The 72,089-nt window shown below is 42.5% G+C and overlaps 1 protein-coding gene across 2 annotated transcripts; it reads right to left on the bottom strand.

Annotated features, from left to right (window-relative positions):
- Positions 1–48,162: 48,162 nt before the first annotated feature.
- Positions 48,163–68,220, bottom strand: LOC139416322 (Wilms tumor protein homolog). Of its 2 annotated transcripts, none has more exons than XM_071164830.1 (8): positions 67,664–68,220; positions 61,512–61,628; positions 60,466–60,568; positions 52,696–52,795; positions 50,445–50,589; positions 50,238–50,327; positions 49,916–50,008; positions 48,163–49,557 (listed from the first exon to the last, which is right to left on the bottom strand). In XM_071164830.1, the coding sequence occupies exons 1-8, from the start codon at positions 68,061–68,063 to the stop codon at positions 49,436–49,438; spliced, it is 1,170 nt and encodes a 389-aa protein (XP_071020931.1). In that variant the 5' UTR covers positions 68,064–68,220; the 3' UTR covers positions 48,163–49,435. The 2 variants fall into 2 exon arrangements, with proteins under 2 accessions (XP_071020931.1, XP_071020940.1); XM_071164839.1 differs by having other exon boundaries at positions 49,925–50,008; positions 67,664–68,160.
- Between the last annotated feature and the right edge of the window lie 3,869 nt (positions 68,221–72,089).

Genomic DNA, 72,089 nt, shown 5'->3' with positions numbered 1-72,089 from the left:
AACTTGCACAATTGGTGGCTGACTAAATACTTTTTTGCCCCACTGTATGCATTAACAATTATTATTTGTCCAGGATTAGGTTTAATATGTGTCCAGGACACCACCCAATACGGTCAAATTGGTATTGGTGATATCCACATTGATAAAGTAGTGAAGTCTGAGATTTTCTGAAGATTAAGTATAGACAACAGATTATAATAGTGCTCAGAAATATGTAATACCGTGTTCATAATTAACGTTTAAAAGATATGCCAGGGTTACAGTAAAACCGTGCACAGTCTATTTGCTTTTCAGGATTAAAACCACATTTTTTGTAGAAATATCTTCAAGGGAATTCAAGCACGGAATAATAATGTAAGTAGAGGAGAGCGATGTGATCGTAATAATGACAATCCTATTGGATCTGAAATTGGTTCCGTGTAAGGCCCAAGCACTTACCCAGCCCTCTGTTGTTACCACCCGAGAGCGTCTTGAAAACCAGCGTCTGACTATGCACAGGACACATCCCTCTCATCTTCCATGTCTCCCGAACCCGCAAAAACACATGAGTTATATCCCCAGTGCCAGCTAATTAGAATTATCTTTAATTTGCAGGATTACAATTAATAGCTTACTGCAGGTCAGTGATTAAGAGTCCCCTGATAATAACCCTGGGCTGCTAACTACAGGAGGAGGAGAAATGATGACAACTTCTCACATCTCCTCATCCCGCGTCACATTTCTCTTTAGGCTGGCCCATTGGGATGCTCCCCATGCTCCACCAAAACAATGGAGGACTACCATTTCCTCTGTAATTAAAGTCCATTCAGGGAAATTACCGCCATCTAATTACCGGGTAGTTGTCAGCATTTGTTATAGGCTGAACAATGCGTTGTCTCCTTCTCTTTGCTTGAAGCCTGGACACAGTGGATCGGCCGCCTGCAGCTGAGAAACTGCTGCTGGTGATGACAGGCGCTCTGAAAGGAGCGGCACTCTCCAGGTCAAGCATTGCTATTTTCTCCTGATCCAAGACGCATGTCATCCCTTGGAAGGGGAGAAAATAAGGGCAATGCGTTTGATTGAATTAGATTCCCATGTCGGTAAATAGGTGAACCTTGACCTCTGAGACAAGCTGTAAAATTGCACCCAATTTTTTTAAGTCATTGGATCGTGTTATGTTGTCAAAGATATGAACAGCGGCTTTCACAGGAAATGCTGCTGAATACATGTTCAGACACAGTGATTCAAAGCGAGTTTAATTTGGGTTAAATCTACAACACAAATGCAAATGAGGTTTTTTTGCACTTTAGCAGAGGGGTCGGAGCAGAGGAGGTTTCAGACTCTAAGTGCTATGTCCCACTGAGAGAGGCTGTGACCGGGGAGAGGGCGAGACCTTCTGCCCAATCTGACACAGCCGGGGCTCCTCTATTTGGGGGAGAGAGAGCGAGAGAGAGAAAGGAGAAAGAGAGAGAGAGAGAGAGAGAGAGAGAGAGAGAGAGAGAGAGAGAGAGAGAGAGCAAGCACATCCGTTGGCTGTCAATTAAAGGTCAGTATTCATATGCCTCTTAAACAAAGTTGCGCCGTAAAATGCAATATTTTCTCTGAAAAAGTATGTGTCTGGACAATTCACTGTGGGTGTAGTGTGGTTCCTGAGCAGTTGAGCATACAGTTATCTTTTCCTCACGCTCCTCAATTGAAGATGACTATCTGATTATTCAGCCAGGGCTAATTTAATGACCGTGGACAGGTCTTCCTCCAACGTCTATGTAAATCACACCGCTCACATAAAAATGACTGAGTTGGTCTGAAGAGCGAGATAATGTAATAAATTATATTTTAATTTGAATATTAATATTTGATGCAGCCTCATCCACGTAGGGCAGTTGCTCTTGTAATCAGGATACTGGGATAATTTTGTTGATGGGACTTTAAACCTTGGAGCGTGGGAGAGCGGGGGGTGAGGGAGAGAGAGGGAGGGAGAGGGGATAATGTTGCCAGGACTGTACTGGCACAGTCAAGGTCAATTGACTAAATGAGAAAAGGGGAAAAGGCTTACAAAGCAGTTTTGGGGGATTGAAATGAAAGTGTTTAAACACATTGATAACCAAGGTTTTGTAATTACAGCAAGGTTCACAATGTGGTCAAATAAACCCACATTTGCTGAGGATCTTAGAAATGAAATAATAAGAAACTTCTGCCATCTGTATAAGCATGTGTATCACGTGCATCACAATGGTTTAACCTCTACGAAACTAAACAGAGCATTTATCAAAAGTCTAAAATGCAATATCTAAAATTCATCCAATATTTAACTTTTTTTTACAGGTTTGCAGGTCTATGTGTATGCATGAGTGTGTATTATTTCTGTGTGTGTTTGTGTGTGTGTATGTGCGTGTCTTTTTTACATCTCCTTGCCGCTGACACATTCCTCTCCTCTCCATCTGAGCTTGCCTCCACCACGTTACCCACGTATTAAGGGAAGGAGGAGGAGGTGTCCTTCACCAGGGTAAACCCACAGGCCTCCATTCCAAGTGTGGGTAGCTGCAGCCCAATATGGTGAAAGGAGTCGGTGTATGAGTGGCTGTGTCGAAAGAGGTAGGTGTATGGAAAGGTAATCAGCTAATTGGCAGTGGTGGAAAAAGTACCCAATTGTCATACCTGAGTAAAAGCACAGATACAGCACCTTAATAGAAAATGACTGAAGTAAAAGTGAAAGTCACCCAGTAAAATACTACTTGAGTCTTAAAGTATTTGGTTTTAAATGTACTTAAGTATCAAAAGTAAATGTAATTGCTCAAATGTGACCAACCGGCTCGATTCGGTCTTATGTAGCCAAATTTGAAATGGTGTTTTTTTACATTGGATAAAAGTAGAGACGGGGCCTTCCGAGTGGCGCACTGGTCTAAGGCACTGTATCGCAGCGCTAACTGTTCCACTAGAGATTCTGAGTTTAAGTCCAGGCTCTGTCGCAGCCGACCGCAACCGGGAGACCCATGGGGCGGCGCACAACTGGCCCAGCGTCGTTCAGGTTAGGAGAGGGTTTGGCCAGCAAGGATGTCCTTGTCCCATGGCGCACTAGCTACTCCCGTGGCGGGCCGGGCGCAGTGCACGCTGACACGGACACCAGGTGTATGGTGTTTCCTCCAACACATTGGTGCGGCTGGCTTCCGGGTTAAGTGGGCATTGTGTCAAGAAGCAGTGCGGCTTGGTTGGGTTATGTTTCGGAGGACGCACGGCTCTCGACCTTCACCTCTCCCGAGTCCGTACAGCAGTTGCAGTGATGAGACAAGACTGTAACTAGCACTTGGATACCACTAAATTGGAGAGAAAAAGAGGGTTAAAAAAGGTAAAGACAGAGGTAGAAAAGTATATATCATACACTGCAGTTAAGGAACAACGGGAAAGTAATTCTGCTTTGAGAGTTGATAAACTTGTAAATTCACTTTTGAGAAAATGGCCCTTGAATGTTTTGTAAACCTACTGAGAGCTCTTCTCATTCAGCATCGTTCACACCCTTTAAAGACTTAGCCTCACCCATCTCCTTAAGGATTAACATGAGGCCATGTACTAAACAACCAAAGACTTCAAGACTAAAGGCTGGTTCATACTACGTCTATCGACAGTTGTCGCAGTGACATCATGAACATTCTATTGTCATCTGGCATCAAACTTGTCGTTATGAAAAAGTATAAACACAAAAACTACAGGCTGTATGACATCAGCAGCCTGGTGGTCCAAAACAGTATAACTAGTGAATTTTAACACCAATAAACCCACCTGTTTAAAAATGAATTTGGTATGTCAATCTAGTTAACCAGGCAAGTAAAAGCAACGTTATCAACAATGTTATGAATAGTTTCCAGCTTGTTAACTAGCTAACAAACATTAAGTTAGCTGGCTAGCCAGTTCAAATAATGACCATATCATATAGCTGACAACATCTTCACTTTTTCTCATTTGTCTTTCATTATTACAGGAAAATAAACTCACAACAAGATCATTATTTACAATAATTTTTTTTTACTTAGACATTGTCTCGTTGGGCTAACGTTATATCATAATTTGACTTTGGTGCAGGTCATGTTCTTCACATTACCATCTCTGGTAAACACATACAATATCAAATCAAATCAAAGTTTATTTGTCAAATTTACAGGATACAGAAGTTGTAGTGAAATGGTTACTTGCATAGTTCAGTCTTGTGATTAGACATGTAGCTAGCTAAACAAACAACCATAATCCCAACTCATAACCTCACTACCCTGCATGAATCTGCAGGTAGCTAACCAACCAGGTTCAATGTTAGCTTGCTAGTTAACATTGGGCAATAACTAGCAATGCAAATGGCTCTGAGATACAAATAATATTACTAGATAGACCATACACGTAATGTTAGCTAGCGAGCCAGCCAGCTAACGTTAGCTAGCTATCTAACAGTACAATTTAACTTGAAATGAAAATGACTTTCTGACAAAATTGGAAACATATAATATCTGAAAATGTAGCAAGCTAGACTATCTTACCAATATACATGGATGGACGCTTCTCCCTCTCTGTCACAGATGCCATGGTTGCCGTTAGTTTGAAGATGTAATCCGGAGACAAGTGTTTTATACAACAGCCCTCTGCATCAGTGGAGGCTGCTGAGGAGAGGACGGCACATAATAATGGCTGGAATGATGAGCCGTCCTCCTCTCAGCAGCCTCCACTGCTCTGCATATTTGCAATTAAACACCCCCATTTTCTCCATGTCCTTAGCTATCATATTTTATTTCCACCAGGCTTCTCCACTTCCAGAAAGTGGAGAACAACACTTTTTCAGTTCTACTACGTGATATATATATAAAAAAAGCCACGTTAGAAACGATTACCTACACATACTGGCCAGCTCATGCAATTGACAGAAGTGTGCCACAGATCCGAACTCATCTCCCGCATTTGTCCAGCCCATCCATTATCTCAGCCGATCATGGATAGCGGGAAGGTTCCTGTCTTTTTCTGTGACTAAACCAACTAGGCTCGATATGTAACAATTGTATTTGTATGTACAGATTGCATACAAGTTTGTTATGAAGGCACATAAAAGTTCCCATGTTCCAGAAGACATTTCTGCCAAAAAAACTGATTTAGATTTTTTTGTAACGTTTGTTCAAGCGCCTCTTCTATGAGTCAACATACGCATAGTTTCCTGAAACGAGTCACAAATGCACTTAAGTATCAAAAGTGAAAGTATAAATCATTTCACATTCCTTATATTAAGCAAACCAGACGGCACGATTTTCATGTTTTTTAAATTTAGGGATAGCCAGGGGCACACTCCAACACTATTTTACAAAATAAGCATTTCTTGTTTAGTGAGTCCTCCAGATCAGAGGCAGTAGGGATGCCCAGGGATAAAAACGTGAAATTGACAATGTTCCTGTCCTGCTAAGCATTCAAAAAAATACTTTTGGGTGTCAGGGAAAATGTATGGAGTAAAAAGTACATTATTTTCTTTAGGAATATGGTCAAATATAAGTAGTGAAAAATATCAAAAGTAAAGTACAGAAACCCCCTAATAAATGACTTTAGGTGAACTTTAAAGTGTTTTTACTTAAGTGCTTTACATTGCTAATTGTGCAGAATTGTTTCCGTTTTGTGTGGCTGATTGGGCTACACGACGAGTCGATAAGCCGGCGACCAGTGCACCGGTGTTTTTTCCACGTGCCTGTGTAATGTAAACGCGGGGAGTCAGAAAGCAGTTGCAGCAGCAGAGTTTAATACTGAACCGATTCAAAAGAACAAACATGGGAAGCGTACTGAACGTGAGAGAAAACCAATTAAACCTAAGGACTGATGACAACTGAGGGCAAAATAAATTGGCAGTAATTAGGGTATTGATAAAGTCCATGTGTGCCTAATGATGGGAAGCAGGTGTGCGTAATGATGGTTGCCAGGTGTGCGTAATGATGGGTTGCCAGGACCAGTGGTTAGTTAACTGGCAACGTCGAGAGCTGGAGCAGGAGTAGACTTGACAGTCTGCTGTCCACTGAGAGGTGCTTCCTACTTGGCAGCTTCACGGTCATGTTGCAGTGGTAGAGAATGTTTTCCCTCCCATGATTTTATTTCAAGTAGGATAGCAGCCTACACAATAAATAACTAATACTGATAAGCATATACACTGTGTATACCAAACAATCGGAACACATTCCAAATATTGAGTTGCAATTCGTTGGGGCATGGACTCTACAAGGTGTCAAAAGAGTTCCACAGGGATGCTGGCCCAGGTTGACTCCAATGCTTCCCACAGTTGAATGAAGTTGGTTGGATGTTCTTTGGGTGGTGGACCATTCTTTATACACACGGAAACTGTTCAGCATGAAACATCCAGCAGTGTTGCAGTTCATGACACAAACCGGTGCACCAGGTACATACAGGTACTACCATACCCTGTTCAAAGGCACTTCAATCTTTTGTCTTGCCCATTAACTCTCTGAATGGCACACATACACAATCCATGTCTCAATTGTTTCAAGGCTTAAACATCCTTCTTTAACCTTTCTCCTTTTCTTCATCTGCACTGAATGAAGTGGATTGAACAAGGGACATCAATAAGGGATCATAGATTTCACCTGGATTCATCTGGTCAGTCTGTCATGGAAAAAGCAGGTGTTGTTAATGTTTGGTATACTCAGTGTAGATATTGCTTTGATACATACATACCAGTGGCAGTCGGTGCCGTTTAAGATCAGGGAGGATTAGTATTTTTATGAGCCTGACCTTTTTTCTATTAGAGCATATGGGATGACCGTCATTCATATTCCATTCAACCAGCTCAATGTAACATCGATTGGTTTGGCTACTACGTGATGCTCAAATTTCTCCTATACCCTTCGTGAGGTTGCTACAACCTAGCCGATGAATGATAGTTTACGATGTAGGTGCACAGGTTGAGAGAAAATGCTGTAATCAAGGTGACGGACATTGTCACATTCAATACTGTCTTACACAATTTTGCTTGCGTCTAGCTGATCTACGGTGTAATCAGTATTCCAACAGTTGCAAACAAGAGTTTCTGTTGGACAAATTCAGGGATGTTTATCCACATTTCATCCCATTTTCATCCATTTAAGAAATGTGTTTTTAATCAAATTGGCGGAATGAATACACCCCTAATCACAAGCAAACACAATTCACTTTCATAGCAGCCACACACAAACAGCATGATCCCTTTGATCGTTGGATAATGTCTTCTCGCATCTACGAGCTCTACTCCTCTCACCCTTTCCCTTTGCTTGTGGACTTTAGTACACAACATCTGTCTGTGACCAGGCGAAAAAACCTTTCCAAGCCAAACCTTCATATCATAATCGCTAACCGCTACACACAGCCTACATCGTTGTCACCGCACAAGCCTCCTAGGTTTTGTATTGAAGTCAATGTACCTAGAGGAGGATGAGAACCAGCTATCCTCCGGCTACAACATGGTGCTACCCTAAAGAGGGCTGTTGAGTCTACTGTAGACCTTTATTGCAAAACAATGTGTTTTAATCAATTATTTGGTGACCTGTGAATATACTGTATTTAGTATAGTTTTATCTAAAAAGGATAACTTTTTAAATGTTTCACTACTGTCCAGCGCTACTGTAGCTACCTAGTAGCCAATATCAGGGTGACAGTCACAGTAAGCACATGCATACAACGCAGGATGCAACAGTACACCTATCATGATAAGTCCAACCTCTTGCAGTACCAGTGGTGGCTGGTGGGAGAAGCTATAGGAGTATGGGCCCATTATAAAGTCTGGAATGGAATAAATGTAACAGTATCAAAACATATGGAAACCACATGTTTGCCTCCGTTCCATTTATTCCATTCCAGCCATTACAATAAGTGTCCTCCTATTGCTCCTTCCACCAGCCACCACTGTGCAATACATTAGCTCAAATGTATGGTAATTGCGTGGTGGTAAACAGAAAAGAAAAACAGTTCAATCAAAACCTTCAGAGCGCTTTCAACACACACACTCCATTTCCACACGCCCACTACATTGCTTTCAACACACCCACTCCATTTCCACATGCTCACTACTTTGCTTTCAACACACCCACTCCATTTCCACACGCCCACTACTTTGCCTTCAACACACCCACTCCATTTCCACACGCCCACTACTTTGCTTTCAACACACCCACTCCATTTCCACACGCCCACTACATTGCTTTCAACACACCCACTCCATTTCCACACGCCCACTACTTTGCTTTCAACACACCCACTCCATTTCCACACGCCCACTACATTGCTTTCAACACACCCACTCCATTTCCACACGCCCACTACTTTGCTTTCAACACACCCACTCCATTTCACACGCTCACTACTTTCCTTTTGACACACCCACTTGCCCATACTCCATTCCTTTTGACACACCCACTTGCCCATACTCCTTTCCTTTTGACACACCCATTTGCTCATAGTTAGGTCGCCATATTCGGATGCAGCGTCCCCCTTAGCCTCCATTCACTGTACACCTACCTATACACCGGCTTACACACGGACACCTAATTTGCCACTCAAATCATTTGCAAAAAAAAAGTAAAATAAATGATGACTGAGATATCACACTATTGCAGATTATATGTAAAGACATGAATACTGTTAATAGAAATGTGAAGGTTATTTAAGGCAGGTTGATAATACATTTAACCTTCATTTTGTTGATTGTCATATCCTCAGTCCCCCATTAAGGATGGCCAGCAATGAAGTGGCGTAAGTAGTAATGCCTTTTTAAAAAATACAGAATTAGCATATGACCGTTCCTCCTCTTTTCTGCTTCATAGAAGCCCTCAAAGATCCACAGCAAAAGCTAAGAAAGCAACCACCTACAGATCTGTAGTGTAGGGCCATATCGACACAATGTGTAAAGGTTGCACAATTTTAAGATGGTTGATTTGTTTCTTGTTGGGTAATGAGCAACAACAACAAAAAATCGAAAACAAAGCAATTCCCAGCTCATTGCACAGAGTTTTCATTCCCCACACGGGACAGTCATGCCGCACATTTAAAGACCACGAGGACAGGATCTGTGGTAAACATTGGTGACCTCGAGTCATGTCATATCTCCCAATGCTATTGGATTTCAAGTTGTCTCTCATTAAATATGCCAGGGACGACAGAAGAGGATTTGAAAGTCAACTCTGTTTGTACTCGTATCACAGAATGTTATTACCTTGAGTTACCTTGAAACAATCAACTGCATTTTGGCTTTATCTGCAAATGTATGCATCCCCATGACATGTTTGCAACTCAACGTCCTCATGACACAATACTGTATTAGAAATGGCCAAGTCGTAAACTCAGGCGTCTAAAACTCTTGAATTATGTGACATTCAATGGGCATCAGAAGTTTTCTCAGAGTTTTCCGTGAGATCACTTTCATCTGTCGTTTGGGAGAAGAAGGTGTATCGCTTGAAAGAGAAACAAGGCTTAAAAAGTGTGTTTGTTAGTGTGTGTGTCTGCGTACCTGTGTGTGTGCGTGCGTTTATGTGTGTGTGTGTGTGTGTGTCGGAGAGACACATGGGCACATTCCGGCATCAATCTTTCATGAAGCATCTGGTCACAACAACAAATTCCCCTGAGCTGAGCTGATTCTCCACAGCCTGAACAGAGCACTACTCCCCCTGCTGGGCAGCAGAGGTACTATGAACGTACACATTTGCTACCCTTACCCTGAGTGACAGGGTTAGCAGCACAAACGCCCCCTCAGTCTTACATCATGAATTTTCATACACCCATTAGCCAGCCTTGCAGCTCTCTCCCCTGATAGCTACACAAAGAGGGTGATATATTTTAATTTAAACATCATAAACCCGTTGAGTGCTTAATTAACTTGAACCATCTTTAGGGGAAGGAAGCCAATTTCGAGAGGGTCGCACGAAGCTGATTCTAAATCAAACGGTTTTACATCCTCCATCCATTGGCCAGGCCTTTTCAGTTTCTGATTAACACAGGGAATTACTGTGTTGGTAAAATGCATATTCCCAGCCTCCAGGGAAATCACTATGCACATGCATAGAGCATGATTAGCAAAACTATTGTTTTTGTTTAACAATATCATTTAATGGGGTTTGAACAGACAGAACAGAGGGAGGTACATTAATTTGACTTAATTTCCCCCAGTAGCTTTGTAATTTCAGAATGGTCTGTGCAAACACACCAAAAGAAAGCAGACACAATATCCTAAAAAGACATATCCCATTCAGAAATATGCATTTGAAAGGATCCTAAAAGTCATTATTTTAGCAAGTATTTTCCAGCTATCGCCAAACAATAACTACAGTTGCAATGCACTGTCACATAGACATCCTCTGTATTTGGAAGAGTAGACATACATGCATTAGTTCCGGAGTGGCGCAGCGGTTTAAGGCACTGCATCTCAGTGCAAAAGGTGCCACTACATTCCCTGGTTTGAATCCAGGTTGCCCTATGGGAGTCCCATAGGGCAGCGCACAATTGGACCAGCGTCGTCCAGGTTTGGCCGGGTAGGCCGCCATCGTCAATAATATTTTTTTTCTTAACTGACTTGCCTAGTTAAATAAAGGTTACATTTTAAAAAAGCTTTTTATTCGAGCCTAATGTTTGACTTACTGAATGTTCAAAAAATATGTATCTGTATTTGTATTCTGTTTCCTTAATATTTAACTATCTCTAATCTAGCCTTTTCAGTAACAGAGGCAATATATTTTCTTATTTTGTTCAAGTCCAAAAACATTAATGTATCTTCTTTTTACTATACACTGCATAGATCTATGACACAAGATGCATAGGGACTTTGCCAATCAGGCCCTAATTTGAAATTAAAACGAGCTCATGTGTGTACAAATCACAAGCTTTGGTGAATTTAAATGGGAATGATCTTTAATTAAGAGAGCAAGCCAAACATTTTCATTAGGCCTGCATGGAAATGAGCCCAGGGACCTGAGTGGTCTCTGGAGAGTCTCTCTGCTCTGCTTCCCTCTCTCTGCTCTGTTCCAAGATACGGCTTTTGTCACAAATGAGGTTAAAACGCCTGGAGCCTGCTTCCCTCCCTCCCACTCTATTTCTCTCCCACATCCCTCTATCTCCTTGCCCGCGTGTCTGGCTCCTATTGGGATCGAGGGGAGTGTAGGGGGAGGTGGGGGAGAGGGGGCCCCATGCCCCATCATCCCCCAGGAGCACTGCCCCCCAAACTGTGATCTTATCTCACATGATGTTAACAGATGTAGTCCCATTACAGACTCCATCTCTCTGTTCTCTGTAAAACCCTGAAGGCAAGGTGTCTGTTGCCTCTAAAAACAGGCCAGGATGAGTGTCAGATGCCGAGAGTGCTTGGTGATATAGCGTAGGTTAGTAAAGGGTTATGTGTATGTGTGACTGACAGAGCTCTCTCTCGCTCTCATTCTCTCGGGCTGTGTGCTCTAATTTAAGGTGTTCCTCTGTTCCATATTTGCTACAGGGAGGTAGAGGTTAGCCTGAGTAGGCCCATCTGAGCCCCTCTCTGCCCCTGGCCCCTCACACTGTCACCCCCAACATTGGGGAACGACAGGGGGGCAGGGAACTGAAGTTCATTCCCCTCCGCAGGCTGGCTGCACAACACGTTTGAGTTTGGGGGACATACCAAAGTACAATCTATTCCTGCTAATAGTGTCTCCTTTTACGTAAAAACCTTATAGTGGCTACAGTATGTTCTTTACAGTATAGCACACAGCAAAGACAACAGAGACTCATCTGTGGGTGATGCCTGCTTGACTGAATCTATATCTTACCCAGAGGCACCCTCACTCGGTCACGCTGAGGAACAAGGCATACACAATTAACAATCCAAAAGACGGAACGAAAGATGTATGTACCAGGCACCGTATTGCCGAAAGGCACACATAGGCGCTCACCCTTTTACGCCTCGTTAAGTTATACAGACAGAAGGGCTTGTGCCAAAAGCCACCCCAGTACACGTACACGCTGGCACGCACACACGCACACTCGCACACACACTAAATCTCCCGATTATCTAAACCTGTTTGAAGTGGCACCTCAGCAGGTATATTTAGAGGGAAAACTCTTTCAATATTGACACATTATCCTGTGGGACAGGCTGGATCTACTTGACCTGGAGATTAACCACGACTGATGTCATTAGACAAATGGGATACATGCAGCATGCAAACCATAAGCCTCTGCGTGTGGTGCTGAGGTAAAGCAGCACAACGTAGCCAGTCTCAACCAATCGGAATTCTCAGCATCACATTGTCAGTAAAGTCAGTGAAGTTGAAGTCGCAACTATACAGAATCACAACGACTAAAGACAAATCTATTAAGTGATAACAACCTGCATGCTCCGATTGATGTGACGCAACAGGGTGCATTGCGTTCATCGACGTAGCTGTTTTGTTCACTGGTTGAAACTTTAATATGATCAGATAGAAACAGCTGGAGATCCTCCAGCCGTATCTGATTAAAGGCATGTGTTCCTCTCTTCTCATCAACGCAAGCACAAATCAACAACTCCAGCAGCACTGTGTCTGCCCGTGCTCTGGGCTGTGTCGGGAATCAACGGCCCCAACATCTCTTCAGTAAAACAGTCGCACACCACACGGCCCGTTTCTTCTCTGCCGGGAGAAACTGGAGGTTTCTCCAGCCACTCTGAACCATAAAAGAGACAGAGCTGTTTGAAGAAGTCTTGGCTCTCTCATCAGTCAAACTACTGCCCCTGTGGAGGTTGTAGGAGAGAAAGAGACAGATGGGGCAAAAGAGAGTGATTGCGAGAGATCATAATGTAAGTAAGAGAAACAGCCTCTCTGTTGCCTACAAGTGAAAGAAACAGTGCACACTGTCGGAGAGATTGAATGCTCATCTGTGGAAATGTGGGCCTATAGAGAGGCTGGATCTCGGAGAGAGATGTGAATATAGCTGTTTTAATCTGACAACAGTGAGGGACACATGATACTGTTCATAGGAGTGGAGGAGTGGGTTTCGTAGCCTGCTGTCGGCCTCTCGTTCTCCCACAAAAGGTGCAAAGGAATGTTCTACTTTCTCCTAATGCTTACAATAGACATACTCTCTCGCTGAGTCCCTCTCAAAGGATGAAGACCAAAGCTGGTATCTTTTATTAAATACCGACGCAAAGACATCCTCGCTCAAACATGCACTCCTCCCCCCACTCCGCATCTGAAATAGAGATGAATCGCGCTACGGCCTCCAAAGTAATCAAAAATGTATTTCCATATCTTGGTAATTGAATTGTGTACAAGCTGCAAGTTAATGAGGTCATCCTCTCCGCAGCAATGACAGGAAAGTGCAAATAATTATCTCTCAATTTTTCCTTATGTAGCAATTAATTTGAACCATTGGCAGTCGACCCCCCTTCCCCCTGTACTAGCCCCCCCTCTCCTCTCCCCTCCCTCGTGTTCCCCTGCCTGGGTGTGTGTGTGTGTGTGGTTGAGTGGGTCATGGTTAAGGCTGAGTGAGATTGACAGGCGATTGATGTGGCGGTGGTGCAAAGCCGTGCTGTGCGGTGCAGACAGGGGGAGGTAATCAAGGCCCTACAGCTGTTCTGGGGCTACGAGACTTCCAGGTGACTGTCACCTGAGATTTCACATGCTGGCACTGTTTCCCAGAGTGTTGGGGCACTGGAGGAGAGGAGCGCTGATCAGGCATCTGGCTCCAGGTGGCGTGTGTGTGTGTGTGTGTGTGTGTGTGTGTGTGTGTGTGTGTGTGTGTGTGTGTGTGTGTGTGTGTGTGTGTGTGTGTGTGTGTGTGTGTGTGTGTGTGTGTGTGGGATTGGGGAGGTTTTCAAATGCCAGCGTAGGAGATGGCAGGAGAAGATGGTCCGTCACTTGGGCACCCAGCCAGAACTGAGATACAAAGGAATAAGCCCTCAAAGCTGGGAGGGCGCCTGTCTCTTCCACAAGGGGTAACAGCACCCTACAGAGAACCTCTGTCTACTCTACTTCATTCTGGGATCAGTGGGAAACTGATATTGAAACACAGTACTAAATTATAGGATCTAGTGTGTATGTGTGTGTGTGTATGTACGTCTGTGTACATTTGTCCAGTTATCTATCTGTAAGGTTCATTATCATCCAATGATTCTAAGCTGTCATTCTAGAGACATCATTAGGAGGAGGTAGAGGCAGCACACTGGGAGCCACTGTGTAGGGAAATTAGCTATGCTATTTAACCTGTCACTCATCCCACGTTTCCATAGCGCCAGTGATGGGCAAAAATAACAAAATACAATGAGAAAATACAGGTACAGGCCTCCCGAGTGGCGCAGAGTTCTAAGGCACTGCATCGCAGTGCTTGAGGTGTCACTACAGACCCAGGTTCGATCCGAGGCTGTGTCACAACAGGCTGTGACCGGGAGTCCCATAGGGAGGCACTCAATTGGCCCAGCGTTGTCCGGGTTAGGGGAGGGTTTGGCCGGGTTTTTTTTTACTTGGCTCATCATTCTCTAGCGACTCCTTGTGGCAGGCTGGGTGCCTGCAGGCTGACTTGCGGTCATCAGTTGTTTCCTCCTACACATTAGTGCAGCTGGCTTCTGGGTTAAGCGGGCAGGTGTTAAGAAGCGCGGTCATGTTTCGGAGGACGCGTGACTTAACCTTCACCTTGTAGCAATGAGACAAGATCGAGACAAGATCGTAATTGGATTGCAATTGGATATCACGAAATTGGGAAGAAAGAGGGGGTTAAATAAAAATAAATACAAATACAGTACCATTAAGATCAATGTATCAAAATAAACTACAAAATACTTGTGTTTTGAAATGTATTTAATTCAAATACAAAAGAACATTTGCAAGTAGCCGGCTCGAACAGCAACAACATTTATGACGTTTGAGGTATGACCCAGATGCAGACAGAGTTGAAGAAACAAAAGTTTATTCCTAACAACAGCAGCGGGCAGTCTCAGGGTCAGGGCAGGCAGAACGGTCAAAACACGGGAAGGACTAGAAAACAGGAGCAAGAAACAGTCAGGAGCAGGGAAACAAACGCGGGAACGTTTTATGAACAAAACGAACTGGCAACAGACAAACAGAGAACACAGGTACAAATACACAGGGGATAATTGGGAAGATGGACAACAAGTGGAGGGGGGTGGAGACAAGCACAAAGACAGGTGAAACAGATCAGGGTGTGACAACATTCTCAGTAACAGTACTGTTTCTGGGCGGAGCTCATTAGATTAATACTTATCAGGCTTTGTGATAACTTTTACATGTACAGTCGTATGAAAAAGTTTGGGCACCCCTGACAATTTCCATGATTTCCATTTATAAATAATTGGGTGTTTGGATCAGCAATTTCATTTTGATCTATCAAATAACTGATGGACACAGTAATATTTCAGTAGTGAAATTAGGTTTATTGGATTAACAGAAAATGTGCAATATGCATCAAAAGAAAATTAGACGGGTGCATAAATTTGGGCACCCCAATAGAAACATCACATCAATATTTAGTAGAGCCTCCTTTTGCTAAAATAACAGCCTCTAGATGCTTCCCATAGCCTCTAATGAGTGTCTGGATTCTGGATGAAGGTATTTTGGACCATTCTTCCTTACAAAACATCTCCAGTTCAGTTAGGTTTGATGGTTGCCGAGCATGGACAGCCCGCTTCAAATCATTCCACAGATTCTCAATGATATTCAGGTCTGGAGACTGGGATGGCCATTCCAGAACATTGTACATTGTACATTTCATTGTACTTGTTCCTCTGCATAAATGCCTGGGTAGATTTTGAGCAGTGTTTTGGGTCGTTGTCTTGTTGAAATATCCAGCCCCGGCGTAACTTCAACTCTGTGACTGATTCTTCAACATTATTCCCAAAAATCTGCTGATATTGAGTGGAATCAACTTTAACAAGATTCCCAGTACCGGCCCTGGCCACACAGCCCCACAGCATGATGGAACCCCCACCAAATTGTACTGTGGGTAGCAAGTGTTTTTCTTGGAACGCTGTGTTCTTTTGCCGCCATCCATAACATCCCTTGTTATGACCAAATAACTCAATCTTTGTTTCATCAGTCCACAGCACCTTATTCCAAAATGAAGCTGGCTTGTCCAAATGTGCGTTTGCATTCCTCAAGCGACTCTGTTTGTGGCGTGTGTGCAGAAAAGGCATCTTCCGCATCACTCTCCCATACAGCTTCTCCTTGTGCAAAGTGTGCTGAATTGTTGAACGATGCACAGTGACACCATCTGTAGCAAGATGATGATGTAGGTCTTTGGAGGTGGTCTGTGGGCTGTTTTTGACCGTTCTCACCATCCTTCGCCTTTGCATTTGTAGCCTTCCTCTAAACCGTAATGTTGAACAATCATTGTTTTCAGGTCATTTGAGAGTTGTTTTGAGGCCCCCGTGTTGTCACTCTTCAGAGGAGAGTCAAAGAGAACAACAGGGTGCATTTGGCCACCTTAAATACCTTTTCTCATGATTGGATGCACTTGTCTATGAAGTTCAAGGCTTAATGAGCTCACCAAACCAATTGTCCAATTAATCAGTGCTAAGTAGTTACAGGTATTCAAATCAACAGAATGACAAGGGTGCCCACATTTTTGCACAGCCTATTTTTCACATCTGATTTAATTTCATACAACTTAATATTTCTACACTAAAAGTCTTTGTCTGGCCAATACCCCCAGTACTCAGCTTTTAATAGAAAATGAACGGCATGCCACTGTGATCATTTTCTGTGACGACAGAGTAAATTATTATGCAGCCTCAGAGGGGTGCCCAAACTTTTTCATACGACTGTACATTTATAGTTAGCTCATTTATCAGAAACATTTAGCAGACTTCTGATACCAATGCAGGGTGAACCACACAAGCTTTGTAATAGAAAACTATTCAGTATTTAGAAAATACAAATGACAAAATACTCAGAAGTAATTAAAAAAACTATTTCAAATACATGTAAACATAAATACTGCCCATCTCTGCGTAGCGCCAGATTAACAGGGAGATCACCTTCAGTCAGCTCAAAGTGGATGTCAGAGCTGGTCTCTCCACTGACGCCTTCTCTCTGCTTTTCAGAGGGCCCTCCACACTGCCGCAGGGGAACCTAACAGACACGCTACTGAGCATCAAAAGAATACTGAGTTAATAAGCTTTGTAGTCTGCTCACCAGCATATGTGTCAGCAATTGAGATCATGCAAGAGGGGGTAGAACTTACCTAACCTCTAACTTTAATTGCATCCTTTGCCTTATCAGTTTTATATGCTATGTGTCGGAGGGAAGGCCCCTGACACAACAACTTAATGACCTATGGCCCTGGTATAAAGTGACACCTTGTGTTTCCCTCACGTCCTCCATTAGGGATAATAAGTCCCCCATTTGTTCTTATTGACCGTGAAAATTACCTTCATTATCCCCTTCTTCCTCATTGTCCTCCATTCACAATGAGGTAGCTAGTGCCAATCTACTGAAAGTAGCTAGCTAGTGTAACCTTTCACTTTTCCCCTCTGACAACTCCTGCTCCTCTCCCTCAGCATGCTGACAAACCACCCCAAAAACCATGAATTATTCAGCTCCAAAATGAAGCCTTTTTAATGCGAGAGCGTAGTGAACAAAAAGGAAATGTGTTCTCGTCCTCTGAATTAAATGACAGACTGAATAAGATTACAGCAGGTCTGTTTTAACGCTATACCATTGCCATCCCAACCAATTTACCTGCTTGACAAACACAGGGAAAGGGGCGGCATGGGGTGGATAGCTGTAATGCAGAAATGTGGCATTCATCTGACCACGTAAACAGGAACCTTGTTATTTGTGTTCATTTAGATGTGGTGGGTTTAATGTAAAATGACAGCCCCCGAAGCCAGTTCATGACAATAAACTCTGTTTATATATTCCCCCCAATCTGAGGGAATGAGAAGTCCCCCTCTGCTCTCTAACTACCATCCACCTCGCCTCATCCATAAAAGATAACCTATCCCGTGCAATGCAAATTGGTACGTTTGTAATAAGGATAGGGAGATGCAAACAAGCAGTGTACGGTAAAGCCCGACAGATATCCAGCATGGTGCAGTGTGAAGATGTTTGTGTTGGCAGATTCACAATGTTTATCAAATGGAGCTTGCTCTTCTTAGACCGGAATCTGCAAGGTTCATCAGTTCAGATCACTATAATACGGAACGTTTCAAACAATGCCATCAACTCGAAACTGTTTTCATGTTAGATTTAGTGAAGCTAAAAACAGTGAGGATGTGTGAATTTCTGGGAATGTGAATATCAAATTTGCACAAAGCAGGTATAATTGAGCCGATTCCACAAGGTTCATGCAGCATGACGAATAGACAACAGCCTGTAAAGAGGAGATCAAAGACACAACTATAATTGTTTTCCCTAAGGCCCCAGGGCAGTGACATTGCCCTGTGTAGGGTGCTGTTTTTTTTAGATGGGGTGTTAAACGGGTGTCCTGACTTCTATGTGGTCACTAAAGATCCCATGACACTTATTGTAAGAATAGGGTCTTAACCCTCTGGTGTCCTGGCTAATTTCCCAATCTGGATATCATACTATCATGGCCACCTAATCATCCCCAGGCTCATTCCTATCCCCTGTAACTATTCCCCGGGTGGTTGCTGTAAATGAAAATGTGTTCTCAGTCAAATTACGTGGTAAAATAAGGGTTAAATACATGCAAATTATCGTTATTCAGAAACCGAAGATGTCAATATGCAGTTATGTCATTACGAAGCACTGTTTAAACCTGGTTCTAAAATGAATCCTTTGTCCTGATTGTGCCCACATTTTCAGACAGGTGAAGATGATTAAAAGACGCTTTGTGATCTGATTGTGATCTGAAATGTGATCAGATCTTCCTGACCACCTCTGGAGAGGGTCTGGCACACATTGTGTCTGGATATTTGAAAAGTGTCCTGTAGATGGACCTGGACAGTGAAACCATTTAAATCATCATTATCCTGCCTTTCAAAATACTTGACAGGTGGCACCCGTTGACCTATGTCTTATGGCATCAATATTTGTTTTAAAATGAAAACTAAATATTATTTTGGAAAAAAATAATATTTGCATATTGGGTGGGACCAGGACATCTGTTCACAATGTGGACACTTGTGTAGACATATTTCTGAAAATGTGTCCACAATCAGAATGTGGACAAGATCAAGACAAAGGACGCATATTAGCGCAAGTTATAAACCTGCTTGAAAGACAACATATGAATGGCATGTGATGGCCCATGTTATGTCATGTGTTTCTCGCCGGCCCAAATGTCATATTATCACGTCACTCAGGCTGCGTTTACACGGGCAGCCCAATTCTGATCTTTTTTCTCTCTAATTGGTCTTTTGACCAATCATATCAGATAATTTCACATCAGATCTTTTTTCGTGAAACAAATATCAGAATTCGGATGCCTGTGTAAACACAGCCTAAATGTGCCTGAAGCTGGGACCCCTGTGTGACCCTAAAGATGCGTAATTACCTGACACCTCCCAGGGAAAACGCCATTACTGCTGACACCAGGGACATCCTATACCATCGTGGTGATGGATGATCAGCATTTGGCAGACTGTGGCACAATCTGAGGATGGTGTTCTGACTATATGCTCTGTTTTAGCCATTGGCTGGCAATCTTCAATTAACTTTGCTCTAGGAGTCAGCTTGTAAGAATGCCTTTTTCTTTTAGTGTGAGACAGAGGGTAGAGCGAGTTATGTCTTTAACTGTCTGGTCTCGCCTCTTTTTCAGTTTGGGATTCACGAAGAGAGAAGTAGGGGTTAGGCTACTCATTGACACACAGTGGAAAAGGTCGGTGAGACGTTAAGGGAAATCGTGTTGTGGGGGGATGAGCATCATCCTTCAGCTAGCCCCGTGAGCTCAGTGCTGAGGTGAAAGTGTTTACATGATGTAATCAAGAATAAATGAAGGTACATGGTATGTTCGTGAAGTCAGGGGGTTCGACGAGGCAATTCAGCTGATGTCTTATCACATGGGCCAATTTGTTCCACAGTCTACTCTTGGGGAAAGAAACAGGCTAGTCTAGGCTAACCGGAGGGCTAGGCGTGTGTGGGCTGGCAGAGTGAGACTGAGACATCATTTGTCTTCCATTTCATGTTCTGTCCATCAAGACGTGGACTTCTCTTCATCTGTGTATCATTATTTTACACCGCCTGTCACGCTTATTATCCTTTGCTGTCCTTAGCATCAGCATACAGATGGAGATAATTGGCAGAGATAGTAGGGCAGGCTAATGGCTAAGCTAATGTGCGTGAGCGAAACGAACGGCCCGATGAAACAACGCCTTGCGTGATGGGAGGTGACAAGACAAGGTGACGAGGGAACTTTGGGAACATTTTTGTTCACTGTCGTGTCAGACACAGCTAATGACTCCCCCCTCTGTAAATGTGCGTATATATGCCTTTGGTTGCAATGAAATGGACCAGAACATTGCTATAAGTTGCACACGGTGGATTGTCCAAAGGAGAAGAGGAGTCTTAGGACTTTAATTGGGTGTGCTAAACTCACACGTAGGTTATGGCACTGATTGTTTTTATTTTTGTTTCAGCTCTGTACTATGCCTGCTTAAAAAAATATATATATATATATATATATATATATATATATATATATTATTTCAACTGTTGATTTAAGTATGCTGTATTTTCATCAGCCAGCGGTAGGACCACTATCCACTCTCAGCATACTTGATCCTGATATTTATCATCATGTGGCATTAATGTGAGCCGCCCCAGAAAAGTGTTGTTAGCGTTGTTCTGCTATATGGGGCGAGAGGTAGCCTGTGTGGTTAAGAGCTTTTGGCCAGTAATCAAAAGGTCACTGCTTTGAATCCCCATGCCGGCAAGGTGAAAAAATCTTTCCCTTCTGCCCTTGAGCAAGGCAGTTAAACCCCAACAACAACTGCTCCCCGGGCGCCGATGAAGCACCTCTCTAATTTAGAGGTGTTGGGTTAAAGGCAGAATACTAATTTAGGTTGAATGCATCCAGTTATACAATTGACTAGATATCCCTTTCCCAATAAAAAAAATATACCTAAAAGGAATGGAGCTAGAGAGCAACTCCACTCAACAGAAAGTCTAAGGACTCGTTTTTAACGTTTTTTTTATATAAATAATGGCTAGCTGAACTTTATGATTTGACAAGAGATCATGTGCACAGTGAGATTTAAAAAAAAGACTTGAGTGTGATTTAGATACTGTACGAAGCTACTGTCTTACCTCGGAACTCATCTAAAAGGGAAAAGGAGCGCTCTTGACAACACTAATTGAGTCAGAGCTGTACGGCGGTTCACATGGGCTGCCAGAGGAGAGCCATTAGGTTCCTCCAGGCCTGGAGAGAGTAGGTGTTGGAAATTATAGGTGACAGAGAACATAATTACCCTTCACTGACGAACCGACCTACGAGAACCTAGATCACCGGCTTCCTGGAGAGGCGATTCATCCATATGAAAATAATAGAATCTAGTCATTCTGTTTTCATGGAAACGTCTTTCTACCAAAGACGTACAAAAGCAGTGAAACAAAAGATGGACCTTACAGATAACTGACTCATGTGGGACCGTCTGTGTTTTGATTGGTGATCCTGACAAAAACGAAAGTGACTGTAAGAAATGATTGCTCAAGTTAACGGTAGGTTGTGGATTTACTGATTCAAAGTAATTGACTAAATCTAAAAATAATGAAAGGTTTGAATGGCTATTGAGTGTAGCTACAGAGAACAGAACAGAAAGCCTCTGCTCTAGAGAGGTGTGAAGTCAATAGGATTACATAGAACTAATTATTCTCGTACAGAGCCTTCAGGGCGCGCTAACTCCACAGTGACTTGGCCCCGCAGATCCATCAATCTGGCTTAAGCGTCGCTTGAATGAAGGAAACAGTGCACGCCACCTCTATCACTCTCTCACTCGCTCTCTCTCTCTCTCTCAATGTTTAATTCAGTAGATCAGTAGACTTTATTGACATGGCAACTTACATGACTTACAGTACATTGTCAAAGTATACAAATAACAAAAACGGTAGTACCAACCGCAATGATAATAGTAGCAGTTGAAACAATATTAATGAGAATAATAATACATGAAAGCAACAGTAGTAGACTAGTCTCAAACTGACTGAGAAGCTACATGACATGATATGAAACTGCTTTTCACTGGCTGTCCCTCAGGTTCTGGCAGGAGGACACATACTTGGTTACCAAAACTGCACATTTTGGCTTTTCACCCAATAAATATCCAGTTTAAAATTCTTTGTACTGAATGATCATTTTGGGGGAAAGAAAGATTCTCTTAGGTCTGAGTATTTGTCACAGTCTAATAGGAAATGAAGCCCTGTCTCTACCTCTACCCTGGAGCAGAGTGAGCACAGCCTGTCCTCTCTGGGCAGCCAGGTTTGCCTGTGACAACCAGTCTCTACAGCCAGACTGTGCTCACTGAGTCTATAGTCAGTGTTTTCCTCAGTTTTCTATCAGTCACAGGGATCAGATAGTGTGCCACCATGTACTGTCTGTTTAGAGCCAAATAGCATTGACGTTTACATATATTTCTTTGTGGTACCTTTCCAATAGGTGATGTATTTTTATTTTTGCAGTGTGATGATTTGGTTGGGCCAGATTTTCTGTCTGCTGTCCTGAGGCTCCATGGGGTTGGTTTGGGTTAGTGAACTGAGCCTCAGAACCAGCTGGCTGAAGGGACTCTTCTCTTGTTTCATCTCTTGACATTGTGTGATGGAATGTTTTGGGATCACTTGTTTTTAGATGGTCGCAAGATTTGATGGCTCTTTTTTTTCTATTTGAATAAGGAGGGGGTTTTGGCCCAATTCTGCTCTACATGCATTATTTTGAGTTTTTCTTTGCACTTGCAATAAAGTCTGGCAAAACTTTGCATGCAGTATTTCGATTTGATGTTTGTCCCATTTGGTGAATTCATTACTAGAGAGCGGACCCCATACTTCGCTGCCATATAGAGCAATTGTTTCTATAACTGATTGGATTTTTTTCTGTGGCAGATTCTAATTAGAATTTTGATTTTAATGTTCCTTTTAATGGCATAGAATGCTCTTCTTGCTTTGTCTCTCAGCTTGTTCACAGCCATGTGGAAGCTACCTGTGTTGCTGATATTTAGTCCTAGATACGTGTAGGTTTTGGTGTGTTCTAATAGAACTGTGTCCAAATAGAATTAACATTTATGATCCTGATTTCCCGTTTTGGAATATAATTATTATTCTAATTATAATTATTTTTTAGGTTAACAGTCAGAGCCCAGGTTTGACAGAACCTGTGCAGATGATCTAGGTGCTGCTTTAACCCTTCTTAAGTGGGAGACAGCAGCACCAGGTCATCTGTCTACAGCAGACCCTCCTTAGTGGGAGACAGTAGCACCAGGTCATCTGTCTACAGCAGACCCTCCTTAGTGGGAGACAGTAGCACCAGGTCATCTGTCTACAGCAGACCCTCCTTAGTGGGAGACAGCAGCACCAGGTCATCTGTCTACAGCAGACCCTCCTTAGTGGGAGACAGTAGCACCAGGTCATCTGTCTACAGCAGACCCTCCTTAGTGGGAGACAGCAGCACCAGGTCATCTGTCTACAGCAGACCCTCCTTAGTGGGAGACAGCAGCACCAGGTCATCTGTCTACAGCAGACCCTCCTTAGTGGGAGACAGCAGCACCAGGTTATCTGTCTACAGCAGACCCTCCTTAGTGGGAGACAGCAGCACCAGGTCATCTGTCTACAGCAGACCCTCCTTAGTGGGAGACAGTAGCACCAGGTCATCTGTCTACAGCAGACCCTCCTTAGTGGGAGACAGCAGCACCAGGTCATCTGTCTACAGCAGACCCTCCTTAGTGGGAGACAGTAGCACCAGGTCATCTGTCTACAGCAGACCCTCCTTAGTGGGAGACAGCAGCACCAGGTCATCTGTCTACAGCAGACCCTCCTTAGTGGGAGACAGCAGCACCAGGTCATCTGTCTACAGCAGACCCTCCTTAGTGGTAGACAGCAGCACCAGGTCATCTGCGCACAGCAGACACTTGATTTCAGTGTTGTGTAGGGTGAGACCAGGTGCTTTAGATTTGTCTAATGTTTTTTTCCAATTCATTCATGTAGATGTTAAATAGTGTTGGACTTATTGGGCAGCCCTGTTTCACTCCAAGTCCCTGAGAGAAGAAGTCTGTTTGCTTGTTGCCAATTTTAACCGCACATTTTTTTTTTGTGTACATTGATTTAATAACATCATGTGTTTTCTCTCCAATACCACTTTATATTAGTTTCTAAAAAATACCTTTCGTGCCAAATTGAATCAAATGCTTTCTTGAAATCTACAAAACACGAGTAGATTGCGCCTTTGTTTTGGTTTACTTGTTTGCCAATTAGAGTGTGTAGGGTGTAAATGTGGTCTGTTGTACCATCATTTTTTACAAATCCAATCTGGCTTCTGCTCAGGACGTTGTGTTCATCAAGGTAATGATGTAGTCTGCTATTTATGATACTGCAGAGAATTTCCCCCAAGTTGCTTTAACCCAAATGAACCCAAATTAATTCCACTGTAATTATTTGGGTCAAATTTGTCTCCATTTTTTATAGATTGGTGTGATCAATCCTTGGTTCCAAATATCAGGGAAAATACCTGCAGTGAGGATAATGTTGAAGAGTTTGAGTACAGTCTATTTGAATTTGTGGTCTGTATATTTGACAATTTCATTTAAATGGAGAGTGCATAGTTTTTCCAATAATTCTTCATCTGTAATTGAGGTATCCACAGGATTCTGATAGTCTTTGACTGCTGATTCAAGGATTAATTAATTAATTAGTAATTTTTCTTGTATATCTTTTTGTTCTGGGCTCTTTGTTATATTGCTGTAGAGGTTTGCAAAGTGATTTCTCCACATATCCCCATGTTGGAGAGACAATTCCTCATGATGAGGTTTGTTTCATTTATTCCAATTCTCCCAGAAGTGGTTTGATTCTATGGATTCCTCAATTCCATCCAGCTGATTTATAATGTGCTGTTCCTTTTTTGTTCTTTGGGTGTGTTTGTATTTCTTCCGTGTTTCCTCATATTGGAGGCGTATATTTTTGTTGTCTGGTTCTCTGTGTTTTTGGTTAGAAATGTGACTTTCTTAGATTTTTGCAATCATTATCAAAAAATGTCCATTATCTTTTATTTCTAGTTTGCTCTTATGTTTCTTTAGATTAGGTGGCTAATTTGTCAAATATAAAGTTTATGTTCCAAAAGGCCAAATTTACACCTTCATTGTTGTAGGAGAAAGTTGTCCAGGAGAGATTGTATTTTTTGGCTACTAAATTGCTTTTTGGTAGATTCCTGTACTGTTTGCACTCCATCTATATAAGACTGTTCAGTACCATGTAATGTATTGGGCTGTGATGCTTCTTGGCTGGGTTCCGCTCCTCTCAGATACACTCTGATTTTACTGTGGTCTGAAAGAGGTGTTAGTGGGCTGACTGTGAAGGCTCTGAGAGACTCTGGGATTAGGTTGGTGAGGAAGTTGTCTACAGTACTTACCTACCAAAAGAGTACCCTATAAGCCTACCATTGACGATGTACAGACCCAGTGTTTCGACAGAGTTTCATTTCATTTCATTTCATTTTTCACTTTGTCATAGTTGTTTCTGGGGAGGTATGTGGGGAGGGAAAAGTTGTTGCTTCCCGGTAGGTGTTTGTCCCCATGAATGTTAATAGCGTAACGTTCTTCTGGTGGTCTAGCATTGCTCCGCTGTTTGTCGGTGAAGAGGTCGGGCTGCAGTTTAAAGCAACTTCCTTTGTAGAGGTCTGCAAAAAGGGTTTCTGGCCTCCCCCTTTGTAGTTGCTGTTTAAGAGCTTTCCTTGTTATGTCAGTTTTGGCCTCTGGAGGGTAGAGAATGGACTCAGTGCTGAGGGGAGTTTGGTACTGCTACTGCTGCTGTTGCTGCTGCACTGTTTTGCTGCTGCTGCACCATTGCCATGGCAACTGTTTTTGTTTGTCTGCTGCTGTTGCTGTTCCCATTTGAGTCCATCAACAGGACGATGTCAGACAGTGTTTCTTCTGGAGTGGAGGGGGTAGTGTGGGGGCTGGGGTGTGGCTGGTCTGTGTAGGTGCTGCTGTCAGTGGGAGACTGTTCTGTGGGCTGGGGGGAGGCGTGCAGCAGGCAGGGCTGGGGAAGCCTGGCTGGTTGAGGTGGGCTCCTCTGCTGTGTGAGGCCAGTTTACAGAGTGGTGATCTAGCTGCTCCTGCAGCCTGTCCTCTGTTCTCTTTCACTCCTGCAGCTCCTCTCTTAGTGTGGTGAGCTCCTTATTACTGCTCTGCCTGGATTTTTGGAGCTCTCTCACCTCCTTTGCTAGATCAGCCAGCTCTCTCTTGAGTCCCACTCTCTCTCTTAATGAACCTCTTTCAGCTGTTTTGCAAGACTGCTGTACGGCTCTGTCCGCACCTTGGTTATTAGCTCCTCCAAGGTGTGGATGTATGGTTGCTGTTTGCTCATGCTCTCCCTCAGCAGGATAACCTCCCCCCACCAGTTTGGTGAACTCATCCCTCATGGCAGCCATGGTGGTAAGGAGGGCCTGAGCCTGCTTTGCACTGAGGGTGGTCACTCTCCTCCTGGGGTGGGAAGAGAGGTGCTGGATGTGCCCTTTTGGGTGGGGAAAGTAGGGATGAGGGTGGTGCTGGTGGAGTCTGTCTTGTGGGAGGTGGTGTCCTTCTCTCTCTCTCTGCTCTCTCCTTTTAATGGTCTGAAAGTCTGTTCCAAACAGCCTAAGATTACCTTGCACCATGAGAGTCCCAGTCTTGTAGAGGTTGATTGTTATCATGGTGCTGTCAGGGTCGTCTTTCTCTTTGACTTTCAGCTTCCACCCATTACAGATTCCCTCTTTCTGTATGGATGGGTGAGAGCAGACTGCTGAGCCCCATGCATTTGGTTGGTCAGTGAGAAAGATGAGTTTACTCACCGTTTTTGTGGAGGGTTTGCAAAAAGGGTTTCTGGCCTCCCCTTTTGTCGTTGCTGTTTAAGAGCTTTCCTCGTTGTGTCATTTTTTGGCCTCTGGAGGGTAAAGAATGGACTCAGCGCTGTGGGGGAGTGGGGACATGGTGCCTGTGGGCTCTGCTACTGCTGCTGCTGCTGCTCTGCTGCACTATTGCTATGGCAACCATTTTTGTTTGTCCGCTGCTGTTGCTTGAAATAATGGATTGAAAAATCTTCACACAAAAAAAACAGAAGATATGTTTTAACGTTAGAGTCCGTACTCCTTTTCGGTTTACTCACGCAGTTTGGTCGTTTGACGTAGTTGTATTAACTCCCCTTGCTAGGTTATTTTAAGCTAAATTCTTCTGGCTCCCATTTTGTCTCTCTCTCTCCCATTTTTGTCTCTCTCTCTCCCATTTTTGCCTCTCTCTCTCCCTCTCCTCTCTTTTTCTCTCTCTCCCCTCTCCCTCGCCCTGTCTATATTTCTATTTCTGTTTCTCTCTCTGTCTCTGTCTCTCTCTCTTTCTTTCTCTCTCACTCTCTCTATTTCTCTCTCTCCCTCTCTCTCTGTATCCTTGCAACTTGGAGAGAGAGAGACATAAAGGGCTTGAGGCGTTGGGAGGCTGTTGGCCTGCCCCGAGAGACGGGGAGCCCATCTGTTCCTCTGTGTTCCTGAACTTTAACTACCACAATGCTCCGCTCTGCCTGACCCTCCACAGAGAGACCCTCTACACACACACAAACACACACGGCAGATGGAGCGCTGTGCTGCCTCCACACTCTCCACATACCCTCCGCAGCCATGATGTTTGTTTAAGACATTTAATTAATATCCCCAAACGCCTCAATCGGGACCAAGACCCTACTGTCTTCCTCTTCTTCCCTGTGTTCCCTCTCTACTCACCCCCCCTCTCTCCTTCCCTGCCTTTTCATCTCCCCCTCTCTCTCCCTCTCTCTCTCTCTTTCTCTGTCTCCCTCCCACTCACTCTCCCTCTGTCTGTCTCCGCTCAGTCTGATTGGCAGTATTAGCAATGGGGGTGATTATTATACATGAAGGACAGGGTAACAGTGCCCAGGAGTCATGTGTAAATGAAAAGGCTCCATGCAGTTCTCATCGCGGCGTGATGTGTTAACCATAGCAACTCCTCCAGAGGAACAGTGGATCTCTGGGCCTCTCTAAGAAGTCGCCCTCTTTTTGAAAGCGCATTATCCAACACTCTTCTGACCCTATATGCCCTCCTTTCACTCAACATACCCCTCTGGTATGAACACTGTGGGATCTGTGACTAAACACCCTATATGACTGAGCATGGCAACATGACATGAGGGTCCACCCTTAGGCGATACAAGGCCAGACGACTTCTCACAATTAGTGGGTTTTATTTTAAAGGCCAATTTAGACCGTGACTTGTTTTTCCGTCTTTTATTTACCAAAGGCAGGGAAGCAATCCTAGAGTCATCAGCAGTCTCATGTTATCCTGGGGTTTTAGGCCAGAGGGGGACACTGTCATTTAGACGTTCAGACAGGCGCACACGCCTCGCCTCGCGCCAAACCTGCAGTGCTTTCTAGCTGGGTGTGATGCTCTGAGTGGGCTAATATGGGAGCATTCCTAAGAACGGAAAAGGTCAGGATCTGAGTCACGGTTGGTTTTTTACTTAGATTGCCGCCTCTTCAAGACTATAAATTGGGTTGAAAGCCTAACAGGCGTTTAGGCTTAGAGTAGCGTAGAACTGCATGCATGCAACTATGGTCTTTTTGGTATGTATTGAAGATTCTTTGGTTTTAACATCGAGCAGATATTTTTGAAGAATACAAAACCAAATGAAATGCTGGAACCATTTGATTGTACTAGGTAGTGTATGTGTTATTTATTACATGTCTTACTGTAACACAAGGTTCATTTGAGCTCCGTCTCCTGTGCCACTTGTTTTCTCCGCGTTGCAATCATGATATCTGCGTCTCCCAGTATGTAGGGCAGATCAGTCAAGCAGAGAATATACCGATGCATCTCTTTCTAGGATGATCAAATTCCAACGGCTATTTCTCTTGGTGCCTATTCCCTCCCAACTCCATGTGCACACTTCCCAGCTGGCTGGAAAAGCCCAATCTGTTGGCATGTCTTCGTCCACTACTCTGACCTTCCCACGCGTACCTGTGTGAAAATAAGCCCTGAGCTGACGTCACATGGCAATAGTAATGGCGGATCTTAGACAAACAGGAATAAATGAGGAGAATTACATTCATTATTCTGATAGCGAGTGCAACCTTCAGTCTGTAAATAGCAGCCTTCACCAATTATATGCCAAGAGGCGAGAGTCTGGGCCAGAACGGGCTGAGATATGGACTTCCCCATTTAACTAAATGCCTGGATACTATGTCCTATTAGATGAACTGAAGTGTGTGTGTGGTGGTGGGGGGGGGGGGGGGGGGGGAGAGTCAGTGATGACTATGGACCCATTTGACCCATTCACTGTTTAAAAAAAAAAAACAGAGAAACTCCACCAGAACGAACAGGATCTACAGAACAACAGCCTTTTTAATGAGTGAGTCGGTTCTAACGGCTGTATCCAGGCCGTGGCTGTGAAAAGTCATACAGCATGTAGGTGTCCCTACTTATGAATGTGTAATATATCACCACCCAGTTAGCGAGGAGTTACGTATTCACCGTCAAGTCAGAGCATATCCTTTTCATCCTCCAAATTGGAAAAAGCCCAGCCAAGTCGCAGTGAGCAGCGGAGATGAGAGAGTTAAGTCTCTTGGCTCTATGCGATTTCCCCCCACAGACACCGAGTACGGGGGCATCCATCCGGCCTGTTTCATGTACCACTGTAGCACAGAGGACGCGGAGGAGTGGGAAAATATTTCAGAGGGGGGAAAAAACAACAACAAAGGACTATAAATCCCATGATGCAATAGTAAAACATAGGCTTTGGTTGAATTCAACGTCCTGACCCATCAATATTATCATCTATTATGAACATCTGATTTGTCCAAGATGCTGTTCTCTTTACATCGAAGCATATGTAATAGAGAGTCAGTTGTCACAGTGCCACTGTGGCCCTGAAAGCTTAGTAGCTTTACAAGGCCCTTAGAGAGGGGTTTAGGACGGTCGCCAAAGCTGCAGCTTACACAAATGAAACACAGCAACTCCACAGATGAACACATATTTGGGCAGCCCACTCCTCGCTGCGACTCATCAGACATCACCATCAACATAAAGAGAACACGGCATGAGCAACTCCAACCTGTCGTGAGCATATGCACAACAGGCTCATTTGACTTGCAAACACGACAAGCATGGGTTTTTGCCACCACAGATATAGTTTAGTATCTGGTGATTGAGGTGAAGGGTACATAACATGTTCCTCTCTCTGCACTAGGTTTGTATCCCCCAGGCCTGCTTTATTCAAATCAGCTTGATTTGACTACAATTACTGTAACATCCAAATTAAAATGTCCCATATGCCAAAACATACCTCCAACATTATGCATTGTTTGTCATGTAAATGCGTTCTTGTTTTGTTTTATTCAAGCCTCCAAAATATTTTGCTCGATAATGTAGAGTCATTGTGATGAACAAAGTAAACATTCTATTTGAGAGTTGTTTTTTCTTTACAATATATTGATATACATATATATATATATATATACACACACACACACCTTTAGAGCCATAAACACAGTGTGATCTAAAATTGTAACATTGACAGAGCTTTTACAGTTTTTCCTCAATCACTATATTAAGATGGTGATTTAGAATGGGGTGATTAGGAAGGGGGTGATGTAGAATGGGCTGATGTAGAATGGGCTGATGTAGAATTTTGTGCAGTAGTATTTACTGATTGCCGGAAACAGTGAACACAATGACACATTTCAATGTGTTATATTCTATGAACAAATTACTTTACAGTATTCACTGATGACATTTGTATGTGAAGTTTTGCAAAAGGTGGTCTAAGATCTTCAAGTCAGTTACTAAGGCAAGAAAATGATCTGAAGTTCTGAATATGTATATGAGCAGAACATTTGATCATTGCTGTTCTGCTATAGATAGTGTTAACACATCCAAAAATTGCTTGTGCGCGATTGAGAAAAACTGTAACTTGCACGGTGTGTGCCATGTGTGTGCATGCATGCGTGCAGTGATGAGCGGTAAAGTCGGTGGATGGGGTAAGCACTGGCTACTACCAAAGCAACATTTACTCACAAATAAACCTTGATGAAGCCCAAGTTTACCATACAACAGATACTGTACCTCCAACACGAGAGTGGCATAGACTATTAATCAAAATCGACAAACAATATAATGTAGCCAAGATACATAAGAGATAGCTGCCTCCACACTCTCCACATACCCTCCACAGCCAGGAAGTCCAGGGTCCAGTTGCAGAGGGAGGTGTTCAGTCCCAGGGTACTAAGCTTAGTGATGAGCTTGGAGGGTACTATGGTGTTAAACGCTGAGCTGTAGTCAATGAAAAGCATTCTCACATAGGTGTTCCTCTTGTCCAGGTGGGAGAGGGCATTGTGGAGTGTAATAGAGATTGTGTCATCTGTGGATCTGTTGGGGCTGTATGGGAATTGGGATGGGTCCAGGGTGTCTGGGATGATGGTGGTGATGTGAGCCATGACCAGCCTTTCAAAGTATTTCATGGCTACACATTTGAATGCTAGTCATTTACAGGTTACATTGGCTGCCTTGGACACAGGGACTATGGTGGCCTGCTTGAAACATGTAGGTACTACAGACTGGGTCCTGGAGTGGTTGAAAATGTCAGTGAAGACACCTGCTAGCTGGTCAGTGCATGCTCTGAGTACGCGTCCTGGTAATCTGCCTTGTGAATGTGGCAGCTCACGGCTGGGTTTCCCTTTGTAATCCATGCTAGTTTGCAAGCCCTGCCACATGAACGTCAGAGCCAGCGTAGTAGGATTCAATCTTAGTTCTGTAATGACGCTTTGCCAGTTTGATGGCCCGTCAGAGTTCCTAGCAGGATTTCTAAAAACGTCCGGATTAGTGTCCTGTTCCTTGAAAGCGGCAGCTCTAGCTGTTTGATCAATGTGAATGTTGCCTGTAATCCATGGTTTTTGGTTGGGATATGTACGTACGTTCACTGTGGGGACAACATCGCCGATGCACTTATCAATAAAGCCGATGGCTGATGTGGTAAACTCCTCAATGTTATCAGTTGAATCACACAACATATTCCAGTGTGTGCTAGCGAAACAGCCCTATAGCTCAGCATCCGCTTCATGGGACGATTTCTGTATTGAACATGTCTCTGGTACTTCCTGTTTGTTTTTTCTTGCAAGCAGGAATCAGGAGGATCAGATTTGCCAAAGGGAGGGTGAGGGAGAGCCTTGTATGCGCTTCCGTGTGTCAAGTAAAGGTGATCTAGAGTTATGTTGCCTCTAGTTGCACAGGTGACATGCTGGTAAAAATGAGGTGAAACGGATTTAAGTTTCCCTGCATTAAAATCACCGAACACAAGAAGCCCCTCCTCTGGATGTGCATTTCCTTGTTTGCTTATGACCCTATACAGCTCGTTGAGTGCGGTCTTAGTGCCAACATCAGTTTGTGGTGGTAAATAGACAGCTACGAAAAATACTGATGAAAAATCTCTTGGTAAATAGTACGGTCTGCATCTTATCATGGTATTATAAAAACTCAAGTCTTCCATAAAATTTGAGATTGCACACCAGCTGTTGTTAACGAAGAGACACCCCCCACCCCCTCTCATCTTACCCGAGGCTGCCGTCCGATCTTGACGACGCCTGGAAAAGCCAGTGAGGTGTATATTATACATGTCCTTGTTCAGCCATGACACTGAGAAACATAGGATGTTACAGATGTTCAGGTCCCGTTGATAGGATAGTCTCGAACGGAGCTTGTCCAGCTTGCTCTCTTGGGATTGTGTGTTCGCCAACAAAAGGTATATGCTCGCCGACGTAACCAAATCATGACGCCACCTCGCTTGCCTCTCTTTCGCCGCTGCTTCCGCTTTCGAGTCCAGGGCCTGATCAGGGGTAAATACGACGTCCAAATCGAGGTCAGTGATCGTTGTTCTGATGTCCAGAAGCTGTTTTAGGGCATAGGAAATAATGGCGGAAACAATATGTACAAAAAAAAAGATTAAAAAAAAGATCAGCATAAAAACACACACAAATAGCTGAGTTGGTCAGGAGCCTGTGAGACGGCAGGGCCATCCTTCAAAGTCCGAAAGACAAAGGAACTGATCGTGGACTACAGAAAACAGAGGGCCGAGCACATCCCCATCCACATCCACATCGACGGGGCTGTAAATATGAATTTGTTCTTAACTGACTTTCCTAGTTAAATAAAAAAAAGGACAACGCATTTAGGCCTACCTTTACTTGTAAACGAAGTCCATTCATCTGGTGAACCTCTTGGTGACAGAGTTGTAGAAGTCAAAGCAAAACCCTTTTGTCCATTATTTTATTCTGCATGCACACAGCAGGCCCCAGTCCTGGGAGACATATCCCCAATGCCTACTCCGGTTCCATTTTCACACTGACACAAGTCATTCCCATTACATCCACAAAGCAAAAGTAAATGTCCAAGATGTGTAAAAGTCTGGTAAAAAAAAAGGAATAATTGATAATGACGTTTCAGACAAGTGGACAGTCCAGTACTCAATGTTCGCTTGCCCGGCAGCTAACAATGAGGGATATGGTGGTTGCGTGTCATGGTCACTTCTTGTGTGTAGAGCTCCTGTATGCTGCCTCTGTCTGGTCTTAGCTTTCATTATAGGTTCCACTCTTCACCCTCCAAATGGCGCATTACATTATTCCAACTTGGAACATTTTGTAGGTGCAATAGTGTCCATTTCTCAGGTTGTTTTTGTTCGCTAGCTAGCTTTGTTCAGTTCAAGGGATGCAAGTTCCGTTACGTAGACCAGATCAAATGTGCGCAGTTTCCCATGGTAATACCTACACAACATGTTTAGGCAATATGAATGCGCAAAATATGAAATCGGCTCAATGCAACAAATGAATCTTCAAGCTAGGCAAAGCAGCGATGCCTATGCTTACCCTGTCCATTAACCGTGACTGGACTCAGGAACGGCTGTGCCCTCAACGATTTGAACCTATTTGAATGTCTGGAAAGGAAGGCAATGAATACCCGAGGACATGTTCTGAGGTTTTGATGCAGTTTTAGCAAAGTTTTAAAAAAAATTGCATAAAAACCACTAGAATTGTTGAGAAAAAAAAACATTAGATATAAAAACAGCTATTTTTTATTAGATTATTACAGGGTTGGCACTGCCTACCTTGCCTACCCTGACTGCACATCATTGCGTATTACAAGAGGCTAGTGGCACCTGAATGAGGGAGAACTGGCTCGTGTTAATGACTGTAGCGCGAAATAAGTGGAATGGTATTAAATACATCAAACACATGGTTTTCTGACATTTAATGCAAATGGCCGTTCCGGCCATTATTATGAGCAGTTCTCCCCTTAGCCTCCTCCTGTAGTGTGTGTGTGTGTGCGTGTGTGTGTGTGTGTGCGTGCGCGTGTGCGTGCGTGCGTGCGTGCGTGTGTGTGTGTGTGTGTGTGTGTGTGCGTATCTGTGGCTAGTTTGCATGCACTGTTGTGCATTCGTGAGAGAGAGAGAGAGCGAGAGAGCGTTTTTATGTATGTGTGTGTGCGTGTTGTCAGTGGTTTATTTTAAAGTAATATCCAGCAAGTAAAGGCAAGTTGAAACACGCAACTTTCTTCCAGACCAAACACGGACATGTTTTACTTAAAACACCTTTACCACAATAATTCCTATATGTATTGAACTGCACACTAACTGACACACAACTCCATACACTTAATAAATGCTTAACCCACACTGGATTCCGACCCAAGTACAGGTGCCCTGACATAAACCACTGTAGGGTTTCACACTCGTCCTCAGTGCAGTTAGTAATTACACTCATCACTCCAGGTCTCTGACAAAGACTAACACTGCTCTCATGTGGTTGGGAAAGAGCAACTGCAACACAGTATTTTCTCAGAGCAAGAGATAGAGGTTTTTCCAGGGTTCTTTTGTGGCGGGCCTTTATGTGCCTGTGTGTTAGTGGAGGCTTGGCCCCTACAGTGGTCCTAGCTAGCAGAGTGTTGGAAATCCCCTGGGGGGATTGATGTGCCTTCCGAGGGGGACAGCTGAGACCTCCCAGAGACAGAGAGGAGAGGGAGAGGGGGGTTCTGGGAGGAGGTGGCTCAGTACTAGGGCTCAGGATCCTGCTGAGCTGGAGGCTGAAGGATGGAGGGATGGACGGAACAGGGAGGAGGGAGGAGGGGGGGGGGGGGCCAATTCCAACTTAGCCTTGGGGACAACAACCACAACAACAACTGTCTTACACACTGAACTGACATACATATGGTAAGAAACAACAGCACGCACACACACATACACCTACAAGTACACACACATGCACACAGTTATAGAGTAATACACACGCATTATAAATCATACCAGTAGCCATTCATACAATAAAAAACCTGTTCATACATTTTTTTCTGCTTTTAACCAACCGTATTTGCAATAGTAGTATCCTTGAATAAAGACAACACACATCCAAATGACAATTACAAACCTAAAGCAACCAAACAACCTAGCCCTGGCTCATAGCCAATACGCCTCTCATTGTGTGTCTGTCCACCAGCACCTTAGCTTCTGTTCCCCGCTGACTGTTTCCCTGGCCGCTCGCCTCCTCTTCACTTTGTTTATATCATACATCTCCTTGTTGAGGCTAATCTCTTGTTAATGTGATACCTCTGACAGTTCATAAATCAGACAAACAGCGCAGCATGTGACTCTGAACCTTCCCAGGTAGTGGCCAATGGCTGTCTGTGGCTGCTGTCTGTAGAGTGATGGATGTGCCCCTGAAATGTGATACTCTGCTGGGTAGTTTTCACTTGGCTCTGTACAAACACACTCCACACGTTTAGGGCTACTCATTCCTGATCCAAACCATCCGTTTTATGCTCATGGGGCTTTCATTCTATAAGGGAAATATACAATAAACACCAATTGAGAAAGACATTTACACTGTAAATTACTGGATGAGTTTATGATAATCTGTCGGTTCCAATCGCTATTATAAAAAATATATAATTTATTTCAAGTCCTGGCACTAGGTGGCGCTGTGAGTTGGCAATTATAGCCCCATCAGTCAATATAAGTCCCTTCTATTTACAATGGATGGGAAAACAACGGGTAAAATGTGATGATGTGCTTTTCACCACTAGAGAGAGCTATTGCATATATTTTAAAGATTTTCTTTAACAATTTTTCAGAAAATACATTTTTACAAAGGACGTGAGAACCATGCCCTCTCAGGTACTGTATTATTTAAATCAGATTTCAGCTAATTCTCCTCTCCACATATTTTACAGCACTTTTTCAGAATCACTTTTTCTTTTTAAATGTATTGCACAAATATATATACATATATATTGTACAACCTGCTGTTGGAACATGTGCACATACAGTCAGGTCAATAATAATTGGCACGCTTATTAAAATGAGCAAAAAAGACTGTATAAAATAAATCATGCAAATACTAAGCTGTATTGTATGATCCCCCCAAAATTACATTATACCCAATTATCATTCTTGAGTAAAAGTAAAGACACCTTAATAGAAAATGACTCAAGTAAAAGTGAGTCACCCAGTAAAAAAACACTTGAGTAAAAGTTTTAAAGTATTTTGTTTTAATAGTAAATTAAGTTTCTAAAATATACTTAAGTATCAAAAATTAAAGTAAAAGTACAAATTATTTAAAATTCGTCATATTAAGCAAACCAGACGGCACAATTGTCTTGTTTTTTTTTTAAATTTATGGATAGCCAGGGTCACACTCAGACATAATTTACAAACAAAGCATTTGTGTTTGGTGAGTCTGCCAAATCAGTGGCAGTAGGGGTTCAAGCTGTAGAACTCAGTTTCTACATTTGAATATAAAAATGGATTTTATTAAAAAAACTATGCTACATTTGATCTCTGGGACACTCAGGATGACAAATCAGAGCAAACTTACTGAACGTAAGTACATTATTTACCTTCAGAGATGAATGTATTATTTATCATGATAAAAGTGTTTTGTTGTTGTACATTCTCCTAAAGCAATAGCATGGTATTTTTTTTCAATCTAATATCTACTGTAAATTGGACAATGCAGTTAGATGAACAATAATTTAAGCTTTTTGCCTGTATAAGACATGTCTATGTCCTGGAAAGTTGGCTGTTACTTACAATGTCATTCTAGTCACATTAGCGCACCCTAGCAACAACCGTCCCGGTTTAGGGACACCGATCCCGTAGAGGTTTTAACGCGTTTTTACTTTAGTACTTTACGACACTCCAATTCTATTATTTTAAACTATGATAAAGATATTCGAACTAATCAAATTTTCCTCTGAAAAAGATAGGGGTCAAAGTTATAGGCACCCCTTCAATACCTTTCAACCCCTCATCTTGCAAGGATAATGACTTAGCCTTTTTTTGTGTGTGTGCATTGTTCAGTGGCCAAACTTTTTAGATAATGGGGTTATTTTCTGCATATGCATCCTTATTTCGACCCCACACCAACCACCACTTGGCCAAAGAGCTCTATTTTCATGTCATCTGACCATTGCACCGGTTTCAATCCAAGTGCCAATACCCTTTAGTAAACTCCAGGCATTTACATTTGTTGGATCACATTAAAATAGAGCTCACGCTAGTAGTGGGTTTGGCATCAAAATAAGCATGCATAGGCTGAAAAGAACTCATTTTGTAAAATATGTTGGTGGATCTTTGATTTTATGGGGCTATTTTGCTTCCAGTGGCCCTGGGGACCTTGTTAAGGTCACCGGCATCATGAACTTTACCCAGTACCATGACATTTTAGACAAAAACCTGGTTGCCTCTACCAGGAAGATATTCCAGCAAAACAATAACCCCAACCAAGCACACATCATAATCCACAAATAAATGTTTAATTGACCACAAAATCAACATTTTGCAATTGCCGTCTCATTCTCCGGACGTGAACCCCATTGAAAATGAAATTGAAGAGGGCAGTCCCTAAGCGCAGACAAAGAATATCAAGGATCTGGAAAGATTGTGTATGGAGGAATGGTCTAAGATCCCTCCCAATGTGTTCCCCAATGTCATAAAACATTTTAGAAAGTTTGGCGGTTTTCAGTTATGAAACATCAGCAAATTGATGAATCAATTCCGCAAATTACTTTTTTTTATACTTGCACTTCCTGTACGCCTACAGATAATCACTCAGAATCTCGAGACCCAGTCAAATGTTTTATCTGACCATTAATCATAAAATATTTGTTTAATCTATTTATAGGTTCCGCTTGATGTTTTTATAAGATTTCATCACCCAAGAGAACACATCTAGGCTAGTTTATGTTTTTATTATGTGAAATATTTCCCATCTCTGTTAATACACCATGGACCGGATAAGGCAAAAAAAAAAAGAGTGTTTCACTTTCTAAATAAACGTATTGTTCTTAATCTTTTGGACTATCTCCTTGGAACTAATGAAACTCCACACGAACCGCTGTAGCAGAATCTAGATAGGCCATAACCCATATATTTCGGGGCCCGTCTCCCTTAGGTACTGGAACATGACACGGGAGTGGATATATCTGTCCTTTATTTACTGAGACCCCACCATCATTGTTGATATACTATATTCACATGTAAGGCTTTACATGATTTCATCCCCTTTTTATAACACGGAACACTGGGAAATAATCCATTCAGGAATGTTCTCTTCTATCCCACTTTTCATTCCGATCATATATTCTTCCCCGTTCTATTTCAAGAAACAACAGAGTTCATTTTACAACAGTGCTGAGAGAATAGCGCTGCGTGAGGGAGAACAACTTTTTTTGTGTGTGTGGTGAACTCACTGCATCAGATGAAGTCATTCGTCAGAGGAAAGTTGGTGCCACAGTGAAGGACCTGAGAAGGACCAGCACCCACCAGTCTGAGAGAGGAAGAGCCATGCCTGAGCAGAAAAAAGGCATTTAAATCAAACCTCCTTTCTCTGATCACTCTGTTCCCTTCTCTTAGACCAGGGGCGATGAATTATCAGACAGTGTGTGTGCAGTAACCTGGCTCTCTTCTCTCCTGAGTCCTGCCATCTAAATGGTTACGTTAACTGACACTTTCAGGGGCCACTGGAGAGGTGCACCCAAAGCACCTCACCCTCTTCACTCTGTGGTGCAGCTGCAGCACTGACCTCTCTAAAGCACTTTATGTCATCTCCTGTGTGTTTGCTTTCTTCTGTCAGCCTGTTTTACTGTGTGGAACAGGGCAGACCCCCTCATCACCCTTAACTCACAGGACAGGCTTGCAGAGCAGCTCTGCTTGGTCCTGAAACAGAGATGTGCACTTCCAACATTAAACCAAACATTCCATCACATATACTGTTTCAGCTTCTAGTCCAAGTTGAGGGTATGAGTCCACTGTTGTGCCTCTCCATGTGTTTCACAATGTTCTGCAGATTTTGACACACTGACTTCATGTCCACTTCTTAGTTCAACCCTAACCCTCTACCCTAACCCTCAACCCTAACCCTAACCCTAGTTCATGTCCATATCCTGGTTCAACCCAAACCCTTAACCCTAACCCTCGTTCATGTCCATATCCTGGTTCAACCCTGACCCTGGCCTCAACCCTAACCCTACCCCTTGACATTAGAAGTACTACAGGGCAGCTCTTTTTATTCTGGTAGGAGTTTGAAGTGGCCTGTGGGACCCTTTCCCCTAGCCACTCTGGCTGGTTTTGAAGTGTTCATTGTTAACTATAGGTTTTTGGTCTAGTGTTCCTTCTTAACCTCTCTAGGGTACTTGGGACGCTCACATCCCACCTGACCAACATCCAGTGAAAGTGCAGGGCACCAAATTCAAACAACAAAAATCTCATAATTAAAATTCCTCAACCATACATGTATTATACACCAGTTTAAAGATAAATCCCACCACAGTGTCCGATTTCAAGGCTTTACGACAAAAGCATATCATGCAATTATGTTAGTTCAGTACCAAGAAGAAAAAGAAACGCGCACCTATTTAGGCGAGGTGCTGGCTAGCGGAGTAGAAAACTTGAAAATAAAGGAGAATTTTTAATCCAAATTAATCCATATTTAATATCCAATATCCAAGGCAGCCAAGCTGTCTTCATCAGGGTATAATCAAAAACACTGCGGGATGACTCGTTTATATAGTGTCAAAAGATGCACAGGTGTCTGTAATCATGGCCAAGAGTGGCCTAATATCATTGGTTAATTCTCAAATATTAAAATGGCATACAAAGAACAGCATACAAAAAACAAATGGATAGCATACGATCATAAATTCATTCAAGACTACACAAGCTTACAAACAATTACAATGGCAAAGTCACAATAATCACAAAAATGGCTTCAGATCAGTCTACGTTGAGACAGAAGGGAGCAAGGGTCTTTACGTTAAAGATTCAGGCAGCCTCTCGTTTTAACAATAAATTATCAAGGTCCCCCCCTCTCCTAGGGAAGGTGACAAGTTCGATGCCAATGTAACGCAGAGACAAAATCAAGTGGCCTGCCTCCAAAAAGTGGGCCACAACTGGGTAAGTCAAGTTTTTGCACCTGATGGTGCTACGATGCTCTGAGATACGTACTTTTAATTTGCGCTTTGTTTTACCCACATCATTTTTACCACAAGAACAAGTTATAAGATAAATAACTGCCTTAGTGGAGCACGTAATAAGGAGGATCTTTGAAGGATCTACATTTATAAGTGCCATTGCATTGAGCACAGCCATTACACTTGTAATTTCCATCCAGTAGGGGTGCAAATAGACGCTGTTCAGGAATATCTTGGGGTGGTAAATCAGTGTACCAATTGGTCTCTGAGATTTCTGCCCCGCGAGAATACAGAATTACAACCAAGGGAAGGTTCGAAAACACATTACCGAGACAATCATCGGATTTCAGATCAGTGCCTAGTCACAAAAAAACAGCAATTTTTCCAGCCAAAGGGAGGAGTCACAGAAAGCAGAAAGAGAGAGAAAATTAATCACTAACCTTTGATGATCTTCATCAGATGGTACTCATAGGACTTCATGTTACACAATACATGTATGTTTTGTTCGATAAAGTTCATATTTATATCCAAAAATCTCTGTTTACATTGGCGCATTGTTATGTTTTGCCTCCAAAACATCCGGTGAAAGTGCAGAGAGCCACATCAATTTACAGAAATACTCATCATAAATGTTGATTAAAATACAACTGTTATGCATGGAATTAAAGATATACTTCTCCTTAATGCAACCTCTGTGTCAGATTTCAAAAAAGCTTTACGGAAAAACCACAACGTGGAATAATCTGAGTACAGCGCTCAGAGACCAAAACAAGCAATATAGATACTCGCCATGTTATGGAGTCAACAAAAGTCAGAAATAGCATTATAAATATTCACTTACCTTTAATGATCTTCATCAGAATGCACTACCAGGAATCTCAGTTCCACAATATGTGTTAGTTTTGTTCAATAAAGTCAATCATTTATGTCCAAATATCTCCTTTTTGTTCGCGCATTTAGTACAGTAATCCAAATGCGCAGGCACTAGGTCCAGACAAAGTCAAAAAAGTTATATTACAGTTCGTAGAAACATGTCAAGCGATGTATTTAGGATGTTTTTATCATAAATTATCATTCATGTTTCAACTGGAGAATTCCTTTGTCTTTAGAAATGAAAGGGAACGGAGCTAACTCTCACGGGCGCACGCCTGACTGAGCACATGGCCTTCTGGCAGACCCATGACTCAATCAGCTCTCATTCTCTCCCCCTTTACAGTAGAGGCCTGAAACAAGGTTCTAAAGACTGTTGACATCTAGTGGAAGCATTAAGAAGTGCAAAATGACCCCACAGACACTGTATATTGGATAGGCTAAGACTTGAAAACCTACAAACCTCAGATTTCCCACTTCCTGGTTGGATTGTTTCTCATGTTTTTGCCTGCCATATGAGTTCTGTTATACTCATAGATATAATTTAAACAGTTTTAGAAACTTCAGAGTGTTTTCTATCCAAATATAACATGCATATCCTAGCATCTGGGCCTGAGTAGCAGGCAGTTTACTCTGGGCACGCTTTTCATCCGGATGTGAAAATACTGCCCCCTACCCTAGAGAAGTTTTAACTATAGGTGTTTTGGTTTGGTCTGGTGTTCCTTGTTAACTATAGGTGTTTTGGTTTGTTCTGGTCTTCCTTGTTAACTATAGGTGTTTTGAGTTGACCTAGGATGTCATATGCACCCCTTACCTAACCCTATATTCCTGTGCACTTCCTGGTTTAATCACAACCTTATAGCCTCCATACTAACCCTAGGTAACTGTAACTAATGTGTATCAATTAGTATTTACAATAATTACAGTGTAATATGAAACACAGTAATAAGGTCACTGTAATGTAGTGCAACCAAAATCCTCTGTATTCTTTATTCAGAATTGGTGCAGCACTGTTGGCGGGTTTTCGGAGAGAATGCCAAGCTTGTGCAAAGCTGTCATCAAGGCAATGGCTGGCTACTTTGAAGAATCTCAGATATAAAATATACTTTGATTTGTTTAACACTTTTTTGGTTACTACGTGATTCCATATGTGTTATTTCATAGTTTTGATGTCTTCAGTATTATTCTACAATGTAGAAAATAGTAAAAAATAAAGAAAAGCCCTTGAATGAGTAGGTGTGTCCAAACATTTGACTGGTACTGTACATATCTCTATTTCACAGCCGTGACTGATTACAATGCTATGATATCAAAGAGGCACTACACAACTACAGTTTAAGGCTCAACTAGCTACATTCCCCCCTTTCCAGAGCCACCTTCCCCGGCCCCGCCTTGGCCCATGTCTCTGACAGGCAGCAGGAGCTGAAGGAATGCAGCCTCCAGAGGAACAGGCCGCACTCTGCTTCGCGCTGAGTCGTACCAGGGCCCAAACATCTACAGTATCATCTCCTACCATTACAGCATTACCCTAGAGGCCTGCGCAACACCAAGACTCACTAGCTCATTTACTCTTGTTTCTTTCTTTCTTTCCCTCTCTCTCTCGCTCTCTCTCTCTCTCTCTCTCTCTACTCTCACTGTCTCTCCTCTCAATTCAATTCAATTCAATTAAATGTGCTTTATTGGCATGATGTAACAATGTACATATTGCCAAAGCTTTCTTTGGATATTTACAAAATGAAAATAATAAGAATCAAAATAGTCAACGGGACAACAGTAACAACAATAACCAAGGGTCAAAATAACCATACATTGGACATAACAATAAGCATATTGTCACGCCCTGACCCTAAGAGAGCCGTTTTATTTCTCTATGTTGGCCGGGTATGGTTCTCAATCAGGGACAGCTGTCTATCATTGTCTCTGATTGGGAATCATACTTAGGTAGCCCTTTTTCCCTCCTTTCAGTGTGGGTAGTTAACTTTGTTTGTGGCACTTTGCCCTGTTAAGCTTCACGGTCGTTTTGTATTGTTTATTGTTTTTGTTGGCGACATTATCAAATAAAGGAAAATGTACGCTCACCACACTGCACCTTGGTCTACTTCCCATGACGATCGTGACACATACAGTAGAGGACATGTGCAGGTTGATTTGTCTGTCAGACACTGTCCCTCATCTTATGGCAAGCAGCAATGTAGTGCGCTGCCAACCCACAGCTCTCTGGGTCCTCCCCCAACAGGACGGGGAGCCTACTCTTATCAGAGAGGTATTTGAAACCTTGAATAAGGGTTTCAAATTTGGGGAAATGACACTCTCTAATTCTTTTATATTTTTGACACTTTGTCAGGAAATGCAGCTCTGTCTCATGTTCTGCTGTTGCACAGCCTTTTCTCTACAGGGAGCCAGGTTTTCCTGTGTCAACCCTTCTCAATGGCAAGGCTGTGCTCACTGAGCCTGTACTTTATCAAGGTTTTTCTAAGGTTTTGATCAGTAACCATGGTCAAATAAATAAAATAAAATCTCTCTCTCTCTCTCTCTCTCTCTCTCTCTCGCTCTCTCTCACTCTCTCCAGCTTTCCCTCTCTCCTCATTGGTTCACTTGTTCCTGTGAAGGATTTATAGCTGTGATTTGGCTCAGCTTACTGACTGCCTGCTGAGAAAAAATATGGGATTTGAGTGTTATTAACGATTTCACTTTTCCATTCTATCTTCAGTGAAGCATTTCTCATAATCATAATAGGATTTAAGTGCGTTATAAACAATGGAATAAATAGCATTTTACTCAAACACTTCTGCATGTGCTTGTGTTTGATCAGCCCTCTCCTGTTTGTTATAGGGGAAGAGCTTCTATAAATTGCAGGTAAGGCAGTGTTTAGTTGCCATTGCTTGTGAAAATGGTATTTGCGTAGTGCGCTAAGGAACTCCCATTGCATTGTGGCCCATAAACCCAGGAGCGTCCCAGGAGCATCCTCAAGCATCCACAGATGATTTGTAATCAAGTAAGGTTAATTAAGGAGGCTAGAGCTACGAAACGACTCTGACCCCAAGGTGATGTTACAGGTTCTGTTTATGCACTCCATTGCCATGCAGGTTGGAGTGCACATGTCTTTGGGATAAGTGAATGTGGTTGGGGGTGAGAAGTGTAACTCCATGAGATTTACAACTCACCTATCCTCTCCACCCTCCTCGGGTCAGATTCTCAGCAGCGGGCTTTAAGCCGCCCGACGGCCGACAGACTCCTCTGGTCTCACTGCCTATCCCCCAAAATAAACAAACCGATCAGACGCTGAGTGCCTAAGACCTTACACATTCCCTCCTGTGTCTTTATTTATTTATCGCCCGTTTCCCTGTTAATCTTGTCAAATGAGAGGCTCGACGAAGAGGCTGAGACTGGCTCAACTGGTCTAGGTGGTAAACGTGTCAGCGTCGCGGCAGGCTGTTTTGGCCAGCAGAGCAGCGAAGCGGCTAAGGGCTTATCAGGATGGAATCACCCAACCAGCACTTTACAAGCTCAACACACCAACCACACACACACTGGTCACACCCTAACATCACCTATCGGACTTGAATTAATGCTTTTTGTGCGTTTAATAAGGTCACTATTATATATAAAGGGATGTAATATAATATATCGTTGTTGATATAATTAGAATGGTTGAGTGTGACGAAAATAGGATGGAGATCAGGTTTGAAATTGTATAAGCTCTGAACAGCGTCCGTATCAGCTGAATAGTTTGCATAACAGCCGTTGGGATGAGGATGGTTAATATTTAACTGTTGATGTGTATTATTCCCGCATCGCTGGACACAGCGCCACGGCTTTTGCATTCTGAAAAAGAGTGCATTACGAAAGAGGGATTTCAAAGTTGTAGGAACATGGGGCATCTATTTGGCGACATCAAATGTACACTATAATGTTTGTGCATGTTTTTTTTTCAGATATCAGTTCATTGTTCGGTTTGTTTGGGTCAACTGACACAGAGGAGCACTCTCTCTGACCTGAACCTAAAGCCAATCTCTTGTCTTTATCAACAGTCACTCAGAATCGTCCCGAGTTATGGACCAGAGGCTTGAAGGTGTTTGCGTTTTCTTCACTACTTTAATGTGTTTCATATACCGTACATCTCTTGTCTGCTAAACTGGAAGAGTAGCGCATCTGAAGACCATAGGGTAGTCATGCAAACATGTTAATGACCTTTTATGATGAAGGTAAACCTCATGAACAACGTCTTCAGAAATAACACTAAAGGCCATTCATGCCGTGTATAAAGTACGGCAAAGTTGGCCTGCGATAGTACACTACACTAACGTCAAACGCATCCAATCCCATTCAACCCTGTCCTCCTAGAAAGTCCCACATTTGTCTAAAAGGAACGTACCAAGTGGAGGGTTTTCATACAGCCTCTATTGTGACGATTGCAAGTGGACCGCATTAAAGTTACAAAAAACAGCCACCTCTCTTCAAAGGCCGTGGAGCCGGGCCATGGAGCAGAAATCTGGGACAGAGATTAACCACTGTCACTCTTGAGATATAGCGGGGGATTTTTTTTTTTACGTGACTAATAGGGTGGAGAGTCAAGCTGATTTACGGAACGCTGGGGCCAAGCGAATAGCTAAAGAAGAGGATGGCCACAACAATATTCTCTCAACGTGGTCAAACACCATCCGATACATTTAGGCGGCATCCGCATCACTGATGTTTTGACGGTGTCAGAGGTGGACCTGCGTCAGAGCTGTCAACTCCACAAGGGTCTCGCCGGTCTTATACCTAAAGCGGACATTACCATTGGAATCTGCACCTCCATTAAGATGATAGAAACCCTCATTATTTAGTTGAATGATTTTTCAATTTGAGTGTAATAGAGCTCGCCCGCTTATAGTCCTAAAAACGGAAGTGAGTTATCTCTGGTTCATTCAGCCATTCCTATGGGGAAAATGTATAGGGCAAGAGTAGGGTTTTGGGATAAACTCCGAAAATAAGGTCTGAGGTTATTAACACAGGCTTAGGAGATCTTTTATGTTTTGGTTCTATGAGATAATAACAGTCTGTTAACATGACCTTTGTGAATTATGAAGCCTTTATGTGTTTTTTTTTTGACTGCATAAATGCTTCAAGGTTCACAAAAGGTGAAGTTAGCTGATGAAGATAATCTGATTGAACAAAAAGTACAAGATCTCCTAAGCCTGTGTTTACCACGGACCTTATTTTCGGCATTTATCCAGAAACGGCATTCATTTCCCATTAAAGGCTTTGTCCAGCGAACGACGGAGGAGTTAGTGCCTACAAAAAGACACCATTACTATTTGTCTCTATTATTTCTATGCGGCCTGCACTTTTTTAGTTCTGAGCTTCTAACACGAGTGGGGCGGAAGTGGCTTCCTGACAATGATCGCAAGAGCAGCTGCTCACCGATTTGACGGCTCCAACGCAGTTCCACCTCCAACTCCAACACCAAAGCATCAGTTGTGCCGCAGTCTGCTATTGCTGGTTAACGCTTGATCTGATTGAGTCTAGGCCACAATGCAGCGGTATTAGTGGCGTCGTGGGGGAACAGCAGTTGGGTTACCAAAAAACAAAACAAAAAAACGATATACACTACCTTTCAAAAGTTTGGGGTCACTTAGAAATGTCCTTGTTTTTGAAAGAAAAGCTCTTTTTTTTGTCCTGATCAAATTGATCAGAAACACAGTGTAGACATTGTTAATGTTGAAAATGACTATTGTAGCTGGTAATGATTTTTAATGGAATATCTACATAGGCGTACAGAGGCCCATTATCAGCAACCATCACTCCTGTGTTCCAATGGCATGTTGCTAGCTAATCCAAGTTAGAACCCACAAATGCTGACGCTCCAGATACTCAACTAATCTAAAGAAGGCCCGTTTTATTGCTTCTTTAATCAGGACAACAGTTTTCAGCTGTGCTAACATAATTGCAAAAGGGTTTTCTAATGATCAATTAGCCTTTTAAAATGATTAGCTAACACAACGTGCCATTGGAACACAGGAGTGATGGTTGCTGATAATGGGCCTCTGTACGCCTATGTAGATATTCCATAAAAAATCGTTACCAGCTACAATAGTTATTTACAACATTTGATGTTATTTAATGTTATTTTAATGGACAAAAAATGCTTTTCTTTCTAAAACAAGGAAATTGTAAGTGACACAAAACATTTATATATTTAGGTTAAAAAAAATGAAGAGTACAGATTATTATGTTGGACAATATGCAAATGTTTTTGAGAAAGGCCATTTGAAAAATACAATTTTATTCAGTAAATGTATTGGTTTCTTTTCATTTTGATAAAAAATGAAAATGAAATTATTAAAGGTTATTTGTTTATGTAAAAATCGAAAAGTACCAATTTTAAGGTTGTGTCATTACATTTGGGGGTGAAGTCGCAAGACATTTTTGTTGAATAAAAATGGGGTCCAGGCAGAATAACTGCGGGCCCCGTTGAAAAAGTTAGAATTCCATGGCCTTAAAGTTTTATAACTAACTGTGATTCATTTTGAAATTGTACCAAGCTTTTTGTTTGTTGTTTGCACAGAGACAGTGCATTTACGTGGACTTTGAACGATAAAAAAAACCTCACAACTTAAAGTGGATATTTTTTTCTTGTTTGAAAAACAACAATAGTGGATTAAAAGTGTATTTTTTTCTAAGTGCAGGGAGACTGCACCGCTTAATTAAGATGAATAGTCCCAAGGAACAGTGAGTTTGAGAGAAAACACGTTTATTTTTTATCTGCGTCTCCTGTTTCACTCAGAAGTCAAGGAATTTGAAAAGAATCTGCTCACAGATAAAGAAAGCAGCGGATGTTAGCTACAGTCAAGAGTTGTATTTTGTTATCATAACTATTTTTGTTCGGAGACCGGGCCAGTATAAGCCTCCTCTGGTAACTTGTGTCAGGTGACTTACAAGGGGTCATGACCTGGTCAGGTTACGCTCTGGTCAGTGGGTCTCAGGAGCGCGGTTGATCAGCCCTGTTAGTGAAGGCAAAAGTAACTCAACACTGGCCCCTGAGCCAACACAGCTGCCCAGGCAGTTTGCACACTCCGAGGGGGCTTTAATACAGAACGCAATGGGAAAAAATAACAACAACAACAACAGAATCAGTATATATACTGTATAAAAACAGTAAGAACAATACAGTTTCAACAGATGGGAACAGACCGTAATGTATTTATATTACACTTCAGAGGAAAAAAAACAGATAACTGTTTTATGACTTATGAAATACACACTTAAAAAAGCATTTCCTGGATCTGTCGAAGTAGGTCTAGTCTAAACTATAATACTTAAGTCACATTTTCCATGGCAAGAATATGAATGCAATCCATGGTCCAGTATGATTATTTACATCATTTAATGTGACAACTTCTTGGCCACATAGCCAGTGTGCCCGATACATGTTTGTTTAAACTCACAGCCCCAAAATCCACTGTCAAAGTGAAACAATATTTACAGACAACATCACAGACAAAAGCGTACATAGTGTAGTTTTCTGTTTTAACTACCCGGTGCAGATCAAATCAAAAACACAGGGATGTGGACTGAACAATAGCGATGATGAAGATACTGTCGGACCAAAGTCCCCCTTTCCAGAAATCCCCCTTTCCAGAAATCATTCCAGTGAAAGATTTTAATTCACAAAAGTATGATCAAATAAATTAGTCTGTAATACTTCAACTGAGAAATGGGCACAAAAGTTATACACATCTATAGAACACTGACAAGCGATAGAAACTGTTTGGTTTCCTCATTAAATATATCTTACTAAAATAACCCTCTGAATCAGAGTGTATGAACAGAGGACTGTCCCTAGGTGGCACTGTTTGGAGAACTGTCCGTTGGTGAGGCTGTACAGTAACATGCAGATGAACAATGTTGTCGGCCTCCTGCTCTGCTGCTACTCCCCCGTGCGAGCTGGAGGATTCAGTCTCATGTAGGGAGGATATTTGAGAGCATTGAGGCTGGCTAAGTTCTGGCTCAGATGGCCAGCTGGAGCTTGGTCAGGTTCCTCTGGTGCATGTTGTGGTGACGAACCAGCTCATCGGACCTGGCAAACTTCTTCTGACAGTTGGGCCATCTGCAGTTGAACGGCTTCTCACCTAGGAGAGTGAGAGAGAGAGAGAGAGAGAGAGAGAGAGAGAGAGAGAGAGAGAGAGAGAGAGAGAGAGAGAGAGAGAGAGAGAGAGCGCTGTCAGGGAGTATTGTGGTTTAAACCTAACTGAAGGGGAGGAAGAGATGAATGAATTGCCTATGATCATTTTCGATCACTTTCAGTAACAGGTCATTTGTTACAATGAACTGACTTAACCTATTTTCATCCAGTATGATAACAGACCGTAGATTAGTTGAAATACTAAACCACCAAAGCCTTGAGACGTTACCTACCGACTGTTCATGAAAAAGTGAAGTAACTAGCTAAGTAATAAGCAGAATGTGGAAAAATCAAAGTTTACGCACTTGTTTTACCTGTATGAGTCCGGGTGTGGGTCTTAAGGTGGTCAGACCGTGAGAACTTTCTCTGACACGTCTCGCACTGGAACGGTTTAACCCCTAGGCACACGCACACATACACACACACACACACACACACAGAGAGAGAGACAGAGTAGAGCAGAGGCCAGGGGAGAAGCCATTCCAAAGGGAGCACGAGCTACAGCGTTCTATTTACAATACAGAGGGCAGAGAGATGGAGGGAGCTCGAGCAGAGAAGCTGAAAAGAGGGAAAAGGAACCAGAAAAAAAGAAGCAGTGGGAGAGAGAGAGAGAGAGAGAGGGCAAACCTGTGTGTCTTCGCTGGTGTCTCTTCAGCTGGTCGGACCTGGAGAACCTTCGTCCACAGTCGGTGAAGTCACACTGGTAGGGCTTCTCGCCTGGAGCGAGGGCCCAGGGGAACACAGAGAGGGCTTTGGTACAGCAAGACCTGAATCCCTGATACACTGGTATGTTAGTCTCATGAGCGCTTGATCTATGGCTGCCCTGGCACTTACCTGTGTGTTTTCTGCTGTGCATCTGCAGGTGGGACAGCTTGAAGTATCGTTTGTTGCAGCCAGGATATGTGCACATGAACGGCCTCTTCTCACTGGTCTCTGAGCGAACAATGGCAGGGGCGATACCTGGCACCCGTCGGACATCCTGTGAAAGGGTGCGCGCGCACGCACACACACACACACACACACACACACACACACACACACACACACACACACACACACACACACACACACACACACACACACACACACACACACACACACACACACAGTGAGCCATGATACAGGTTTAGAACCATGACATATCATACGAAGAGATAATAGTAACTAAGCTACCCACTAGTCTATTGCAGCAAAATGTAACTCAAAAATAATAACAATTTTTTTTTTTAAAGGCAGAAGAAGTGTAATTATCTTGCTAAGGGGGGCTTCATTATACTGGAATTAGCCGTAAAATGATTGGTCAAATTTACTCCATGCCACTGATTTACTCTCTAAAGCAGTTAGTCACAGACGTTAGGCAGACCCCATCTCAGTTGTCCGTGCCCCCCTGTGCTCCCCTCTCTCCCCCCTCCCTCCCTCCCCTCCCTCCCAGACCCTGATACCCATCTGCTGTCCATTAGCAGGCGCTTAGTGTAATGGGCTCTGTGGGCACACTGGCGCTCTAATAAATAGCGTTAGCAGCCTATTGATAAGCAAATTACTTCAGTGTTTTATGACACTACCGTATGCCTGACTTGTCTAGACGCCCCACTTCACGGAGGGGGCAAAGCCAATGATGGGATTGTCAAATAGAAAGCTTTCTGAGCACCAAGTGTCCACGTACAACTTGAACATGACTTTCAAAAAATATACACTGAGTACACCAAACATTAGGAACACCTTCCTAATGTTGAGTTGCACCTCTTTTTGCCCTCTGAACAGCCTCAATTTGTCTGGGCATGGACTCTACAAGGTGTCGAAAGCGTTCCACATGGATGCTGGCCCATGTTGGCTCCCAAGGTTCCCACAGTTTGTGTCAAGTTGGTTTGATGGCCTTTGGGTGGTGGACCATTCTTGAAACACACGGGAAACTGCTGAGTGTGAAAAACCCAGCAGCGTTGCAGTTCATGACACAGGTGCGGCTGGCGCCTACTACCACACGCCGTTCAAAGACACGTAAATCTTTTGTCTCGCCCATTCACCCTCTGAATGGCCCACATACACAATCCATGTCTCAATTGTCTCGAGGCTTAAAACGTCTTTATCCTGTCTCCTCCCCTTCATCTACACTGATTGATGTGGATTTAACAAGTGACATCAATAAAGGGTAGTAGATTCACCTGGTCGCTCCATGTCATGGAAAGAGCAGGTGTTCTTAACGTTTTTGTACACTCAGTGTACTTTTGCACACGTATGTGATTAAGCATACTTATGCGATTCATTTTGTGAATGAGGTTTTACTGAATTCATTTCACTTGAGAACAATGAGAAGGGAGAAAGAGACGGATGTAGTACCAAAATTCCCATTTTTCAACGGGAATAGGTCTGGAGAATCTCTGCTCTCTCTGTGCTTTAAAGCTGCTGACGGACATTAATGAAGAGCTAATGATTTATTAACATGGTTCTGTGTAAGGAACCTGTGGCTTTATTGCTAATGGATTTCTTGAAAGTGATTCCTCGTCCCTTTTCATCCTGAGATGCCTTTTAAATGTCTCAACTGTTCTGGCAGAGGACTGCTTCCTCTCGCATAGTCTGCTCATTGCGTCAGGCTATTAACTCTCTCTCTCTCTCTCTCTCTCTCTCTCTCTCTCTCTCTGTCCCGCTCTCCCTCTCGCTCTCCCTCTCTCCCTCCTGTACTGTATCTCTCTAGTCTCTCCCACCTCCTCCTCTTCTGCCAGCACCCGTGCATTGCCTGGAGCTCGGGAGTAGAGGATGACCTTGTGCTGGCATTTAGGGAGTGTGTGTGTGTGTGTGTGTGTGTGTGTGTGTGTGTGTGTGTGTGTGTGTGTGTGTGTGTGTGTGTGTGTGTGTGTGTGTGCGTGTGCGTGTGTGCGTGTGTGTGCGTGTGTGTGTGTGTGTGTATATGTGTGTACATGTGTGCATGTACATGTGTGTGTGTACATGTGTGTTCATGCAAGAAAGTGTTGGTCTGTGCTCCACGTCCCGACCTTGGCCCTGATCACATAAGCTAAGATGTGTATGGAGAGAAGAATCAGAGTGTGTGACCTGGATGCGAACTCAGAAGCCGTGAGAGGACAGAACTGACCTGAATGCCTCTGAATACTCCGTGGGTGTGGATGCGGTACTGGGTGCTGCAGCTATACACCATGGGATTGCTGGGGTCACTCTCATAGCCCGTAGCATGGCTGTCCACAGAGAGAAAGACACAAGAGCATTTTTAGTGAGGAAATATGTGACTGTTTCCTATTTTGTCTGCCAAATTACAATTCACATAAAAAGCTGTTCAAGAGCATTCAGCAGTTTTAAGAGCGGACTGAGTGAAAGGCAAAAAAATGTAGGATGAATTGTAGGATGTATTGTAGGATGAATCATAGGATGAATGGCTATTGTCTTCCACGCCGTTAAATGTACTGTAAAATGTTGCCGTAAACGGCCCACTCCTGAAATATAGGGGAAAGTTGTTAAGAAAGGGTCTCCCACTCGTAAATAAACGTTGTCGTTTAAGCGTTTCCCGCTCTTATCTATGTAAGCCAGTTCAGCAAAGTTGCATTGGCATTGTATTTCAATAGCATGCACAGCAGGTAAAAGCTCCCAATAAATAAATGCAGCAAAATCACCAGCTATAACTTGTCTTGACATAGGGGCAAATTGCTCTACGGGTCACAGTGCAGTATATTCACCTAAAGCATCCAAAGTGGAACTCGGAGGAAAGACTAATGGTTAACTTCCTGTCATTCCCAGATTTATTCATACGGCTAGGCGGTAAACTGGCCTCTCTCTCTAACCCTGGATTAACACAAATTCAAGCTGCATACTAACTTATTTTTCTTCCATAAATAAGGGCCTGTTTTAGTAAATCAAAGAGCAACTGGTTAACACCGCAAGACGTTCTGCCAAAACGTGTTGTCACCCACACACTACTCTCAATCAAATAGACGTACAGGATAAGGACATACAGTAGCACAAAAGGACAATGATCCATTGTAGTATATGTAGAAATAACAAACACAGGTCAGGTATAGTGTGCTATCCATCCATTGTGTACTAACCTACTTATTTTATGAGGTAAAAAACAAACAAAAAACTATTCAATTTAGAAATGGCAATTTTAGCTGAACACTTATTAACCCCTCAAAAGACGAAGGTAGCCCCCCGAAAGTATTCATTCAAGTTGGTTCAGTTAAACACACTGCAGCTATTTCAAGGCAGCTAAGGGTCACATCTAGTTTCATAATAACCAGATGGCAATACCGTTATATTATTAGTCTTACAAAACTGTCCGTCATTTTTGTATTTCATGGAAGGAGGGGGTTGTATCCTGTACAGTTAAATTATGAATAGATGGTTGAGAAGGCATAAGGCTGTAATTGTCTCTACTCTTTCCAAGGATAGCCGGAGTCGGGACAGTGCAAGCTGCATGCTGCAATAAATCTCCTCACAGTTCATTCATTCACTCATTCACTGTGGAGCTAAACACCTCAAGCTCACGTTAATGTATGCATCCAGGGCCTGGGGAGAGAGACAGGGCCTGGGGAGAGAGACGGGGGAGTGGTGGCGTTTATCTGGAAGAGGCACATTGCATACTTTGGCGTGAGTCCCTGGAGATGAGACTCCAAGTCTGATTTTCCACAGCCTAAGCACCAGAGTCCCTCTCATTTAGCAGCAGATTAATCATTCAGTCACCCCGGCCTTTGCTGGCTTTTTCGGGGAGGTGGTGGAAGGGTCAGACCCTCCCCTCCAGTCTAACTGAGCCCTGGCTCTGTAACCCTGGCTGGAGAATCCCAGGGGGAAAGCCATCCCATTGTGTACTGATCCACTTCCACTACTCCCCAGTGCAGGGCCCTTCCCCTCCATTACATGTCCCACTGTGGTCAAGGCTAATGCCCTGCACGGGAAAATTATAGCAGGATACATTTCACAGGAAGGTACAAAACAGAGAAGCTAATTTAACCTGCACACGATACCTGGCGAAAACAGAAAAATAGGAGGTTCGGGAGGAGATGGAAAGGGAGTTGGAAAAAGAGGGCCACTAAAAATGACAAGAAAGCAAGAAGGCAAGAGGATATTTTCATTACAGCACTAAAACAGGAGAAAAAGTGATGTTTCCCCCTCAACTAGAAATAGCCCTCTGAAACGATCCTAGACTCACTATCATGTCACCTTTAACATATCAGGGTCACACACAGGCATGGAAAACATCCAAAATCACCATTTCAGGCACAACCCGAACTTGCGAAGGTAAAACAACAAGCAACCCGTGTGCGACTTCTGTGATACGAGGTCTCCTTTCCAATCACCTCAATGAGAAATGACAGGGCCCCTGTGGAGTCCCACTCTGCCGCAAAATCAAATACCTCAGCAATGCCCGTGAGTGGTCAAACGTGTGATTTAATGAAGGGAGCCCCCCGCCCCCTCCGCCCCCTCCACCCACCCCCTCTGCTATTCTGAGACAAGTGCAGATTGACGACTGTTAATCCAGATCAAATAGGAGTTCTTCAGATGTCAGGAACTGGTCATGTCGACATACCTCTTAATGGTGGAAGCCAGCGTGTTAACAGGGTTCCGTGCCGTACATTCCGGCTGAGATGCCATTTGATATGAATGGTCACCGCTAGGTACATTCCGGCTGAGATGCCATTTGATATGAATGGTCACCGCTAGGAATGTATTCCTCGGGCGAGGACGTCCAGCGGTGGCACCACTGTTTTCAGTCTGGACAAGCGCCACAAGAGAGGATTATAGCATCTGGCCCCATCTATACAAGTGCATCCTGGGTAACGGCTCTTGAATACACTGCACAATGAGGATCCTCCCACACGAATAATTACAGCCCTCCATCACTCAGAACCAAATAAGCAATCGGTTACTAAGCATCAGACGCCAGGACCATTAGTTAACCTGCCAGGTGCTTTCCCAAACGCATACTTTAGATTTATTGGGACAGTAACCGAAAGGTCGCTGATTCAAATCCCCGCGCTGACTAGGTGAAAAACATGTTGATGTGCCCTTGAGCAAGGCACTTAACCCTAATTGCTCCTGTAAGTCGCTCTGGATAAGAACGTCCGCTAAATGACTAAAATGTCAATGTAAATCACTGCCGCCCCTGACATCACATCGTTTTATCATACCACAGGAACAGCTCACTGCGCTGGGATGCTCTGGTGCCTGGTACCCTGCACATTGACCGTAGTAGCCTGCACTCTGTTTGGTACCTACATACAATAAGGGAGAGTGGAGTATCTTGAGTCATTTATTACATTCAGCAACACTCCGTCAAGGGAAACATAGTATTATTTCGATCAAAGATATCTACACATATTTTAGGATGTTGTCTATCCCTGGAATTAATCCGAATTCATGTAAACATTACAGATTTGAAAAAAGCTTGTCCAAAAGAAAAGTGGTCTCTTGGCACAACTTACGGGGTAAATTGAGCTTAGGGCCAGGGTAAGCATTGGGACTCATTTCTAAACTCTTTGTAAAAACAAAATAATACACTTCTAACAATAGGTCAGGCCAAGGTGTAACATCATATCCCAGTGATAATGCCTTGCATTACGCATGGGGAAAAAAAACACTTCAATTGTGGCCTAGCCCTAGAGGGGGGCGCACCCAACTGAGGATGGCATTTTTCATAATTTCAACATGACTAATCACACAAATGCGAGGTGTCTTCAAAATACTATGCATATTATGCATAAAACTGACAAAATGTAATCATCATTTGTATGGGGTAGATTGATTAGCCATTTGCTCAACTTGCCCCTTGCCAAATGGCACAATTTACACCAAAGCAACCATTTTGACTATTAGCCCACACAGCTACAAGGATGCACTTTAATGCTAGGTTTAAGACCTCATATTATAGCTGACAGAGACCCCAACTGTCTTACAACGATCTACTTTGGTTTAGATACAAGCATCTTGAAACCTATAACACAGTAAATTCATTGAAGTCCGTTTTATTTTTACCTCACTTGCTTACCACTTTTTCCATGTGGTTTATTCCTTCACAGACTCCATAAAATGATGACCTCTTCCTAAATATTTGGTCACATGATTAATTTTGTGTATGGTTTTCTAAAAACAAGTGGTGGCTCAACTAACCCTTTGGCACGACTTACCCCAACAGTGCTCAGAAGAGTTTGACTTTTTAGGCTGTAGTTTTTTAGTTCAAATCAATTCAGCAATTTGGATGACAGAAAGTGTCACAGTTCAGTCTTGAGGGTTAAAGGAAGAAGAAGGGTGTGCCCATTGTTAGTACACTGCAGTGGCAACCCGTCATTCAGGGTAGGTGGGGCAGAGCCTGTTTTGAGCCCCACATTTTTGGCAAAAAATGGGGTGGGGCTTGCCTGTTTTGCATGTTATTTTGGCATTAATACGTGTCACATATCAGTTTGCAAACAATGTAAAAATATATTTATATATCATTGAGTTACTAAAGCTGCACACAAACATGGTCTCTTTTTTTTTCTTGCATGATGCAGCTCCAAAATGCAGGTGTTTCAGCCCAGCTCAGTGCTTTCTATGGTGGTGGTGGGGCAAGCCAGCAGGAAATACGGAGCAGTGTGCCATGATTGGCTCAGTGTTCTGTCACTCATGGGGAAACTACGTCACTGCGAAGTCTAAGGGGAGACCTCGAAAATTTGAGCCCTTTGGGCTCTAACATAGAGATACATTAGAAGTGCCCATCCAAGAAGGCTCAAGGTCATTGGCCACAGATATAAGGATGTAACATCAAGTTATAGGTACAGTAGCTGATCATGTCAACATCATACTTTCAAAATCTTAGCTAGCAGTCATCATCATCAATCAAGTCAACAATCTACTGGAAAATCCTTTTCAATCCTTGTCATTTGAAGATAAATAATGAAGAGAAATTATAGATAAAGCGTATCGGTGCTCATCGGCCATCGGACATAAACATTACACATCAAGTTAGAAATCGTAAATTCAACAATGAGTGGTATGGAAGGAAGTGACTACAGCAAAAGGTGAGTCCCAAAAACGTATTTTTTGCTGCTGCATAAATGATGTAATATGCCAGGGAGATATGTATACTGTAGCTAAGAAAGTACTACTAAGTGTATGCTGTGTAGTAAGATGTTAGTAGCCCATGTGCCTCACCCTAATAATTTAATAATCTTGATTTTGCCTACTGTTCTGACTTGGTGTTGCACGTGTACATGTAGCCTATAGCCTGTTTTAGAGAAATGTAATCATTGAATATTGTAAGAGCATTCATTGTCTGCTTATATGGCCCCTTTATTTATCCTGCGGTTCTGACTTGGTGTACAGGGAGAATACTGCAAGAACGGCCTATGTTCTGAATTCTGTCACTGTACATTTCAAAAGTGCTAAACTAATAGTTAAATTGACAACATCCGTCCTAGCTTGCTCATTGATGTTTTAATCGAAATTACGGATTGACCTCTAATCCGCTTGTCTTTCCCTTATGCCATAGTTTGTACATCTCAATTGTCAGTAGAAACCACATTTCTTTAAACAAGTATGTTTTTTTTTAAAGACAGTAAATGAGGCTGAATTAACTGTTTCATTGCCAGACAAGGCTCCGTTGATAGCCGGGTGTAGCAGTGGTAAGGTGTTGGGACTGCTGTTGGGATAGCTTTATGTAGGCCACTACACAACAGTTTTTGGGCACTGTTTGTCACTGTTCTAGTGCAATTAATGTATTGTGTTGTGTTGTGTGGTGGCTTTGCTGGCATGTATAATAAAAACTTTTTTTGCACCACCAAGATTTACATGCTAAAATTGCAACTGGTACACTGTGAACTTTCTCTAAACCATTACTGTACAAGGTAGGTAAAGTCCTCTATGACAAGTTCCATACTGTCATTGTGTCCTTATCATCCATTGTGCTCTGTGTACATACCTAGATTGCAGTGTTACTGTAATTCCAAAAGTGTACATTCAGATTTTATTTTATTTTGTATATTTATTTTATTTAGGCTGCTGATTTTGAGATGTAATATCTTGATAAAATAACCAAATGTTTGGTTATTTTGATTTAAGGTGTTTTTTGGGGGGGGACACACCAGTCTTCATCCTCTACACCAGCGCTTCCCAAAGAAACCTTGTTCCTAGCTTGTTTTTACTTAATATACTTCCAAATCATTAGAAAGTGCATAACTGCAGTCTCACTGTATAAATACAGAGCTGTTGGTACCAGGAATTTGATTAGAGAGCGGCTTTTGATTTGAGTATTCCCAGCCCCTTCCCTTCCCCAACAGATATCAGGAGGATATCAGGAGGAGCAGAACCTGAAGAATGGGCTTCCAGACCATGTCTAACACACTCCCATTATCTACTATCCTCTTATTTTGAATCTTTATGTTCCCTTGAGCTGAAAAAAAAATGTTAAAGCTATTCGAGGAATGCAAGCTAATTTTGTGCCGTCTCAAGACCAGTGAGTTAACAGCAGTGGTGTTTTTTACTTAAGTAAAAATATTTTAAAGTACTACTTAATTAAGTAGTTTTTTGGGGTATCTGTACTTTACTTTACTATTCATATTTTTTTACAACTTTGACTTCTACTCCACTACATTCCTAAAGAAAATAATGTACTTCTTACTACATACATTTTCCCTGACACCCAAAAGTACTTGTTACATTTCGAATGCTTATCAGGGCAGGAAAATGGTCCAATTCACACACATCAAGAGAACATCTCTGGTCATCTCTACTGCCTCTTATCTGGCAGACTCACGAAACACAAATGCTTCGTTTGTAAATTATGTCTGCGTATTAGAGTGTGCCTATCCGTAAAATAATACAACAAGAAAATTGTGCCTTCTGGTTTGCTTGATATAGTGAATCTGAAATTATTAATACTTTTACTTTTACTTTCGATACTTAAATATATTTGAGCAAGTACATTTACTTTTGATACGTAAGTCAATTTAAAACCAAATACATTTAGACTTTTACTCAAGTCGTATTTTACTGGGTGACTTTCACTTTTACTTGAGTCATTTTCTCTTTTAAGGTATCTTTACTTTTACTCAAGTATGACAATTGGGTACTTTTTCTACCACTGGTTAACAGTTGTGCGAGGTTACAATGGGGTTCTCTCCACTCAGAGGACAGTGAGCTACTTTTTTTTAGGAAGAATTTAACATTGGTCTAAGACTGGAAAGCAGTAGTGGATTACACTGTTTATCTTGGCCTGCTGAGCACTGCTTCTGTCTTGACAACTGTTAGGAGTTTATCTGGACATGGTCCTCATCCATACCATCTACTTGAAGTATTTTTTCCGCAAGACAACTAACTTTCAACGTAAACACAACACGGTAAATGTGCTTCTATATTATACTATTCTTTGTCAAGAAGGACTGCGGTGGATTTAGTCCAATGGAAGGTTTTGAGAGTACAAAGTCGACAAATGGCTTTATTTTGATCATTTCCTGACTGAAAATCAGGAAGTCCAACTTCCTTTCCCTGTTACTTTACTTCCTCTAGCCACTGGGCGTGCTCAATGGCAGCGTGACATTTTAGAACCACAATGCTGATGATTATTGTCTTAGCAGACAATCTGGCTGAGGGCAGCACAACCTTGGCCAGATTAGGACTACTACACAGGTGAACATCCTGTACAGATTGTCCTTAGAGCATCCTAGCTACCTTTAACAAGACGATAGTCACTACAAACAGGATTCCTTAGTAAGGTTTCTGCCTGTCAGCCTGCTGCTTTGTGGCAATAGATGACAGGTGAGTGGTAGGCCTATTCGACTGGGGCTCATGGGACTGATAAGGATGGGGCTAAGGCGAGTGGCAGGGATGTGATGTCAGGTAAGAACAAGTGAAGCTACTGTAGTGGGGAGGCTCCAGCGCCTACCTGTTGTAAGGGTTCCTTAGCAGTAGTGCTTGGCTGCCTGCACAGCTGTCTGATGGGGTGTGACATCCATACACAGGTGGAGGGACAGGATACTGCTGCTCACCTACACAAACAGACAAAGGAAACCGTTACTGTTCATCTCAATGATCACCCACCAACTAAACACATGTCAGATTGAGAATTTAAACAGTGTCATGGGACAGTCCTAAGGATAAAAGACAGCTTCACGACTACACTGGAAGTGAGTTCCCCGATCCTTTGTTTCTCTCAACGACCCAGACGCACGGCTATGAGAGAGTTACAACAGTAAACATTTTTGTCTGAAGGTTCATTTTCTGTGCGCGAACAAACAAGATGTTTCAACTGAAGCACTTTGCCGTTCTACGATTGACGTGGGTATGGGTCAAAGAAAGAAGAGCCACATTAGCTATAAAGCTTTCAGGGACTCATTTCTGAACGAATGGATCCTTCTTTGAGAAAAACTATCCTGAAATGGAAATTGTGAAAGAAACCTGTGACCTGTGGCCCGAATGTACACAGCACTTATACAAACAAGAGGCTCTTCTTTGAAGCCGTAAAGCACACTGAATCTTTTTGCTTTTTCAAAGCGCAAATGAAGGATCTCTGCTTTGGCTCTGCCTCCACATATTGTGAATTGGTCCCAGGGCAGTTCTAAACATTCCAACAATCTTGTATCGCTGTTTCCTACAGTTATCATTTCCATGAAGAGAGTCTGAAATTTACAACATCACAGATATAAAATTAACAACACACGTTCAGCCGTTTACTAACAGGAGGGCCATGGATGAAGAAAAGGAAAATGAAAAACCCAAGATGGTAGTGATTTAGGACACTGACGTGAAGGTCACTGTAAGACTTAACCTCGCAGTGACTTTAAGATGGAGGCCACTCCCTAGGCGAGGAGTATGGAGTTCACAATACACGTGTTTACACACATATATACTTTAATACTCGCTCGCTCACAAACACACACACACACACACACAAACAAGCAGGAATCTAGGTGAGAATATTGTGCTGTTTACCCATACTGGTCTGCTGAGCGAGGGAGTCTTCATGTTTAAAGGAGTGGTTGGGGAACTGGGAGGAGTGGTGTGTGGGAGTGTGACCGTAATTAGTGGTACCATCGAAAGCACTGTAACCTGTAAAGACAAAGAAGAGCGGTTTAGAAAAACTAAATGAATAATATCAAGGTTTTTCAGACCATGGAAAGTACGTAAAAACGTGTTTGCATGTGAAAAGTTACTTTATAAATTCTGATTTAGCTCATCCGTTAACATTCAGAACCATAACCCTTTGTACTGAATGGGTAGGTAAATTACCTTCCTCCTCCCTCCTCAAACTCCAGTTGCCCCTGCGTTGGGGTGAGAGTGAAAGCGTCCGGAGTGAAAACAAACTGTGGCAGGACACTGGAGGGCTGACACCAGGTTCAAGGCTTAATCATGTCTATGTCTGACCCAGGGTGGAGCACCAGTTCATTAATCACACACCAACCAACGCCGACGCCAGTAAGTGCACACCACAGCCACTTTCACCAGCGCCCCAGCAGGGTTTACTCAAAACTCATTAAAGAGCTCTATTTGTCTTCCACTCATCTCTGTCTTGACAGTGGAGAGGAGGACAGGAATGATCCCCATTACAGTAGGCTTACATAGGGCTGGGTAGCCTCCTGGGCTGGTCTGGGACACAAGGGGGCATAGTGAAGGGCACTGCCCAGGGAGTTTGTGTGGTAGTGTCCTCACCTTAAACCAGTCTGCTTTACGCACTGCAGTAGAGAGGGATGTGAAGAAAACCAAATGCACCTACGAAGTGACCAGAATTTTCTGCCATATACAGTGCCTTTGGAAAGTATTCAGACTCCTAGACTTTTTCCACATGTTGTTACGTTACAGCCTAATTCTAAAATTGATTAATTAAATAAAAATCCTCAGCAATCTACACACAATACCCAATAATGGTAACGTAAAAAACAGAAATACCTTGTTTACATAAGTATTCAGATCCTTTGCTATGAGATTCGAAATTGAGCTCAGGTGCATCCTGTTTCCATTGATCATCCTTGAGATGTTTCTACAACTTGATTAGAGTCCACCTGTGGTAAATTCAATTGCTAGGACATTATTTGTAAAGGCACATACATAATTATATAAGGTCCCACAGTTGACAGTGCAGGTCAGAGCAAAAACCAAACAAACATAAAGATATAAAACTGTATTTTTTTGTGAAGAATCAACAACAAGTGGGACACAATCATGAGGTGGAACGACATTTATTGGATATTTCAAACTTTTTTAACAAATAAAAAACAGAACAATTGGGCGTGCAAAATTATTCAGCCCCTTTACTTTCAGTGCAGCAAACTCTCTCCAGAAGTTCAGTGAGGATCTCTGAATGATCCAATGTTGACCTAAATGACTAATGATGATAAATACAATCCACCTGTGTGTAATCAAGTCTCCGTATAAATGCACCTGCACTGTGATAGTCTCAGAGGTCCGTTAAAAGCGCAGAGAGCATCATGAAGAACAAGGAACACACCAGGCAGGTCCGAGATACTGTTGTGAAGAAGTTTAAAGCCGGATTTGGATACAAAAAGATTTCCCAAGCTTTAAACATCCGAAGGAGCACTGTGCAAGCGATAATATTGAAATGGAAGGAGTATCAGACCACTGCAAATCTACCAAGACCTGGCCGTCCCTCTAAACTTTCAGCTCATACAAGGAGAAGACTGATCAGAGATGCAGCCAAGAGGCCCATGATCACTCTGGATGAACTGCAGAGATCTACAGCTGAGGTGGGAGACTCTGTCCATAGGACAACAATCAGTCAGTCGTATATTGCACAAATCTGGCCTTTATGGAAGAGTGGCAAGAAGAAAGCCATTTCTTAAAGATATAAATAGTAAAAAGTGTTGTTTAAAGTTTGCCACAAGCCACCTGGGAGACACACCAAACATGTGGAAGAAGGTGCTCTGGTCAGATGAAACCAAAATTGAACTTTTTGGCAACAATGCAAAACGTTATGTTTGGCGTAAAAGCAACACAGCTCATCACCCTGAACACACCATCCCCACTGTCAAACATGGTGGTGGCAGCATCATGGTTTGGGCCTGCTTTTCTTCAGCAGGGACAATGAAGATGGTTAAAATTGATGGGAAGATGGATGGAGCCAAATACAGGACCATTCTGGAAAAAAACCTGATGGAGTCTGCAAAAGACCTGAGACTGGGACGGGTATTTGTCTTCCAACAAGACAATGATCCAAAACATAAAGCAAAATCTACAATGGAATGGTTCAAAAATAAACATATCCAGGTGTTAGAATGGCCAAGTCAAAGTCCAGACCTGAATCCAATCGAGAATCTGTGGAAAGAACTGAAAACTGCTGTTCACAAATGCTCTCCATCCAACCTCACTGAGCTGTTTTGCAAGGAGGAATGGGAAAAAATTTCAGTCTCTCGATGTGCAAAACTGATAGAGACATACCCCAAGCGACTTACAGCTGTAATCGCAGCAAAAGGTGGCGCTACAAAGTATTAACTTAAGGGGGCTGAATAATTTTGCACGCCCAATTTTTCAGTTTTTGATTTGTTAAAAAAGTTTGAAATATCCAATAAATGTCGTTCCACTTCATGATTGTGTCCCACTTGTTGTTGATTCTTCACAAAAAAAATACAGTTTTATATCTTTATTTTTGAAGCCTGAAATGTGGCAAAAGGTTGCAAAGTTCAAGGGGGCCGAATACTTTCGCAAGGCACTGTAATTGTCCGAAGAGCTCCGAGACAACATTGTGTCAAGACACAGATCTGGGGAAGGGTACCAAAACATTTCTGCAGCATTGAAGGTCCCTAAGAACACAGTGGTCGCCATCATTCTTAAATGGATGAAGTTTGGAACCACCAAGACTCTTCCCAGAGTTGGCTGTCCGACCAAACTGAGCAATCGGGTGACAAGGGTCTTGGTCAGGGAGGTGACCAATGTTCACTCTGACAGAGCTCCAGAGTTTGTCTGTGGAGATGGGAGAACCTTCCAGAAGGACAACCATCTCTGCAGCACTCCACCAATCAGGCCTGACAGCCCGCTTGGAGTTTGCCAAAAGGAATCTAAAAGACTCTCAGACCATGTGAAACAAGATTCTCTGGTCTGATGAAACTAAGCTTGAACTCTTTGGCCTGAATGCCAAGCATCACATCTGGAGGAAACCTTGCACTATCCCTATGGTGAAGCATGGTGGTGGCAGCATCATGCTGTGGGGATGTTTTTCAGCGGCAGGGACTGGGAGACTGGCTTCGGGACCAGCCCTGAATATCCTTGAGTGACCCAGCCAGAGCCCGGACTTGAACGCAATCTAACATCTCTGGAGAGACCTGAAAATAGCTGTGCAGCAACGTTCCCCATCCAACCTGACAGAGCTTGAGAGGATCTGCAGAGAATAATGGGAGAAACTCCCCAAATACAGGTGTGCCAAGCTTGTAGAGTCATACCCAAGAAGACTCAATGCTGTAATCGCTGCCAAAGGTGATTCAACAAAGTACTGAGTAAAGGGTCTGAATACTTATGTAAATGTTATATTTAAGTTTTTTATTTTTAATAAATTAGCAAACATTTCTAAAAACCTGTTTTTGCTTTGTCATTATGGGGTATTGTGTGTAGATTGATGAGGGGGAAAAACGATTTAATCCATTTTGGAATAAGGCTGTAATGTAACAAAACGTGGAAAAAGTCAAGGGGTCTGAATACTTTCCGAAGGCACTGCATATATCTTCTAAAATATAATGCGTTGCACAATTAATTGTAATAATTTATTTGATGGTCTGCTTATTACTTTTGCTGAAAAGATTATGAATCATTCACAAGCCATTTATTATAAGGACAAGTACTCAAATGTAAATCACTGAACCACGGCCTTATGCATATTACTTACAGTATAGTATCAATGTAATAATAAATTATAAAGAGTTTTTACTGACTCCCAAAGAGTTAAAATATTACAGATTTGTGAATTGTCAACCGGTAACCCAATTGATCAATAGTCAGATACAAAGTGTCTAATTCTATAAATTAGTGCCTTCATCAATAAAAACTAATATCACAGTGACTGTATAGATATTAATCAACTTCGGAATTCCATCTATATTTTCCCAGTAATTGTACTTCAATAAGTGTCTTTTTTTATTGTTCGTTTTGAAAAAGCAGGTCAAGAAGTAGCCTACAAATCTTGTATAAGTTATTATTACAGAATTTCTGTGTATTAAAAATGTCAACCAGTATGGTAAACCAATGGAAGTCAACTATAAAACTGTGTGACCGTTGGAATATCAGAATGATACTTAGAAACAACGCGTTAATTAAAAATACTATACATGACAAAAAGGGTTCTGAAGGGTAATATAACCCATTGAAGTGTAATACAAATATTTGCAGTTTTAAATCATTTTTTACAAGGAAAGTCCCTACTATAATACCTTAACTAGACTATTCTCTTTTCCTCATTCAAGTAAACTTCCCACACACACACAAACACACACACACACACACACACACACACATTTTAATGGCACAGACACTACTGCACACAAAATACCTGTCCTCACACTAACTCGTTTTGACTTTCAAGTTTCGTATTTTAAATGTAAACACAGCATGACTACAGTAGATATTCCCTCAGTGACCATCATTGTCTTAGTATCTAGTGAAAGTGACCCGCATGAGTCTGAGCCATGCTTGTTTGCACTGCCTGGCCAGGCACAGAAGGGGTGTGATAAGTGGGTTGAAGGTTGGACGAGCCCTTTGAAACTGATGTTATTTCTAATTAATCCTCCGTTAAAAGTGCAGACTGATTACATTTGGTGTGTGAACATTGGTGACCCCCAACAGCCCTAAAAAGAAATCCCAGAGCTTGATTATAAATAGCTCAGGTCAAAGTGTAAACCGAGGCATAATAATCTCTTTTTTTTCTCTTGGAAATCAGAAGCCAAGTATATGTCACACTCACAATTGGTCAGCTTCAGATTAACTTTTATTGATTTAAGGAACACTACTGAGATTAGTTAATGTCATAATACAAATAAAAAAATAATGACATTTTCTGTCATCACTGAGCCATTTCCCCTTCATTTGTAACACATTAGCACACTCTTCTATAGCCTATTCAGTGGCCTAATGCCATGGCTAATTAATGGTTCAGCATAATACTGAACGTTCAGTAGCTATGCATATTAACCTCTCGCAGGACTCTTAAACATTTGAATTTGAGATTCAGTAGTAAAAAACAACAACAACACAAGTCCACAATAAAGGCAACGTTTTTTTAGTATACTCAAATGTTTAAGAGTCCTGCGGTTGTATGTGGATTGGCAACTGTATGATCAGCTGAACTACAACACAGCTACTGCTATTAGAATTTCAAAGATCAAATTGTACATCCATTCTTGATGAAAATAATCTATTCTGTTCGAAATAACGCTTTGTTAATAGGGCACATTCATTTAGAAGCAATGTCAGTAATGCATAATATCATTCGTTATGAAATTGACTCACTGCAGTGGAATATACTACTGGTAAATCATTTAAACAGTACTAAGTTCAGTGAGCGGCACTAAACAATATTTTTTATATATATATATGTATGCAACGCACTAATTATAAACTCGCTAAATCAATCATACGTTTGTGAAAATTGTGATAAGGTAATAAAGAAAAGAGCATAGCAAATGCAGAGATTTTCTCAATTGGAAACTCATGTCAACACATTTTCATTGAATTGTGCTGACGATAAGATCAGTGAGTATCACTGACACACTGTGCAATAGCATAACAAAACACAAGTTTCCTTGAAATGACGAATGCATTTACTGCTCATAGGACCTTTTTCTCCAGGTGTATCTATTAATCATTTGTTTGTTTATTGATCGTGAACTACAGACAAATGTACATCACTAGAGTAAGCAAAAAAAGTGTAGGCAGAGAATATAGTGAAATCATAAGAAAAGCATAAATTCGCAAAATTATACAGGACTAGAAACGTAACTCCTTAAAACTACTTTGAACAACACGGAACAAATCCATTCTTTCTGAGAATTAAAATATCGTACTTAACCTAATATCAAGTCTTCGTGCAACCACAGTAACGCTTCACTCCACTAATCTCCAGAAGAGATGATTATGGTTCATCTTACCCTGGTTCCTGGAGGGGGGCTGGGTGTCCATACAGTTGGTCAGGTAGGGTGCGTTGCTGAACATCCTTGGCTGGCTTGGTGGGGGCTGGCTGGGTGGAGGGGGAGCCCCAAAGGCCCCGTACCTGCAGGCCCCTGTGCCAGTGAACTGGCCAGAGAAGTGCACAGTGAAGGCGCTCAGGCCGCAGTGGGGGTCCTCATGGGGGTCTCCAGAGCTCCAGCTGGGTTCCTGCTTGATGAAGGGGTGGGGTGCCAGCGAGCTGTAGGGGGTTCCAGTGTGGAAGTCCAGTACGGGGCCCCACTGAGGAGCACTGCTGACGGGCAGGGTACAATTCCCGTTCCCCCCTGGCAAGGATGGCACCGGGGGCAGCAGGGCATTGAGATCACGCACATCTGAGCCCATCTCTGGCGGAGCAACCGCACCCTGAAACCAGTCTGTCCAAAACCCCGACAGGGTCGCTCGGAAAATGGACCTAAGTCTTCTTCGGCGTTCTGATGTACCCGGCTCCTGGTTCTGTGGAAGTTCACGCCCAACAAAGCCTCATTGTAACATAGGAAGACAGCAATCTTTGTATCTAGGGAAACATAGACAGTTGCCCCCAAATGAAGGTGAAACAATGGTGTTTCTTTTGTTGTGTGCTGCGGTGGACAGAGAGAGGTGCTGTCTGGAGGTCCAGCCTGGGGAGTGTTCTCTCAGCTCGATGAATGGAGGAGAAAAAGTGGGAAGGGAGGAGAGGAGGAGAGGAGTAGCCCTCTATTCCTTTACTCATGCGTCTGTTTTCTTTAGAGCCCACAGAGCTCAAATAGAGACCTAGTGAGGAGGCTGGAGGAGGAGCCAAGGCCAATGAGCAAGAGGGATGAGAAGCTGGCTTCATTTCATTGACAGTATGGCTCCTCAGTCCCTCACTCTAAACACCTCTCTATGTACGCTCACACCATGCAGTAAGTCTAAATGGGCCTGTTTGTGTGATTTGGGGTATTTTATTAGGATCCCTAGTAGCTGTTGTGAAAGCAGCAGCTACTCTTCCCGGGGTCCACAAAAAAAACATGAAACATGACATAATGCAGAACATTAATAGACAAGAACAGCTCAAGGACAGAGCTACATACATGTAAAACATGAAACATAGCCTACATGCACACAGAATATCTAGGTCAAACAGGGGAGAGGCATCGTGACATGAGGTGTTGCTTTATCTGTTTTTTTGGAACCGGGTTTGCTGTCTACTAGATCAGCGTGTGTGTATGGATGAATGCGCATGTGTGTGTGTGTGTGTGTGTGTGTGTGTGTGTGTGTGTGTGTGTGTGTGTGTGTGTGTTTTTCGTGTGCGTATGTGCGTGTGTGTGTGTGTGTGTGCGTGCGTGCGTGCCTGCGTGCGTGTGTGTGTGTGTGAGAGAAAGTGAGCGAGAGAGTGAGAGAGTGAGTGACTGAGAGAGAGTTCCACTTAAATTGAAACAGTTTGGTGGATTTAGAAATAAGATGAGTGTACATCCCTTCACTATATTCCTTCCGCAGCACGTGCAAATAAGTTGTGAGTACCAATACCACTGCTTGATTTGTCTTGAACAGGATTATTCACTGAATCTTTGGATGTTGCCAAAAAAAGTTAGATTTGGAATTATTATACATACTGTTTGTTTAACTTATTCCTGGGGCGGCCTCTATCTATTAATCAGCTTTACCAATATGTGTGATGTTGACACATAGCCTATTTAATAGTACTGCATAAAGAACAACAAAATGTAGGCAGTGCTTTCGAAATAACAACATAATCTCACATCTCACATTGTTGGTCATTTAAACTGGAACATACACTTAAATTAGTTACATTCTTGTTGACGCAATGAAATCAGCGTCTCTTTCTCATGTAGTGCGACCTGATGAGGATGTTTTCTTGGTTCGGTGAGTTGGATATACATGATGTGTTGCTCATGCCTTGTCACTGCACGTAGCCTAGGTTGTATATCATGAATGCAATTAAAAGCCCTCTATTTACGAACAGAAAATGTACCTGAACACGACATATAAACGATGGAGTGACATTCTCGTCTCTTGAAATGATACCATAGCCTGAATATGTGTTGACATTGATTAAATAAGCGGCTCATTCAAACTAACACAATTCGTTTTTCGATATAGGTGCCTTTGTCAATTATTTTCTGATTGGCATATTTAAGTTTCAAGTTTTAATGTCATATGCACAAGTGCAGTCAAATGCCTTTCTTGCAAACTCAAAGAAAGGCATTTCACTGTACTTGTGCACGTTACATTTCAACTTGAAACTGAATTGTTTTGACTAAATGTATTCCGATAATCCCTGTATTTTTTCTTAATTCGTTCACTGTATTTCTAAACATTATAGGAACCTCTGTCTATCGAACCAGTTGAATTTAGCTCAATGGCTAAAAGTTCATCCAAGTAGAAAAATAATACTAATAGTCTACTAATACTAAAAGTACTACTAATAAAGCACTATTACATGACATTGTTCTATTCTATTATATGTGTATTAATAATTACAAACTATGCTTCTAATTTGTAGTAGGCCTACACTTATATTAGTAATGTTTTATCGATGATGAAGTACATTTTCTAGACATGGGTTATTTGCATAAATTCTTTCAAAAAAGGATTGTGACCCTGAGACCAAAATAGACTGTTAATACATCCTTGATTATGAATACATTTCAAATGATCTTCCAGTGTAAATGACGTGTTATGGCTCTATGACAAGGCAACACATTGAAATGCATTATTTATTAATTATATATATTTTTTTTAAACATATAAATATTCTGAAAGACAAAACAAGTAGGCCTAGCCTACCTCTCTACTTTCAATCCATAAATACATTTTGCGCATTCGGAAAGACTCCAACATCTTCTCTATGCTCCCACTGTAACAGCGATAGGATTTGGAAGGCTATTTAATTAGGCTGTCCTACCAATGTTACCATGCATCTGATGATGGCAGCCGCTGTGGTAGGGAACTAGACAAAACTTCACAAGATGATTAATGTGTCTCTAGCATACTTCAGCACGGATAATTCCGTTTCGAATAGAGAATAGTCTAAAAAGGGGCCGCGCAAAACCCATCCACAGGTTGCAAAATTAACTCTAAAAGCGGCAATGGGTCCGTTTGGAAAAATGTCTCTCTTTTGTATAAAAGTGGTGTGTGTAGGACCTCCCGAGTGGTGCAGCGGTCTAAGGCATGGCATCGCAGTGTTGCCGCATTACAACCGGCGGTGACCGGGAGTCCAATAGGGTGGCACACAATTGACCCAGCGTTGTCTGTTTTAGGGCCTGCAGGCTGACTGCGCTTTTCAGTTGAATGGTTTTTCTTCCCAACAAATTGGCGCAGCTGGCTTCTGGGTTTAAGCGAGCGGGTGTTAATAAGCGCGGCTTGGCGGGTCATGTTTCCGGGGGACGCATGACTCTACCTTCCCCTCTCCGGAGCCGGTTGGGGAGTTGCTGCGACGAGACAAAATGACAATTGGATCTTAATTGGATATCAATTGGGGAGAAAAAGTGGGTAAAAATTACAACAAACAAGTGTTGTGTGGCTGAACTGAAAACTTTGACTCCGTAGTGCACTTTGTGATACAAGCACAACATTTGGCACAGAGCAGCTATACAGGAGCCCATCATTCTGCAGCGATACACTATCCCATCTGGTTTGCGCTTATTGGGACTATCATTTGTTTTTCAACAGGACAATGACCCAAAACACACCTCCAGGCTGTGTATGGGCTATTTGACCAAGAAGGAGAGTGATGGAGTGCTACATCAGATGACCTGGCCTCCACAATTGTCTGACCTCAACCCAATTGAGATGATTTGGGATGAGTTGGACCGCGGAGTGAATGAAAAGCAGCCAACAAGTGCTCAGCACATGTGGGAACTCCTTCAAGACTGTTGGAAAAGCATTTTTTATTATTTTTTATTATTTTATTTAACCTTTATATAACTAGGCAAGTCAGCATGGATTCCAGGTGACTACCTAATGAAGCTGGTTGAGAAAATGACAAGAGTTTGCAAAGCTGTCATTAAGGCAAAGGACTGATCATGTCAACATCATACTTTCAAAATCTTAGCTAGCAGTCATCATCATGAATCAAGTCGACAATTTACTGGCAAATCATTTTTAATCCTTCTTATATGAAGAGAAATAACGAAGAGAAATGATAAATAAAACGTATTGGTGCTCATCGGTCATTGGCCATAAACATTACATAACAAGTTGGAAATCGTAAATTCAACAACGAGTGGTTTGGAAGGAATCAGTGAGAGTGGCTGTGTGGTCCCAAATCTGGGATGAAGGGGCTTGTTTCCAAGTTTAAAATGATAAACATTCAACATTGGCCATGCTGTCAATGAAGCATGATTTGTGCTGTGCTCAAAACAACTGTTAACTAGGAACTGCGAAGAC

This window comes from Oncorhynchus clarkii, chromosome 1, assembly GCF_045791955.1.
Source record: "Oncorhynchus clarkii lewisi isolate Uvic-CL-2024 chromosome 1, UVic_Ocla_1.0, whole genome shotgun sequence".
In the NCBI taxonomy this organism is placed as follows: Eukaryota; Metazoa; Chordata; class Actinopteri; order Salmoniformes; family Salmonidae; genus Oncorhynchus; species Oncorhynchus clarkii.
This window is presented reverse-complemented; position numbering and strand designations above follow the sequence as displayed.

Coding starts and splice junctions, on each gene's coding strand:
- LOC139416322 (XM_071164830.1), bottom strand. CDS start 68,063: ATGGGCTCAGATGTGCGTGATCTCAATGCCCTGCTGCCCCCGGTGCCA. Junction 61,629..67,663: donor GCCCCCCTCCAGGAACCAGG/GTAAGATGAACC, acceptor TTGTCTTTACAG/GTTACAGTGCTTTCGATGGT. Junction 50,328..50,444: donor GCACAGCAGAAAACACACAG/GTAAGTGCCAGG, acceptor CCCTCGCTCCAG/GCGAGAAGCCCTACCAGTGT.